Below are 64,356 nucleotides of genomic sequence, written 5' to 3' on the forward strand. Positions count from 1 at the left end.
TTACCCCCCACCCCCTCCGTCCCTAGTCTCCAGAGCTCTGCTCGTCACCCTGTGCACCCCACCATCACACCACCACCACCACCACCCTTCAATGCACCACCACCACCACCACCACCCTTCAATGCACCACCACCACCCATTAATGCACCACCACCACCCATTAATGCACCACCTCCACCACCCTTCAATGCACCACCACCACCACCCTTCAAATGCACCACCACCACCACCCTTCAAATGCACCACCACCACCCTTTAATGCACCACCACCGCCGCCTCGCCATTCAGCCCGAGCATTAAGGAGCCGAGGAAAAACTGTGGCTCGTGCGGCTTGTGAAGACACGCCGATACGTAACGGGTGGAGATCCGGACCCCCCCCCACCCCCCTTTACTTCACTTTTACCCCGTTTTAACTTTCTTTTGTTCTTATTCTTCGAATCCACTTTCCTCGCTCTCTTTTTTCCTTCTGTGAGCCCCTTGAAGACATTATTTATGTTAACATGCGCCACCACTCCACACTGAGTGCCACCCCCCCCCCCACACACACACACACACACACGTTCACTCCAGTGTGTTCATTTGCAGAGATTTATTTCCTATCAAGCTGCATAATGCAGAGGGTATAATTCAAATCAACTTTTAAGAACACCCAAGCGGCGCGGTTTACGTATACAAATCTAAAAAGAAAATTCCCAGCAAACAGCAGGGTGTTAAAAGCAGATTGGCAACTTTAAGAAGCGGTGGGGGGGGGGGGGGGCGTGTTTGGTTATGCCATTAAAGATAACCTATTACTGATAAAACTGACAATCAGCCTGTGTGAGCACAGCGCAGGCTTCATTTGTTTCGGATACTCTTACTAATCTGACAGTATAACCATGCAAAGGAAGGTGGAATCATGAGAAAACACACACACACCCACACTAACACATGCACTAACGCACACACACACACACACACACACAAAACTTTATAAGGTCACATAATGTGCAGAATAACTCCAACACACTCAGGAGCGGCTTTCTAGCTGCTGACACTCCGGCGTGTTGAGGAAATGTTGAGAAGCAGCGAGGGGCCAGCGAGGGAGGGGGGAGTGTGAGTGTGGAGAGGGAGGTTTGGGGGTGGGGGGGGGGGGGGGGGGCTTGTAGCCGAGAACCTGAAAAGACTCCATCTCCCTTGGCCAACATGCCATGACGGTGTGGGGCAGAAGTCTGAATTGCTTTCTCTGGGGTGGCCGAGCTGGAGAGGTGATGGAAAGATGAGCCGGGGGGGCGGGGGGGGGGCAAGATAAGCTATGTGTGTTTGTGAGGAGGCAGCGATGGCGGACTGGATCTGAGCTACCGCAAATGTAGCAGATTCCCTGCACTTCCTATCCGGAGGCACCAGCTTTTAATTGCTGTTATGAACAGAAAGAGGAACGCGGGGGGGGGGGGGGGGCTCAGATGTGGCCCGTGGCTCCGCCTCCACCTCTGAAGCTCGTCTGCATCGATTCATCCAGATCGAGGAGACGATCTCGACGGAGTCCTCGTCAAGTGGAAGGTTTAAGAGGTGGTCCAAGGCAGCCACAGGCTGTGGGACCTCCTCCGATCTCCCCTTGTCTGATTCTCAAATGCAACTCTTATTCTCTGGGGGGGGGGGGTGGAATATAGAAATATAGGCCAATGTCACAGAACGCTCGGCGGCCTTTTAGTGAGGAGATGAATTATGAAGCATGATGACTTTTAAAGACACTTATTTGATAAAACTGACTTCTCAGAACCTTCGTTTGAGTGTAACTGAAGCACTGGTTGAAGTTCCAGTGTGTGTCAGTGTGTGTTAGTGTGTGTTAGTGTGTATGTGTGTGTGTCAGTGTGTATCAGTGTGTGTTAGTGTGTGTCAGTGTGTGTCAGTGTGTGTTAGTGTGTATCAGTGTGTGTCAGTGTGTGTTAGTGTGTGTCAGTGTGTGTCAGTGTGTGTTAGTGTGTGTTAGTGTGTGTCAGTGTGTGTGTCAGTGTGTGTTAGTGTGTATGTGTGTGTGTCAGTGTGTATCAGTGTGTCAGTGTGTGTTAGTGTGTGTCAGTGTGTGTTAGTGTGTATCAGTGTGTGTTAGTGTGAGACAGTGTGTGTCAGTGTGTATCAGTGTGTCAGTATGTGTCCATGTGTGCCAGTGTGTGTTAGTGTGTTAGTGTGTGTCAGTGTGTCTGTGTGAGACAGTGTGTGTGTGTGTGTCTGTGTGTGTGTGTGTTAGTGTGAGACAGTGTGTGTCAGTGTGAGACAGCAGGGCGAGGCACATCATTGTATGACTCACCTGTATCTTTGGAGTGACACAGTCTTGTTCTGAGCCAGACCGTGACCTCTGACCCTCAGAGCAGGGCCCGATGTGCACCACGGTTCAGACTGTGTGTGTATTTCTGTATTTCAGCTTCCTGCAACAAAAACATTGAGTGTTAAGATGAGAGACGTGTTTATTCCCCACATGAAATACTCGATGGGAAACCATTGACGTTGCTTTACGTTATCTTCAAATTTTACAATTATTGAAAACACAATATTCACCAAACAACAACAGACTTTTTTATATTTGGAATTAAAGGTAAAATATGAAATCACAAATAAAACGAGTCCAATTCCAGTTTTGATATTGTTAGAAAAAGAGGACAATAGATACTTTGGGACCTCTTCTTATTATCTGGGCTACAGACACATAGAAATACAATTATGTCTGTAAAAGGTTTTAATTATTACAAAATATGCAGTGAAGAGAAAAGAGAGCGCATACTGAATAGGGAACATGCAGCAGTGTTATACTGTTAGAAAGTTTTCTCCTATTTCTTTTTTCAACTGTCAGCAGTACATTTATGACAATACCAATCTCTTCCACACACACACACACACACACACACACACAGGCAATTACACATCACAAGCGATTACACAAAATACTCAAAGATTACATCCGCTGAAACCTGATGTCCTTTGCGGGTTTAAAGCCCTGCACGTCAGCCTCTCAAAAAATGTTTCTCTTCCCCCCCCCCCCCCCGCGCATGGGTCAGAGGCTGTTGCTAGGCTACCAAACCCAGAACCCATAAGTTCAGAGAAAAGCTTTATGTAGGCCATTGCAATTCAAGGTAGAATGATAATATAAAATTGATAACGCTGGAATATAGGGACTCTGGTGAGATGGAATCAAACAGACCATGAGCCATAGTTTTCAGATCTGAATGGAAGTCTAGTAATACTGATAATAGTGATTAGAATAATAACAGCAATAATAATGATGATGATAATATCAATAATACCATTTTTTCTCCCAAATATAGACAAGGGCAAATATTGAAAAATGCATTTTGGGAAATACTACAAATAGGATATTCAATAATTGGAAAAATTAAAGTCACACACTCTGAGTTTGGGTGAAATTAAAATCCAAACTGTGTTGCCTGAATAAAGATTAATACAATTTAATAATAGATATGGCCAAATTCTGTGTCTGTTGTGCTGTAAAAAAAAAAATACACAACGCACAGGAGGACACACTTGAATCCAGAGAATAAAAACACTCAAACGCACTGCTTTGCTTTACAGTGGCCGGCTGTGACACACACACACACACACACACACACACACACACACGAGATGAGCATCTGTAGGATCCGTGTGCAGGGAAGGCTGTTCAACAGACACACAACACTGGAAATATTCAACGCCATCGGTACGGAGACAGAGTGGTGAAGGAAGAAGAGGTGTGGGGGGGGGGGGGGGGTGCGGGTGAGGGATGAGGGGGAGGGTCGGGGGGGGGGGCATCCTGACAGATCTACGTTTCAGCAGGAAGAGCTCCAGACGTGACGGGTCGGGGAGAAACGCACAGCATGCATAAACACACACCCTCTGCCACTCCGTTATCTTCTCACTTCTCCGCCCTTCTCCGTCATCTTCGGCCATATTCTCTCTCTCTCTCTCTCTCTCTCTCTGTTTTTTTCCTCTTTCTTTAAATAAACACGGTTGTTGATTCCTCTGTCGCACCAGCGCGGGGGAATAAATCAAAGCTGGTGAAAAGAGGGACGTTTCCGATACACCTTTAAATGGAATTACGTCTGTGCAAGACAAAAGGAGGTGCAAAGCGGCCTCGTGGCAGGTGCTGGAGGACTAGACGGAGACGAGACTGGGCTCCATCTGGTGTTGAGGGCCTCCTCCTGTCCTGATGGTGCGCAGGGCCCAGACAGACATATATTAATGTGGGAAAACCGACGTCTAGCCTGCCTCTCAGACTGCATTTCAATCTCAAAGGGCCCCCCCCCCGCCCCCCTATATCCTCCATTTATTACCCCTCAGCAATGCATTAATCGCCACAGCGAGCGGGCGAAAGCCGGGAGGGTGGAGCTGCCGATCGGCGTAGGCGCGAGACGCCATTGTCAAATCAAATGGAACAATGGCGTATTATTAATGCTGTACCTTAATGTTGCAATTACCCCCCCAAAAAGGACAGAAGGGGCACGCGTTTGCTAAAAAGGAAATGTGCAAATTCTGCATGTTGCATTTCTAAAAAAAAATATCTATCACCCTAACCCCCCCCCAAATTATTACCACTACAAATAGCATGTGGCATAGTGCGATTGAAAAAAGGAGATACTTGATTAAAGTCAGTCACTGCATGGATCTGAGTGCGCCGATATCACACACTGTGTAAGACTCGTCTCCCGTTAAAACAGACTCACACCGATGCCAGTGATCGCACACAACGTGTATCCACACAAAGTATTAATGCGGCCTAACGGGCACAAAGGCGAGGAGAAATATTCCCAGGCTTCCTCCGTCTATGTGTGACGCAGCAGGATGAGGCCCACTCACACACACACACACACACACACACATTCTGCACAGAGCCGAGGTGTTTAGCAGCTAACACACAATTTGTTGCTTTCAAATTTAACAGGCTTCCCCCCCAGAGTGCGACCTCTCCCCTCAGCCGGGGCACGAAGCACCGGAACCAGAAAGAAGCTCCACTCCAACCGGGAAAAACCACAGAAGGGGGGGGGCCTTAAAAGAAGGAGATGATGAGCAGCATTACAAAACAGGGCCTGAGAAAGCCGCTGGGCTCCTCTGGGCGACCCTGCCCTCAACCTAACACTGCCGAACACGCCTCTTTTTACCTGTGGAGGTGCGTCACTGGGCCCACTTCGTCACGTGAACTATTCATCTACAAAAGCTCCCAATCACACACAGCGAAACAGTGCACGCACTCGCTCTGCGTCTCCAGCAGGCCTGAAGCCTGGGGGCGATGCCCTTGACAAAAACCCACAATATTGTCTTCTCCTCCACCCTCATCGCGGCCCCCTGGTGACCCACCACGCATTCCCCGCGTGTTTGCTGGGCGTCCAGAGAGCCTGAGAGGTGCACCCGGAGGTGGGATCCTTTCTCACTGCATCCGGCTGGAGTTGCATCACTGGTCCCTCCGGTGATGCACAGCTCAAACTTTTCCAGGCACCAACGTGCATTTCATATTGCAGACACAATGGTCCCGTTTTACTGCACACACAGGCCAGCAGAGGGGATGTGGGGGACCACGTGACTCCCAGGAGCCGTCCAATCAGGTGCTCTGCGAGCTACAACCCGTTCTTATCTCACCTGCTGGTTATCAACATCAGCTGACCCCCCCCCCCCCCGATCCCAGTTAGAAAAGAAGACAGAAATGAACACTAAAACATGCAAATCATCAGCTGCTAAACTCGTTCAGTGATTCCGCAGATGCAGCGCTGCTCCCCTCTTCCTCTTCCTCCTCTTCCTCCTCCTCCTCCTCCTCTTCGTCATCACCGCCACTCTGTGAATAGAGCCTGTCTCCGGGTTGCTAACTGTCACTCCACGCCTCCCCCAGTGAAATAAATCTATCCTCCTCCGCACCGGTGCACGTGTCGACGGGAGCATGGACGCGTTTCCCGGCGCGATGAACGGAACGCCGCCGCGGGCATCCAGTCCTCCGGGTTCGGGCTGCATCCCCCCCTCCTCCTCCAGTCGCTCCGGCAGTAACCGTCCTCCGGCTCCACTGGTCCCGGTTCCGTCGTGACGATTGCGGGATTAGTTTATACATTCGGTTCTCTAGCTTTATGATATTGCATAAACTCATACAGCTAGATAACCAAAGAGAAAAACTAACCCGGGTCTCTTAAAGGGGCCGGAGCCTCGTGTGTTGTGGTCACATGGAGCCATTGCATTCCCCCTGCATGCGTACACACCTCCTTCTGCCTCCCTCCCTCTCTCTCTCTCTCTCTCTCTCTCCCCCTGTCTCCGAATCTCTACCGCGCGCGCACATAACGTGCACACAGCAGGTTATTGCACTACCTTGTTGTATTATCACCTTTACGCATAATGCGTCATTTTACATTTTTAAAAAGATGTCCTGAACACCATGACCTCCGGCTCCATGCCGAGCATCAGCACGTGCTCACGCACTCCCAGATGATTGACGCCATCGTGTCTGTTCTTTTAACCCATGTGGTGAACTTCCTCCACCGAAAGCCCCGAAGTCCTGACGATAATCTGCGAGGGGAGGGGGGGGGGTGGGGGAATGACACCTTCACCTGTCATCCACGAACACATTTTCCACCTCGTGTCCAGTTTGGAGCAGCACGGAGAAGACGGCGTCCCCTCCGCTGCCTCCCTATCAACCGGCTCATGGTTGGTTTCGATGTTAAATGGCAGCGCGCATCGACCCGTTTCGGGAGCACGCGCCACGGTGCCCGCGTGGAGTGGATGAATGAAAGCTTGACAAACTACATCAACAGGCCTGCGTGGCAGTAGTGGGCCTTCCAGCTAAATGCCAACGAGTCCACCCACATGGAACTGCACTTTGGATTAGTTTATGGCATGTCGACAAGTTGAAAAGGGGGGGGCTCATAATGCATTGTTGTCATCAAAATATGGATATTATGTTCCAGAAAGAAGTATATTCCAGACAGCTGTAACGCTACGCGACATATGGCAGAAGGAAGAAGAACACGTGCAGATCACACATAAGAATCAGGGTACAATATCAATATTGTAAATAAATAAATATTCCAAAACATGCCTAAATATGTGTGCAACTCACGTGATATTAAAAGGTAAAGACAAAAAGGCTCCTTCAAACTGCATTTTACGGTCAATAGATTGCGGTTAAATGACGGCGAAGCAGCATTTTCGTTCATAGCTCATCCTGCGTGGAGCAAGTCCTTTGAATAGAGAATAAACGCGCAGCGTACTCACACGTTAAGTCGGTTTGAAACGACGGTTTCCATAATCGGACAGCCGCGCTTCCTTGTCAAATAACAAAGTTGGCAGGAATCCTTAGAGGCGCTTAGCACGGCCGGTATCGTTCTGCACTCCACCCGGGATGGGAGCGCCTCTGCGCGGCTCTATCCCGGCCGCGTCGCTCCCCGCCGTCGGGCACATTTTTTCGAAGACAAAGCCCATTTTACGCGCAGTGCCGCCGTCGGTGTGTGGACGTGAATCCTTGGGTAGTAACTTCCATCGTGGGTTGTCAAAAACAACAACAACAAACAGCAACAAAAACGCAGCAAGGTCCGAAGGTAGAGAGACGGAGAGCGCGGAGGAAAGCGGCCCGGCGGACAGTGTGAAAGAGGGGGGGGGGGCGCCCGGGGGGCCTCCCGGTCAGACTGTCATGGGGAGACGCGCGGCGTGTCCACGGAACTAGGCACGCTCATTGGCCAGCGCGCACGCATGGGTGAGGCGAGGTTGGAGGAGGAGGAGGAGGAGGTGGTGGGGGGGGGGGACCAACGTGGAAGGAAGGTCAGAGATTCACAGGGGACACGTTGACATCATGATGCAGGTTTTGGTCACCGGATCTCAGTGGGGTGGGGGGGTCCAACTAGGGCCGCAAAATCCACGTGCAGTAGCGGGTGTGGGTAGTCATGTCGTGTTTCTATCATCCACTGGTAAACGCGTGCAGGTGCGGAGTGCAACTGTGTTCAACGACTGCCAAGTCACCTGACCGGATGTAGGCCTCGTGGTTGAGGATTCGGTGACGATAAAAGCATCTTTCAGCTGAAAGGTTTGTCCCCGGGGGCGTGGAGTCACGACCCCCGAGCCACGCACCGAGCAGCCTGCAGCTCACAGAGCTCTCAAGTGTGATGCATCCTTTTTTAAATCCAGAATCTACTCCCTCTGTTCCTCTCAATACGATTTATTTTTGTTATATGGTGTTGTATATGGTGTTGTATATATATATATGTGTGGATATATATATATATTTTAATTATGATATTTGTATTGAAAATTTTTGATGGCACCAACGTTCCCAAGCTTTAGCAACGAGCCTCTCATATTCGTGCTCGCGTGTTACTGGTTTCGAATTAGATATTTTATTTAGGCATTTTTTATGACGACAGGAGAACTGTTTCTTTGGCTAAGGATATATTTCAAAAGGAGAAAGAAAATAGGATAAATAGAATCATTTTTGACATATATACATAACGTATCTTTTCAGAATAAGATGCACATTCTTAATAAATCCGTAACGAAGACGTCGTGGCGTCCGTCCTGCGTTTAAGAAACAAACTAGAAATCTCGTTTCAGATTTTTTTCTCAAATTATATAAACTTCTTTTTCATGCCGAAGACTATTAGTGTATATAAATATTCATCAATTAGGAACAAGAGTCTGGCTGGTTTAAAGGCTTTTTGAAGTGTGTGTGTGTGCATTTATGATCATTATGCTCATCCTATGCTTAAATTAGAACTCTAAATGAAACATGATTGACTCTCAGCTCTGCCTCCCATCAGCCTCACGTGCATTCATGTGAACACGCCCCCTGATTTCGTCACATCCTGCCAAACGTACAGTGCGTTAAAGTTCTGTTGCAGTCTGTGCATGTGGTGACTCATTCGTCAGCCTTTTGTTTCAGCTTTTATCTGGACCCATTTTTTTTTTTCGTCGGGCTTCGCTCTTTTGTTGCCGTTGTTGCCAAATTGCCGGAGGCCAGCAGTGACCAAGACATGCCTGAGAAAAAAAAGTGCTCGAGTAGAAGAGAAAATGAGTGAAAACTGCACTCAGACTTGGAGTTCAGCACCTGCGGTCAGAAGCGCCGTCTCTGTCCTTGGTGCTGAAAACGGACTCGATGAATTCACGTCGCTCAATGCAGCCGAATGTGAAAATACACTTTAACAGCGTGGGTTGGTTCGGTGAGATGTGCATCTGCTGGGTCTAATGGAATGTAAGTTTAAAATAGATTTACCGTATGAAACGCAGGGAAGTGTCATATCGCGATCAGAGCACAGTGACTGAATCCCATTCAAACGATTTGTTGATTAAAGTAAGAAATTAATCACATTACGAATAATGATCACAATCTGCAAGAAGCAAAAAAAAACTCCCGGTTTTCTACCTCTAATTCATATTTTCACTCTAATTGGCATAAATATATGAATAATAGAGTGGATTTTACTTTAACAGGCATTCCAATAAAATATTTATAACAGCCAAATGTAACATCTAATGATTATAGTTTGTATGACAGCGTTAGAAATTCTTTTTACAGCGAAATTGTCAGGGGTGAAGTACATTTAAGTTGCATTTTATAAAACAACATTAATATTTTGCATGTTTTGATTTGATGATTTTATTTAGGGAAGCCTGCACCTGTTGCACTGTCTTACAGAAATTAGAGAGAATTTGGGAAAGTTTTATAGAATCCTTTTTAAAATGTTTTAATTTGGCTGTTGAGTTTTTTGGCTTAAAAATTCATTCAGTTATTTTAAAATCAAACCAGTCAGGTATTTACTATTGAAATATTACAATAATAATTTAGAATATAATAATAGAAACATCAGGTATTTGGATATCCCATACTTTGACATGTTCATTTAGGTTTTGGAGAAATAAATTGAATACATTAAAATAAAAAAATCAGCAAAAAGTACATCATCTCTGTCTCTTTAGAACATATTTGACGGATATATTCGACAAACAGGCGTGTGTGTGTTCTTAATAGCTCTTGATTATGGTTAAGACTAGTTAATTGATTTCACACTGCAGCCCCGGAGAGAATATTCCCACCAACAAGTGGAAAAAAAAAACAGAGAAAGAAAAAGAAAAATCGTCCAAAGAAAGAAAGAAAAAAGTCAACATCAAGTTCAACAACGTGCTCGCGCTCATTAGCATCACAATGCTGTCTGGGGAGCACACAAGTCTTCTTTTAACAAGAGGCCCTGGCGTCAAGTCCCTCCACCTCCCAGCCGAGGGGACATTTTCCCAGGCTCTGCTAACAATCACACAACTGTTTGCTTTACAAACGCCCGCTCTGGGGGCCACTCAGCCCGCCCCAGCAGCGCTCAATGGGCGCTGCCGCTCAGCCAGTGCCCCCCCCACCCCCCTCCACACACACACTCTTTAAATGACACGGCCTTTTGCTGTTTCATTTCAACCACAATGACAAGGAAATGTTGTATTATTATAGTTGCATTTTACTGACCGTTTAAGACAAGTCAGCACCCACGTTTATTAGATCCCTGTCTTGACTCCACACGTAATATATGTATGAATAAAAATAAAATAATTCATACTCACAAGCCATTCATTCACTTGAATAAATCCTGCACCTCCGGTTCAATTCCACGCAGTATTTTAACGCAAGTGTCCACGAGGAGTCCTGGGAGAAACCCAAAGGCTGCACGCCGCGTCACTGACTGAGAGCCAACCTGCACAACGAGTCGATCCGACCCACACGTGCGTTGTTATAAAAATAAAAAAATAAAAAAAACGAGAATTAACACATCAACAACAAAAAAAAAAGGCACGACTTCTGCTTCGGTGGGCAGAGACGAGCTGAGGCCGAGGCTTCCTCTCCCCCGCATCCCAGCATCTCCTCCCCGGCCTCTCGGATGACAGTGTGCGAGGAGCTGCTGCGTCGCTGGTCCCCTCCCCTCTCTCCCCCCTCCGCCCTCCCCTCGCTCTCTCTCTCTCTCTCTCTCCGTGACACGCGCGCGCGCCTGCTGCTATGGACGACGTGTGCAGAAACCCAAACACATTTCGCAGCACTTCTGCATTGACCGTTTTAAACTGGTGTCCATTGTTGCGCTTGAATGACGCGTCTCCCCCTCTCTAGTTGCGCCATTTGTCTTTTTTCCTTGGTTTTTTTGGGGGGGGGGGGGGGGGGGGCAGTATGTGATAGACGTGGGCAGCGACAATGCACGTGCAGCGCTCGTGGCCGCAACCTCCGTGGCTGCACTTGGCGCAGGAAGAGGGTGGGAAGGAAAAGCAGACCGACCCAGCGCAGGGCAACCTGTTTAAGACCCGGTGCTGTTAAAGCATCCAGCAGCTCGGCGGAAAGATTTGACGCAAACGGGCCCGAGAAGATACCTACACTCTTCCTCCCTCTCAGCATCCTCCCTCCGTCTCCCCAAAGCCGCGCAGTTCAGGTCCTCGTGGCATCGGAAAAGACTCGCGTTTTGTGCGGGGGGAAGCCGTCAGCAGAGACCGTATGCGTAAAGGTGAAGGCGGTTTGCGCGAGATGGAGACGTTCATAGCGCCGCGATGCTGCAGCGCGAGGAGAAGCAGACGCTCGGTTCCCCCGCGGCTCATGCGACTCACGTTGGGTGTTTTTTTTACGTGTCGCGACGTCTCCATTCTTCTCAGTGCGTAGCGGAGCGCGGGGCGGATAAGCGCGTGCCAAATGTCCAGCCGCAAACGGAGCGAAAGTCTGTTAAACAGACTGCGTGCACGCCGGCGAGAGTCAACGCCGCGCGCAACATTACCAGTCATTGAAAAATTGTTTACGCGCTGACGTCAGTCACCAGGATAGGTCGTTCCAAATATGTCATCCAATGCGCCTGCGTGAGGGAGTGACGGCAGAGGCTGGTTCGTGGCGAGATGTTGTACGTTTTACGTCCTGTTCATCGCAGACCCGGATTCATAAGATCTATTTTGATGGCTAGTCTCTGTGAATAAATTACCCTTAAATTATTTTTTAAAGAAGAAAAAATAAATAAATAGTGTGTGTGTGTATTGTGCATATGTTCTTTCCAGACACTCGATGATGATTTAGTAGAATTTAATATTTAAAAACTGAAAACGGATCACATTTCTATAAGGAACAATATTAGTTATCAATTTTCATATCAACTTTTTTTGAGTGCAAACAATGAGAGTTTTTTTATTTCGATGGCAGCATAATTATCATAATTATTGTTATCGTTTTAATATCATTCTTGTTACCATTACTATTATTTGTACTTTTGACTAACATGGTATTAATAAATTAAGGATAAATCAATTGAACATTTAAATGAATCTACAAAACAATACTTGAGAAATATTGTATATCCATACATATTTTTATATTTATGGAGTTTTTCATGAAATTAGCAACCAGTTCCAATTAAGGTCCAGCCATGGTGACCTAGTGAGGAGAGTCCAGCTCATTGGTCCAATAAGACCCATTTACGAGAGAGCTCTTAAATAAACGGCAGCCTGCAGCGGGCCTTGCCATCAGGCCTTGACATTCAAACCGCGTTGTCTCTCGTGCTCCTCGTCGCAGAAAAAAAAGGCGATAACGACAACCAAACTTCTCAGTTTAAGGTCAAGATCATCCGAGTCGAACAGCGACACCTACCGGCCGAGCCGCGGCACTGCAGCCGAGGCCTGCTCAGGTCCGACTGGCCTAAATCCAAACTACACACCGAATGATTCGTCCCAAAACCGCATCTCAGCAACATTACAGAACCGAAACCTCTCAGTTAAAGGCAGTGGAACGCGTTAAAACTCTCAGACTTCACAGGACGCGTGTCTCTGATGCCGGAAGTGGCCTCTTTATAAAGTGTGTTCAAACGAAAAGACCCGCGGGGGATTTCAGACAGGTCTGAACCTATTGTGAGTGAAATGCTAGCGTGAAGCATACATATGAATATTTCGTTGTTAACAAGGACACTATTTGTGTGAATATTATCGAATCATTACAATACACAGCAGCGCGTATTGGTGGAATTGGGGGAAAACGTTCTTCACCTTTAAATAAAGAGGCACGTGGCGACGAAATACGTGAAATATATGTGAGTAAAATTAAAAGAACATTTAAACAATATGCTATCATGAGTCATTCGGGCTCTCTTTCGCTCTCCCAGATCTACAATAGAACTTGTAATATCATTATGGGGTGTTTTAGACTAAAAAAAGCGCAGGAATTCGGGGGAATTGTTATTTTTGTGTGTTTTATTTGATGTTTTCTCTCTTTATGGAAATAGTGCAGAACAAACAGGAGTGTGCTGCTCTCAACTAATTCCTCAACGCCTCTAAAACATGGAGAATCTCTCAAAGATTTTGTGTTTCTGCTTAAAACAGACATCATATCGATGTGATTTTGAGATCTTTAGGTTCGCATCGTTAAATAATCCGTTGTTACTGAAAATAAAATATGTCCAGAATTACATAATTAAAAAGCCTCCTTTTTCAATTTTTTGAATATATATATTTGGTTTATGTGGCCAAATAATTACACGAAAGTAAAATCATTTGAGCTGCAACAGAAATTCTCTCATGCGGAAGTAATACCGTTTTAACAAACGCATGGAGACACGTATGGATATTTAGATATATATACAAATAAAACACGATACTCAACGTTATTTGTTGCTCTTTAAAGGAAAGATCCACCGAGTAAAAGGTGACAGCGATCGCAGCTGATTCAGCGCAAATGTACATTTACTGAATAAACATAATCTTTACTCAATAGCTTCAAATTTATTATTTATATTATTATTTTGTTTTGTTGTTTTTTATAAAACCAAATTAAGAGTTTACCTCGCTAGAATCTTTAAAAGAGAGACAAGTATTTATTTATCAAATACATTCTTAATACAATTATTTATTCAGTAAATGATTAAGTGTTACTTGCAGAAATAACGCTTGGTGTTAATATCTAATATATAATTTTAGTTCATGCTCCTCCATTCTGAAGGAAATCTCCAGTTGTTAAACCTCTAAAAGCACCTCTGAACCGTTGTTTTCACAAGAAGAAATGCTCTTAAGTTCTTTTTTTGTGTCTTTGTTGAATATCTTGAATTACATTTACGTAAATCTTTAAAATGACACATCAAACACACACACACACACACACACACACACACACCAATCAGATCCAAACCCTCCCAGATCAAACCACTTCGGCCCTAAATTCATTCATTTGTGTCCTATTTGTTTGAGCCGGTGACCACACCGCGGCTCTGGGGTTCAGGCGTTAACAGCTGACCGATTCAAGTGGCCACTTCTGGGAATTGTAATGGCGGCTCTTCAAAGGCGGGCTTGACCCGGAAGGGGTCGGAGGTCACACATGAGGACCAGCAGGGAGCAAATATTTATCCTTCACTCTGTCATGTTCCCAAATTATCAGCCGATCACAGTTCATTGTAATAACTTATCACTTAGATGAGGCGTCCTCAAAGGATTTCAAAATATTGACATCCAAGACAAATATTGGTAAAAAGCCATCGAATACGACAGATGTGTCGTATGAAACCGCCCACAAAGAACATTTATGAGGACTGGGTGGATTGTGGAATCCAACCTCCCTTGCTGGTGTTCATGCAGGAACATCACACAGGTGAGTTGACGTGTTGACGCCAATGTGAAGCCTCATTGGCTTCCTTCAGCGCTGCAGACGGCGGCGTGATGATGGAAGCGCTTCTCCTCGACAAATGAAAAAACGCCTCCCTCATGCCAGGTGGCGCGTGGAAAAAAACTGGCAAAACACATATTACGACAAATGCGTTGTTTTCTCATTACGAAATACTTCAAAAAGTTCACGCCAATCCATTACCCACAAAAACGAAAAGGTAAAGCTTTGGAAGGAGCACTTCCAGGCTCCTGCATGGGGCCGGCATGACGACGCACTGTGCTGCGGATGCAATCACTTTACCTTAATGCACATCTGTGAACAGAGCCCAGCTTCAATCATCCATAAAGAATCATGGAATAAAACCCTCTGAACTGAAAGGAGAGACACACAAGATGCACAACTCTTTACCCACCGGGGGCCCTTCGGGCAGGTGTCACATGGACTTCATTCCCATGTGAACAAGCCTCCCCTTTCATCAACAGAAATTCCCAAATTAAAGATTTGGAAGCAATTTGTCAAAAACATGTAGATGAAACCCAGCATCATTTTAAAACAAATAAATAAATAATAAATAACAAAACAAATCACAAATCAACTCACACTGCAGCCGCTTCTTCTGGTGCTCACGGGGGTCGTGAGAGATGTTGGTTTATTCCTCGCCATGCGAGAACAGACCGGCGCTCTCCCTGCCGTGCTGGTTTAATTGGGAACAGGCTGAGGTTTATGCAAATGAGCGCTGGCATCAGTCTCAGCAGCCTCCTCTGCATAAAAAAAGGGTGAGGGGGAAGGGGGTGGGGGGCAAAGTCTCGCCTCTTTTCCCACGCGAACTCCTCCGGTCAAGTTCAAGCGCAGCGCCTGCAGTGTGCACGATTGTCATTCAAAACACGTCAATGAGGAAATTCACTAGGGGAGGATGGGGGGGGGGGGTTCCACTGTAGCACATTTACACAGAGCTTACAATTAAAAACAGAAATGTGTGTAGCAAATCCCAAGTTCCCTGTTTCTGTTCTGTCAAACGACAACAACTTCAGCAAAAGCGGATAATAAGAATGTCGACAGGTAAATGTCCGTTTTTGAAACCTTTAAAGTAAATGAAATGCTTACAAAACCATTGCATTTCCTTTCATCCAACAGGACTCCCCCCCCCCCCCCCCCCAGCTCCGGTGAGGCCTGTTTCCACAGTGTCTGGCTGAATGAACAAAATACAAAAAGGTTTCTTCTGTTCATGAAGCATGGCGTCAAAAAATTGAAATATGTACACACAGCGCAAAACGAGTGTAACTGGGACAGTGAGTCAATGTCAGAGACAAACATGTTGTTCTTTCAGTGTCAATAAACATTCCCATTCCCCCCCCGCCCCAGTAGTTTAATGGCTCAGTAAAATAGTGTAAAACAAAGCAAACGTGTCCAAATGCACGTACGTCGCCCATCTGTGCACGCCGCATCGCCCGCGGGATCATCCGTGGTGCAAAGCGCTCAGCGAGAGACGATTAGCAGCATGCATTTGGGTAAATCGCGCTCGCTTTGAGTGTGCGACGGTTCGTGGCGTTCAAATCCAGAGTCCGCGTGAGGACAAGCGCCAGCCGCGGCTTTAACGCGCGGGCGGCAACCGGGGGCCTCCGGGGGCCTCCGGGGGCCCCGAAATCTGTGCCGTATGTTTCACGGACGCACGCCCCCCCCCTCAGGTGAAGAGTCCTGGTGTCCACGAACAGGTCCGTTGTTTGAATTTTATGAAGTCAAAATATGTGCTTGAGTGTTATGTTCTTCCCGTAGAAAATGAACCCAACATTATTTACTACGGCTGTCAATACATTAATAAAAATCACTAATTAATCGCACATTTTGAAATACATTAATCGCGATTAAACTTTTTTACACAGTGGTGGTCCTCTGCATGGTAGATGTTGATATGGAAGTAGCCTAGCAGCTAGCTTAGCCTAGTAGCTAGCTTAGCCTAGCACCTAGCTTAGCCTAGTAGTTATCTTAGCCTAGCAGCTGGTTTAGCTAGTGCGTCTAGTGGTCCGTTTGCTCTTGTCTAACTGACTGCAGCTAGCGGCGGATTCATTTCCGTCAGCTTTGTTTACTTTACTAGATAAAGTTGCTTTAACTGTGTTAAAATATTTTATCGCATGAATCTCTGCCGCATTAATCGCATTAATCGCATTAATCGCATTGATTTCCGCGTTAATGTTGCCCTAATATTTACACATGATGCAAAGCTCTGATTGCAACCGTGCACAACATGTTATATATTTGATTGTGAAGACGAAATAAGACGTCTCTCCATCACATCTCACTCGTGAAGCTGTGATATTTGCTCTGATTGCACCACCTTTACACCTTCACCCTCTGCTCCTGAAGGCCGGTGTAATTAACAGTCACGAGTCTCCCTGCTACATAAATCCTCGTGACAAAGCAGATCAGGCCCTCTAGCTGGTTCCCACAGCTATCTGCAGCAGACAAAAAGGAAAAGAGCGGGGAAAGCCAAGGGAGGGAGGAAATCAGCATGGAGGTGGTGGGAGTCTCCTCTTGACGCGGGCACCATTGCACCATTTGCATATATTCAAATCTGCTGATGAATGCCGTGCACGGGGGGGGGGGGTTGGCAAACAAAGAGGAGCCAATCGGAGGGCAGCATCCCCGCCGCGGCCCCCGAAGCAGCCGCCGGTGTCCCAGCGGCTCCCTGGGAGAGACACGGCGGAGTGGTGTGGGAACCGAGAGGCCCCCCGAGCCGAGCCGAGGGAGGGGGGGCTCCACTTGCAGCCCGCGGAGAATTAGCATTTTATTTGTGTCCATTTTCCTCAGTAATTTCTGCCCCGCCACTTGAGCCACAGATGGCTAACACGGCAGCGGGATTAGCATTTTGTGTCAAAGATGATGATTGTGGAAGTGTTTTTTTCCACCCAGAGAGAGACATTTATTCCCCCAGTGGGACTGACAGTTTAATGATGGAGATTTCACGTAAATGCACAGAACGTCAAATCTATTTTTGTGCGTTTTTTGGCGCTGGTGATCGATGGCAAAGAAAAGAGACGACGTTAGGGCGAGCGAAACGACGCGCACCTCTTCACGTTCTCTACGCGGATCGAGGTCACAACGCTCTCAGATGCTCCGGTTCAGCACGTCAGTCGATACCGGAGACGGGGACACAGGGACCAGGCCTCGAGACCTGTCCCCACACGAGACGAGGCTCTGCCTCCGTAGCTCAAGACATGAGACATGACTTGGAATAATGTAGATGTCACATTTCGTCTTTTAAAGACTGATAGACTTTGACTTGAGTTTGATACTGAGCTGAACACTAACTTCACAGGGTGCACGTGTGCACACACACACGCCCACCGCAGAGGCTGCCGCTCCATCGCACAAAGCTCCGTTTGATCGAATCCACACCTCTTATTGACATGTCATGCCCTTGTGCAAAGAATGCCGGCGCCCAAAGGATCAGACGCATCTCCCTGGCAGAAGGGTGCCGCCAATTAGCAGAAGGTGGCAATTCAATCGACTCCTGCAATGACACGGACGACACATGCTAAGCGCACATTTGAATGTGGTGAATGGCTTTTGGGAAAGTGATCTTTTGGGGTGCGGCGTGCAGCAGGAAAACACCCGGCACTGTTGGAGGCACAGGGGGCCTCCGCCTTAAAGAGGATGAGCTGACATTATAATGCACGTGCAGGCCAGTGCGTGTGTGTGTGTGTGTGTGTGTGTGTGTGTGTGTGGACAAGGACTCTCCTCCTGAGTGACCAAGCATACCACACACAGAGGATGTATCAGTGCACCCACACACCCGTCTTCCTTCCCCAACACCTCATTGTTGATAATAATAGGAGGTCAAACAGCAAAATGCCCTCCCTCCATCGTGTCTGTGTTTTAGTGCCAAACTGCAGAGTAAGAGGAGCAAATCTGAGACTTTAAGCTTTTGTCATTTGCATAGTGTTTGTTTCCACCCAATGAAATGTTAAGATACACGTTGGCGGAAGCATGAAGGATGGAGATTATCATTAGGAGGATCTCACGGAGGTGTTCAGGGGCATTGAGGAAGAACAAGGAACTAAGATGGATAACATCTTACATTCTAATTACAGATGAGGAGTGGGAGCATGTTTTTTAAATTAAAGCTGCTCAGCTGAATACTTTAGGCTGATTTATGTTTTCTTTATTCAGAGGGGAAAATGTCTTAACTTGTATTTCAGACAAATTTTGTATGTCCAAAAGTAGTATTTTGGAAAACCTGTGTATCTATTATAATTATAAGTATCATCAAAACATTGTTGAGTCTGTGTTACTACAAGTCAATGACAGCACTGTTTATCTGTGTGGCTTCTATATCTCTCAATGATATGTTCAATGCTATGGTCATTTAATGGCATTTAAAAATTGTATTTGTCAAAGCCTCATGTTCTCAGATAAATACCGAATGCATCTTTTTAACAGACAGTATGACATTTTACCTCCATTATATTTGAATAATTGTCAGGTCTTGCATCCTTTTTGGGGAATATCAAGTATAGATGCAGATGCAAAATAGAGAAAATAACATTCCAAGCTGCTAGTAAAGCTTAAAGCTAATGTTGTGGGTGCAGGAATAAACAAATGGAAACTGGAAAACAGGTGAATATATACATTTATATATTCGTTATCAACGTCTTAAAAATGACAGTAAGTCAACTTTTAACAAAGATGGCGACAGTCCGTTTCAACAAGGTCAAAAAGATCAACATACTGTCCTTTATGAAACAAGGCAGGCGCATGGCCGTCCGCAGCAGTAAAGCAAGGCTTCTTTTATGTGTTTGTTTTACTTGAATAAAACATTTCCCTTTACCACTTAACACGTGCGTGCCGTGACTTTCAAACGTACGAATACATTGGAGGTCACTCCGAAAAGTGAGACGATTTCACGTGGACCGGCAGCAGTACAGTGGATGCAGAGGCGTTCACTGACGACTGCGTAGTTTAACATTCTATTTTACCGTAGGCTCTCAATGGGAAACGGGCCGTGAATCAATTCGAAAAGTCACTTCCAGCCCTTACCAGTACCGTGATCGTGTTAAACCGTCTCACGGTAACTCGAGTGACGGTCGCACAAGTTGTGCCTCTGGTTGGAATTACTAGTGTTTCCAATGTACGGACTTCCGGGAGCCCCCGAAGGCAGCGCGCTACTACGCAACCACATCCGGGACATTGTGCCGTTTCACATGCCAGTTGGTTCAGCTGTCAAGACTTCCATGCATGTGTAGAAGAGTTCGTCAGCAGCTTTTCTGATTTTATCTTTATTTCGCGGGAAAACATGGTAAGTTAGAATCAATCCACACACACCAGAACACCGGACGCGAAGTCCCCATTCCCAACAGCCTCATTTAAAGTGCGCATTCTAGCGTCTTGTCACCACGAGAGCTAACTTGCTCATGCTAGCTAGCCAGCTAACGTCTGCAGCGGCGCTGACAGGTGGCGAAGTTTGGGACTAAATTTAGCACGATAGCCACTTGCTAACTTTCATTCATTTTGCAGGAGTTAAAAGTGTTATTCACAGTTCGCTGCGCTAGCGCGCGTTGTGACTGGACTCCTCCCGCAGCATGTGATCCGAGGAGAAAGTTTGGCAAAAAAAACTGCCTGTTCTTAAAACTTTCTTCGGTGCTTGACCGTGAAAGACGGTCCTTTGACTGGCTGTCACACGTGCACACCAGGCTCTGGTGACTCCGATGCTGTGGGACTGTTTTAATGTCCTACATCGGTGTTTTGGGGTTACTTAAACACGTGTTTGCTCTGACAGGCGCTGATGGGGATCCAGTTGGTGGTCAGCCTGCTGGCCGCCAGCATCATGCAGAGGATGGCCCCACATTGCTCCTTTGCACGCTGGCTCCTCTGCAGTGGCAGGTAGAGCAACTCCGAGGATGTGGTTATATAACGTGGCCTGTTTACATGCATACATACATAAATACATACGTGCATACATACATGTGCATGTCGTTCCTTTCAGTCTGTTCCGGTTCAAACACCCGTCGGAGGGAGAGCTGTGTGCACTGGCAGGGAAGCAGGTGCCCAAGCAGACCAGGAGAGACAGGTGGGAGTCGGGGGAAGGGTCTACTGACAACAAAGCTGCCTCGAGGGGAAAAAAAATCCCCTTTTTAGATCCATACATTCTTAGAAATAAAGCTAAAGATTATTCATTTTTGTTGCCTGTACTGTAAAAGCAGCCACTTTTCCCTCTTATTTTAAATGCCATAACAGCAGATGCGTCTTGATTTTTAAAAAAAAAAGGTAAACATGGTTATGTGTTGGATTTCTAGGAGACAGAACGGGGAGAGCAAGCCTCTCACGGTGCCCAAAGACATTGACCTTCACCTGGAGAAAGCTCCAGTCAACGCCCTCGACGCGCTCGGTAACTGAACCCTTCTCTCTCTCTCTCTCTCTCTCTCTCTCTCTCTCTCTCTCTCTCTCTCTCTCTCTCTCTTTCTCTTTCTCTTTCTCTCTCTCTCTCTCTCTCTCTCTCTCTCTCCCTCCGTATCACGTTGACATTGCTCGTGTTCAAACACCGCTCCGGTATTGACTCGCTCTGCATTACACGACTCGCACTTTTTAAAGTCGTTCCTGCTTGATAACAGGTCCTCGTTTCTAAAGATTGGGAGATCTGTTGATGTCCTTGTTTGTGTCTGGTTTCCACCTGCAGTGCTGCGGTTCTTCCTGGAGTACCAGTGGCTGATCGACTTCGCCGTCTATGCCACGGGGGTCTTCCTGTTCACCGAGTGTTATTGCAATTTTGTGGACGCCAGCAAAGAGGTGAACCTGGGAGCCATCTGGTGTGTCTTGACCGTTCTCTTCAGCATGTATCCTTCAAAAGTCACTTTGTCGGATCGCTCCGCAAACGAACACAATTGGCTCATTTCGACAGCTGCCATCTCATTTTTTTTAATAAAGAATGAACAGACATGATAAGGGCATTCAGTCATATTTGCATAATGGTGATATGTCATCATCATGGTTAAAAGTTGTAGTAAAAATATTGATATTTTAAAACTGGTCAAATTAAAGATCCAGTGGGCTTAATACATGGGGAGTGTCAGATGGATCGATGCTACTTTCACCTCTTTAGTTATTTTAACTTAACCCACAACCCCCAGAAAGACCCTCCACACTCTCATGAGGCACTACTTCCTCTCCGAGGAGGGCGGCGAGCGCTCCGTGTGCCTCGCCTTCGGCTTCCTGTCTCTGCTCGTGGCCATGCTGGTTCTCGTGGTCCGAGAGGACTACCTGGAGTTTGGCCTGGAGTCGGGCTTTTCCAGCCTCTTCGACAACCTGGAAGTCTTCGCCAAACAGCAGGGCTACGCTGACTGGTCGTAAGTATCGCTCCGCGCCGCGAGTCGCGAGGAGGCCTCTCTTTTGAAATTTTTTTATTACCGTGACGTCTGGTTGCTGTTTTGACTCCGTCCAGGATCCCGGTGACCAAGCTGACGGTGAAGCTGGGCCTCGCCGCCCTCTGCGCTTACATCGGGGCTCTGCTGGCCTTCCCCGGCCTGCGGCTGGCTCAGACGCACCTCGATGCCGTGCAGATGAACGCCGGCCGACCCCTCATCCAGTAAGGGGCCGACGCGCTCAGCGCCGCGCGTCTCTTTAAGGGCGCTTAATGAGACGCTCTTAATGTCTCCCTGCAGGATTCTGCTGCACGTGAGTTTCCTGTCTCCAGTCATCGTGTTGGTTCTGTGGGTGAAACCCCTGGCGAGGGACTTCCTGGCCAATGCGCCCATGGGCAAGAGCTCAATAACCATGTGAGCGCACATGCACATTATCTTGCTTTACCCACTGCTGCCAACCGCTGAGTCCTCGAGACGCGGCCGATGGCCTGCGTCCGTCCCTCGAGGCGCCCGTTTGACGCACTCTGATCCCCTCCAGAGTGTCCAGCGACGCATTCGACAGCCTGCGCCTGTGCCTCATCGTGGCGTCGTGTGTTCTGCGTCTGTCCATGACCCGCTACCACCTGCAGGCCTACCTCAACCTGGCCCAGAAGTGGGTGGAGCAGATGAAGAAGGAGGCGGGACGCATCGCTGCCATTGACATTCAGAGAAAGGTCAGATACTAACGGAGGGCGTGAGCTCGGAACCTCTTGAGTTCTTCGGTTTTTACACAGCACGGGTGGGATTGAAGAATCCATTTTTCTCTTTTTCAGGTCACTCGGATCTTTTGCTACCTCACCGTGATCACGCTTCAGTATCTGGTTCCGGTTTTTCTCATCCTCTTCTCCACACTGGCCCTCAAGGCACTAGGTAAGTACAGTGCCACCACTGAGCACTGCGTGAGAGGAAGAGGCTGCATTTGACCTTTGAGTGAAAGCACTTCTGACCCCCCCCCCCCCTAGTTGGATAAGATGAATACCACTTCTCAGCCAGCAGCCTCCTTGTTGTTATTTTTATCCAAAGATAGCCAAACAAGCTGCTGGCTTTATCTTTCTATTTACAGATATAACATTGTTAAAGAAAGTTTCCCAAGAGGGAAAACTTTTTTTATTTTTATTTATTTTGACGTCCGAGTGAGACGTTTGCAGCTAAAGTGAAATATTGCTCCTGCAGGGGACTTCTCCTGGCGGGCGGGCGCGGCGCAGACCCCCGGGGTGACCCCGGCGCTGCTGCTGCCGCCGCCCACCGCGGCGCCCGTGCTGCCCGGAGGCCTGGACGAGGACGAGGACGGGATGGAGGACGCGGAGGAGGACATCCAGGCCACGGTGGCGCGCCTGTCGGAGGCCTTCACGGCGCTGCGCTCCGTCCTCACGCCGCTCTTCTTCCGCGGCCTCCTGGCCTTCCTGACGTGGTGGGTGGCGGCCTGCCAGGTCATCAGCTCCCTGTTCGGCATCTACTTCCACCAGTACCTCATGCAGAACTAAGCGGGTGCCGTTTGAAGCCGCCACGGGGGACGTTTACTCGAGACACGCAGCTACCGAGGGAACAACGGGGGTTCGGTCAGGTCGTCTTTTGTTGTTTTTGAGAGCGAGGAGACGGGCGACGGACACGCTGTTGTTGCAGTACTGACTACCTTGTCGCCCTCTGGGCTTTTTGTTAAAAAAATTTTTTACCAGCAGGCTTCTGGTACCAGTTACACAAATCCACAGAGCGAACTGGGGCCTGAATCACAAAGCAAGATCAGCTTCACGAGGATAACGTTGGTTCTCTTTGATCATATTTAAAAGCTGGTTATTCTGGCTCAGTTTTATAATTAGTTTAACTAAGGATTACTTAATATTCCCTGCAATATTCACCAAAAGTGCAAGAAGCTTTAGATGGGTGGATTGATTTATATACCTTTGTGCATAAGTGACTTTGGAGATGGTCACCAGTCTATTAAAGGGACATTTTGTTATTATTATTAAAAACAGGCTGTTGGAAGGTTTTGATCTGATCCCCTTGAGGTAATCCTGATCCACCTTTAGGTTAAAGACCCCAAAATATCCAGCTATCCCACTGGCGCCCCTTTATGATAGAGGCCCCCCCCCCCCCCACACACACACGTCCTCCAGCTATTTCAACGTATCTTTGCCAATGTTACCTGAACAGTTCTTAATAGAACATTGATAAATGCTGCATTTAAGAAGTTTTAGTTAGCAGTAGATGTATAGTCTTTTGGGGGGCGGAGGGAGGACTCTTCGCCCCCCCCCCCCCCCCTCAAGGAAACCTGAGTGGTTCCTGTGTCTTCCTGCTGTAACGGTTGGATGGCTGACGTCCGTCCCGTTGAGTGGAGCGCCAGTATTCCCAAGTGCCTTGGAGCTGTGGAGCTGTGGGACGTCACCGTCGCGTTTCTCCCCCCAATCATCCGCTTTCAGAACCAAGCGGCTGGTCGATGAAAGTGGCGTTTTGTCTTTGGAACACTACTCACTGGCAGCACTTTGTTGCAGTGTCTTAATTAGCTTCAGGCTTTTTCACGTTTTGTTTTTTTTTGCTGTTTTTATTGCCAATTAGTCGAGTACATGTGAGTTGAATCAGTTTTCAGTGGATTTTATTTATTTATTTATGAAACGTTGCCTCAAATATCTTCTAACCCGGTCTAAACATTTTTGTGTTGCTGTTTTTGATTTATTTTTTCTTCTTTTTTTAGATAGTGTTTTTGAATGGAATGCTCTGAAATCATTAAACTGTGAACGTCGTATGCAAATGTTGACTTCCTGAATGCATGGTGTGCAAACCTTTATTATCTTGGTGTGGCTCAATAAAGCGCTTCTTGTCTTCAGCCTCACGTCCTGGTCCAAGTTGTGTGAAGTCACTGCTCCGATTCGACCTCTGACCCCCCAGCCCTCCTTTTTTATTACTATGAGTCTCTTGTTCTTAAGCTTCTTGACATCATCTCAGCACTGGGATTGTTCATCAGCAGGTCAGGAAGGAAACCTTCTGGGCGGAGCGAGGCTTGGTGGGAAAGTCTAAATGATTTATTGCCAATAAGCCAATCAAAGGCTCCTTGGGAAGGGAAGCCCACTTGTCTGTCTCTGTGAGACGTTTTTAACCAGAGGACAAGTGAAGACATTTCGGAGAGTACCGGTTAATAATCTGACTTCGAGCTGGAATTATTCATTTCTAATTTAATTTAATTTCTATTGCTATAATTCCATTTAAAGGTTATAATCTTATGGAAATGTACATTTATCTTTAGCACTCATAAATATTTGAATGAAAACAATGACCACTTCTATTGACATTTTAATGCATTTTGTCCATTGTAATTATAATACTCTGATGGTGAGACAGAGACCTGATTTCTAAATGGTTTATATTGTGTTATTACTGTCATAAAGCATTCTGACGATTGTGCTATAAGCGCATTTTAAGGCATTATTCATTAGTTCGTGTTATAGACACAGGAAACATAACCTTTGATGTCTGGTGAAACGTGTTTGTTACTGTAGGTCCGACAGCCGGATGGAGGACTTCAGTTTGACTTTCTCCTTTTCCCTCCTGAACGTATCTATATAATCACATTAATTATGTCCATCTGTGCTGGAGGCCCCCGCCCACACACACACACACACACACACACACACACACACAGTGGACTGCAGGGGAGCCATGCCGGGCAGGCTGCGGTTGCCATGGAAACCATCATGTTTTGTGTGTGTGCTGGACCCAGACCGGGTCGACCCTCCCGGGTCCTCGGGGAGCCGACCAGACATGACCCCCAGTGGAGGGCCTCTCTCGTCATTTAGGGAGCCGGCGAGGACAGAGGTGGAGGCGGGCTCTCCTCCTGGGGGGCCGGGGGGCCGGGGGGGGGAACACACCGGCAGAGTTACCGTGAGACAACCGCCTGTGGAAATGAGACGTTTCTATTCTTAATGTGAAGAGACAAAGGCCCCCGGGGTTTTTAAGTGGCCCGCTCTGGTTCTCTCTGGTCTGGGGGGGGGGAGGGGGGGCGCGCCATAATGAGGGGGTGAGTGTGTTGAAAAGATGGAGCAAATGTAATAAATGGACACGTGAAAGCTTGACAGCAATTCTTTTTTTTTAATCTCTGGACTGAAACGTCTTTTTGTAGAAAGTAGAAAGCGAGGCGACAGCGACGTACAAATCAAACCGCTTTTATTTGAAAGGAATCACAACAAAAGTCAAATAGAAACTGTCTTTGTTCTATAAAAACTCAACCCCCAAAAGCATCAGAATACTGACCACTTGGTTCTTGGTGCCTGTTTTAATCCTCACAGACGCCTGCAGGGATTCTTCGCATGTCGTCGTGATGTACCGGGGGGGGGGGGGGGGGGGGGGGGGTGACCTCCCTGACCCGGGGTCCCGTCATAGAGACTCATTGCGTGTTTAATCACAAATATTTAAGGCTGGTCTTCCCTGATCTGCACCTACTTTTTTCCACATGTACATTTGGTGAAATAAACTGACCCCTTGTGGACAAATAGTGGAAAACTCATTCAAACCCAAATTCTGCGTATTTAAAGTTAAATATGCAAAAATAAAAGGGAACATAAATCCAGTGCATAAAAATGCAATAACATTTACAGATATGATGAAAAACAAACATTTCTCAATTAAAAAAAAACATTTTTTGAATGAAATATCTTGTGAATATTTGGACTCATTCATTACACAGGGACATCATTTCTAAATACTTAATGAAGCCCTTAAAATGATTTATGATCCTTTAAATCCAATTAGACCTAAAATTATGTCACACACGTCACGTCTTTGGCTGATTCAGCATTAGTTTGCAATGCATAGAGACCAGAGATATTTAAACACTTTGGTCTTTGGTTTATAGACTTCCATCACCTGACGGGGTAAAGTAAAAATGAGAAATTACCATTGTTTGGAGGTAAAGCAAAAACTAAAGCGTATAATCCCACAAATAATCATAGAAATAAGCCATTTTCAGACTCAAAAGTCCCTGAGACACTCGGGCGCCCAGAATCTTAAAGGAAAGATCCGCATTTAACTTCAAGTCCGTCTTTAAAAAGTCCCCATAATGTCCCACTTGAGCTCCTTTGCTCGATGTGATTCTACCGTCACACTGAGGCCGAATATCAACTCTCTGATTACAAACTACCGCTCTCTGTACAGGACTAGACCTGGATACTCTCCCACTGTCATTCTTTCTGCTCATTTTGTCTCTCTTTTGTCATGTTTTGTCCCCTTGAAGTGGCAGGTCGTCACTTTTTGTTAAACCCTTTTTTTTTTTTTTTTTAAACCGTTGGTCCTTTGTGAGTCTCTTTGGGCTTTTGCACCTCTTTGCAGTTGTTTTCAGTCTCTTTGAGTAGCATTTAGCCCCCCCCCCCCACCCGGCACTTTGGGCCCTTTCAGAAATCCTTCCACTCCTCCACCGAGGCAATAAAACTCGTCCTTTTCAATTTCAGAGGGAACAAACTACTGTAGCCAACAATTAACTGAATTCCACCGCTTTAATCCTCAGAAAACCTTTCGTGAAGGGATTTCTTTTCAAGAACTCTTTCTCTTTGGGACATCGACCCTCAAATGTTGTTTTAAGACGAACTTGAAGAAATTATACCTGCTCCTTTAAAATATCCGGGTGTATCTGAAAGAAGGCAGAGGCCTCGTTAATGGGGGGGAGGGGGGGTCATGTCATCATTCTGGGCTAAAGGCTTAAACATCCAAGCTTATATAAGGGGGCGTGCAAAGGTCTACTGCACACACACACACACACACACACACACACACACATTCATGGGTCTAATCTGGCTGGTGAGTGATTTTCCATCTGCCGTTTTTATACCAAAAAAAAAAAAAAGGGAAAGGTCATTTTACAGCTATTTCCAATTTTCATACCAAAACACCAAAGACCACTGGGGGAGACAAATGTGCACTTAGAGGGGCTTCCTGCTCAGGAGGATCTCAGCTGGTCCCGACGTGCTGCGCCAGCAAAACGAGAGAAGAAAAGAAAACAAACAAACAAACAAACAAAACACATTTCACCTCGGCACACAAAACCAAACCAAAAAACACACAACGTCATTTCTCCCCCCCCGCCCAGGAGAGACCAGCTCTGTGTGAGGAGGCAACGAGAGGCCTACCTCTCTGGGACGGGGGGGACGGGGGGGGCAAATGGACCCCATCTCTCTATCTCCTGTTATATATGTGTGTGTGTGTGTGTGTGGGGGGGGAGACGGCGTGGCGCTGCTATCTCTGCCACCCATCGCTCATCTCCACCTGCCTGGCGGGGCCCCCCCCCCCCTCTTCGTCCTGCGCGTAGCCGGCTTTGGGAAAGTCCTTGGCCCCGTTGGCCGGGCGGCCCTCCGGCGCCGGGCCCGGATCCGGGTTGCTCAGTGGAGAGTGCTGCCTGAGGTGGTGGTGCAGAGGGGGGGTCGGCGGGGAGGACAGTTGCTCCGGGGAGCTGCGCTCCAGTTTGATGCTGAGGTTGAGGGAGGGCATGAGGGGGGAGGCGGAGGAGCAGGATTGGGAGGCGAAGGAGCACCCTCCGCTGGACATCCTGGAAATAAGACCAAGAGGAGAACATTTCAACAACTGAAGTTCATGATGGGCGGCTTTTAAAATGTATACATCTTTCATTTAAACAGGATCAATAGAGAAAAATAAGAACATTCATGAATGTCCACGTTCCGAAATGTCAAAATATTTACACACTCAATCAAGTTTTTTGTATGTGTACATTTTCAATTAATGAAACCGTCATCTGATTTTCTTTGTTTTTACTTGATATTATTTTTTATTTTATTTCTTTTTAATGAAATAAATCAGTTCACTTTTTTATTTTTTACCAACCATTAAATATGTTTCCTTGATTCTCTTCTTAGACTGATCATATTTTATGTCTTGTAAAACAAACATTTATTCCTGATTCATCGGTCTCCTCACCCGGGGCTCATATGCGGCCCGTGGGGGTCCTGAGGCGGCTGCGCCTGCTGCCAGGGGTTCACTGCTCCTCGCTGTAGACTCACCGAGTGATAAAATCCAGGTTGGCCGTACTCTGGAGAGAGATTTCATCAAAAAATGAAACAAAAAAAGAAGACTTTGACAAACCCGAATAAGAGGATGATAGGAAAGGGTTGTTTTCTCTATCAGATCACAGCGAATCAGGCAGCTGGTTAGCTTAGCTTAGCTTAGCATAAAGACTGGAAACTGGTGGCCTAGCTCTAAAACTAATCATCCATTAACACGTTTCATCTTGTTTGTTTAATCCATAGGTGTACTAACAGGTGTACTAACTCTCTGGAACAAAAACCACAACTCCCCCCCCCCCCCCCCCCCGTTTACAGCCCTTGTGCTTCGCTAACTTAAGCTAAGCTAAGCTAATCAGCTGCTGCTTGAGTCCGACAGTAACCGACGGAGCGGACAGATGACGCACCAGAGGCTCCGGGGGACGGGAGGCCGTAGCCCCCCAAGCTGTGACCCAGCAGGCCGGCCTTGCCCATGGCCACCATGGAGCCGCCGCTGTGCAGGCCCTGGTACAGGACCCCCCTCTGGAGGAGAGGAACAATGACGTCACCGCATTGCAGAGCGTGTCGGTCGACAGGTCGCACCGGGAAGGCGGCACTCACGTGGTTGGCGCGCGCGGCGGGCGCCATGGCCTGGCTGCCGGCGTCGCCCCGCGGGTTCTCACTCCCCAGGTTCAGAGGGGGCGGGCTCTTCATCTCCAGAGGTCGGTTCAGGTTGCCGTGGGAGAACACGGAGTAGCCGATGCCTACGCAGGGGAAAAGGAGAGAGGGGGGGTGGGGGGGGGCAGGAAGTGAAAAGAGATGTGAGCTGGTTTCACTCACGGAAGGGACGCCTCGACCCTCGATCTGTTACTGTTAAAAATTTTTTTTTAAAAACTTCTTCTTCTTTTCGGGCCCGGCCTCCGGTTCGGTATCTCAGTGCTTCGAGGACCCCGACGGAGCGGATCACAACTGATGCAAAATCCCAAAGGGGCTGTCAATCATCAGTGTTCGAGTGACACGTGACGCTGTAGACGAGGCCGCTGTGAACGGCAGGTGCGACGCGTTCTGTACGGAAACCACAGAGCTGGTTGCAGCCGCTGTTCACACTGGTGGAGGGCCGGTTTCACACAACAGACCGTCTGCGTGTGTGGATCGGCACGCACACCCACACACGCACCCACACACACACACATTCACACACACACACACACGCACGCACACACGCACTTCCTGGGAGTTCACAGCCAGCTGCACAGAAGCTTGAAACATGTGAATTGTGCAGAGAGCTTTTAGCGACAGCCTAGAAAAAGGTTTGAGGGATTTCCACGCAGAAGGCCTCACGTCAGGTTAGTCCCAGATCAGTTTCAATTTAATGCCATTATTTGCTCATATTGAGATTCTCCTTTTTTCAAATCCAGCACAGTTCACCTGGAGGATTGTTTCATTATTGAAATGTTCCGCTCTGGTTCATGCAAAGGAACCTTCCGGGCTGCAGTCACAGCCCACTCGACGCGTTCATTCCTTCAAACGCAACGCAAAGGTCTCCACACTCCCGTCACGTTTTGTGTGACCTCTTTCGGGTCCCGAATCGACATGTGAAAAGGCCCCTTTTTAAAAAAAAATGGCGCTCACCCGAGTGCGGAGACACGAACGCAGTGTGCGCGTGCGGCGCAGCCGGGCCGGCGGGACCGGGCCTGGAGCCCGGAGCTTTGAAGCCCCCGGCGGGTCTGTGGGATGGCGCGCCCGGTCCGGAGGGGTTGGGGAAGCCGTTCTCGCATCCCGCAGACATCAGGAACTGGGCCTCCGGCGAGAGGAGGGACGGCGCCTGAGGAGTCGACGACAAATCGGAAAACGCATCAACCCCTGCGTGTGTGTGTGTGTGTGTGTGTGTGTGCGTGTGCGCGTGGACTGACGTAGAAGCGCTGGCGAGCCAACGAGAGGTCCACCCCCTCGCTGGGAGGGTACTTCTCAGCTGCCACCTGCATGCTCTCCTCGCCGTCCAGCTCGGAGCCGTCGAGGCCGAGGCCCTTCCTGCGCAGGGTCTGAAACGGAAAGGGAGGGGGGGGGGGGGAGAAATAATGTAACGCAACAATCCCGCGGGGCTGTGTGCGACGCGCCGGAGGCGACCCTCTGACCTCCAGGATGTCGGTGTTGGTGCGACTCTCGTGCGGCTCGCTGTACTCGGTGTACTTGAGCAGCACCTTGTCCATGTCGGTGCTGGCGTACTGGAACAGGCGGTTGGTGCTGTTGAAGATGATGAGGGCGATCTCGCAGTCGCACAGCACGCTCAGCTCGTACGCCTTCTTCATCAGGCCGAACTTGCGCTTGGTGAAGGTCACCTGAAAGACACGGAGGCCTCGCCGTGTGAGTCAAATGTGTTCAATTATTTTTATTACAGCTACATTTACACCGACTAAAATAACAAGTTTGTCCCAGAAGCCTTTGCAATCTGTGCAGCATACAGCACTGTCTATCCTATCCAACACAGAAGTAAACCCCCCCCCCCCCCCCCAAAAAAAACATTCAGTCCTGAAGATCACATTTGAGGAAGCAATCGTCTTTTTTTTTTCTAGCACACGAGTTCCTGATTCATCTGTTTTCCTCCATGACGCTCAGCAGTGATGTGTCTGTAACTTCAGGTGGACTCTGCTGAGTGTACAACGTGTGCAATGATAACAAATAAATCTAACCCCGTACTGTACTGTCAACCACTTCAATGCTGCGAGGCAGAGGTACAGCGATTCCATGTTTTCATTGGGAAGAACGCTGCAGATCTTTTTCATTAATAGTTTACGGGGCAAGAAGAAAAAAAAGAGAGTATCCGTGATGACAAAAACAAAAACCCCTGTTCTTGCTCAGAGTTATTACATATTGCGCTGTGTTTTTTATTATAGGGCATTTTCCCTCCCTCCTCTTAGTCGATTGGTTGACCTGTCTGAGCAAATCTCCGGTAAACACAAGGCGGGCCCCTTTTTGGGGGGGGGGGGGGGGGGGGGGGGTAATTATTGGTGGAGAAAACTCAGAATACACTGAAACCCTTGAATGATACGTGTTGCGCCTCTGGATTCTTGTCCATTCAAGCGGAAACAGGTGAAATATTACCCACCTGTCGATTCCTCTGGTCCAGAATACGAGATATCTGTATTTTCTTCCTTCCCATTTTTCCTGCCCGTCTGTCACTCTGACACCTGCGAGATCAAACAGAACCGCGTCAGAACACAAAGGCCTGTTTTTTGTCGTTGGCCTTCGTTCTCGCTGCAGTGACCATCGTCAAACGTCAATACAAACGTCGATTTGAGCTTTTTCGTGCGAAACAGCGTGAACCTCCGCCCCCCTCCCTCCCTCCTCATGGTCATTCTGGTGGGAAAATGTCATCCGTTTGGTTCAAAATGACTTCAACTCTCTCCTCCTCCCGAGTCGAGGGCCGGCTGGTTTATTTTTACCCACGTGAGGCGACGCGGTCTAAAGTTAGTGCGGCCCTCGCAGGGGCCCGGCGGTCCACACAGTCTGACACCCCCGCGGTCTGGGGTCTGGGTCACCCCCAGGCCAGCGGGCTCGGCGGGGTCGAGTGCACCGCACGCCCCCCCCCCCCCCACGGGTTAAAAATACAGCGCGGAGCTCCTTTTAGAGGTTCGGCAGGGCAGAAGCTGAGAAAGCAAACAGCGAGAGGGAGAACGGTGTGTTTTTGAAAGACGTCTGTAGCCAAAAGCCACCCACGCCTCTCTCATGCACTTCCTGGTCTGAAGGGAAAAAAAGCAAGACATGGAAGGATTGCGGCCGGCTTGAGAATGTCCATTTTTCTGAAAAAGCCACATTGCTGGAAACTACGAGATTATTGTGAAGTGACTTTGATGCAAAAAAAAAAACCACCTGCGAATACACACGTGTGATCTCTGGATGTCTCATTTCCGCTCTGCGCTGCATTCATCGGCTGCTCTGATTGGTGGTCAGAACGGTCCCACATCTCCAAACATCCCGCGCGCTGGTTCCCCCCCCTCAATACTGGACGCGTATCGGGCTCCTCTATCTTTAGCCCTCCTGATGGTGCCTTGGCGGATACGACCCCTGCGTTCCCACGACCCCTGAAGTGCCCGCGCGTCCCTCAACATCAGCTTGGCACACATCTGGCATCCGGGGCCTTTTCCGGAGGAATCCACCTCTTTGCCATCATCACCACCACCACCACCATCATCATCATTACCTTATAAAGGCCTGAGACATCCACGGCGCAGGGGCCCGAGACGCCGAGCCGCGGAGTTTCGAAGCTGCAAAGACAAGCCGCACTGCGGACAAATAGCTTTTGCTTAAAAGTAAAGGACCACAAAAACCAGTATTGGTGTGTTCATTTGAACCCCCGGCCACACCGCAAAACGAGTCGTCTCGCTGCGGAGCGAGCGGTTCTGTCACTCGGAAGCGAAGGCCTTTCATCCTCAAGACACGTCGATGGCGACGAGAGAGAGGGAAGTGGGCCCGAGCAGGGCAGACAGATCTTTATCTCTGGGGTTTTAGAACAAAGTTCCTCTTCTCTCAGACGCAAAAACCAAACAGCGACTTTCAGCGCCTGCCCGGGTAAATATAGCTGCACCTCCAGCCAAGCGGTGCGGAGTTAGCTGTTGGAGTCTCTGTGGTTTAGGAGGTTTTGTTCGAATGGCTCGAAGAAGAAAAAAAAAAAAAAAAAGGCCCCGAGACAGGCAGGGAGAAGCCCGGCTGCGCTTCGCACATCTGTTAAGTCTGGATCTTTTCCCGCACGACAACTGCCATTTGAGGTCTGCGAATGCACCGCAACGCGCAAACTGCTGCCTGCGACCTTTCGGCGCTCAAGGTCAACTCCTGAACTTGTCGTCCCTGAGAAAATGGAGAAAGAAAAAAAAAATTCCCCTCTCTCAGCTAGCGTAATGCGACGAGATATGAACATAAAACCGAATCCCTCCGTGCGCCGTAATAGTGCAACAATTGCACACAGGCTCCCCCTCCCCCTCCCCCCCCCCCACCACCGGGATCTCTGGGAGGACGACGGCTTTCGTCAGACCCCTTCCCAGAGGCGACGCCTGTGGAAAGAACAGAGCGCGTTGGGGCGCGAGGTCGGGCCCTGATCTCCGGCAAACCCTGGGAGCCTGCGGGCCGATCACCGGAGACATCGCCGGGACGACGGAGAACACGCAGAGGAAAAAAAAAAAAAACCTGAAGCTCGTGCATCAACAGACGAGATGGTTTAATCATCTCAAATGAATATATTGCACCGTAGGGCATCGGTGGAGTATTGGTGAAGGGGGGGGGGGGGGGTTCTGCTTGGATGGTTTTCTTTCCATGAGTCATTTAGAGCACGATGGCTCGATGATGTTGCGAAAAAGCCAAAGCAGCAACGTTGTAGCAAATGCAGCATTTGGGCCCGACAACACTCGGATGTTAAGGGGTTGTTTGGAAGCGTTTAATGCAGCAACGATCCACGGAGTTCCCTCTCTGTGGATGTTCCTGAAGCCCAATGACGGGCGAACTGTGGGACTGAACCCCGCGACAACTGGTGGGCCGCAGTGTAACCGGAGCGGCAGCTCTGCAGCCACGTGTGCAGCCGCCGCGGTTCCCGCTGTTGAAGTGTAATTTTGAGTCGCATCGACGTCTGGTGGTGGTGGTGAGATAAGAATCAGAACCCGGGCCCAAAGCGTCCGAGCGAATTCCGCCTGAACCAGAAATTCTCCCAAACCAAAGTTAAAAGAGGGAGAGATATTTTAAAAAGAGAAAGGACCTTTTCTTTTCTTAGTGAGATGTGTTTATTTCGCATCAATGCAACACTACAACAGGATAAAAAAAGACTGTGTGTGTGTGTGTGTGTGTGTGTGTGTGTGTGCGCGTCATCTTCGGGGTCAGACAGTTCGCCGGCCCTTTGCAATGTAATGTTGAGGGAATATTTGTCTAATTTTAACAGCAGTTAATTGAATTGCCTCCATGTAGCAGGAGCATAGGCATGTGTGGAATATTTGATCTTTCCATGAATAGTTTTTCATCACTTTAAAATAAAGTCGGCCGTCTGGACTGTGAGGAAACGGTGAAGATTTGAGAAGCAAACTGAATGTCGACCGACAGGAGGAAACTTCTCCTACTTCCTTCTGCTCTGTGGAATGAATCACATCGTGAATAATCACAGTGAAGCGTTAGCAACAGGTTGACGGGATGGGAAAGATGCAATATGAGAGAGAGAGAGAGAGAGAGAGAGAGAGAGAGAGACACAGAGAGAGAAGAGAGAGAGAGAGAGAGTCGTGGGATGTGTTTTGTTTGTTACTCGATGCTAAAAACGCAAACAATACATTGTAAATAATACACAGGTCGAAATAATGATCGCGGATAATTAGGCCTGATAATTTGCTGACGTCAATCAAAATAGACCGTTCAAGAATAGCCTTCGTGTCCGCGAGTTGCTAAGCATCCCTGTCCGATATAGCCTCCTCCGCGGGGTGCGTTCACTGGCACAGCAACAGGTACGTTACGCGCAGCGACGCACATAGAGCCTTAAACAACAAGTAACAACAACAACAACAACAACAACGTGAAGCGGCTCACCTGCTGTCGATGTCCGTCTCTCTGCGGAGTTCCGAGACCGAACAAACAGGAAATGAAGTGAATGATGGAAACACGCAGATGCCTCCGCGAAGTCTGGCCCTGTTCCTCCGGCTGATATTCACCTTGTGGCGGATGGCTGAGAATCAGGAGCGCTGCTCTGCAACAGCCGCCTCTCTCGGTCATCATACCCCCCCCCCGCCCCCCTCCTCCTCCTCTTCTTCATCCTCCTCCTCCTCCTGCGCGGCGCCATTGGACGAGCTCCTCCGCCTTCGAACGCACCTCCAGCCTCTTTTTCAATATTTTTTCTGCTAATAAACGTAAGATGGTGTTCCGAGGAGCCTTTACTTTCTTTAAGAAGATAGGTTGTAAATAGTTGACTTTTAAATACTACCAAAGCCTATTTCTTATTATAATTAGAATGACAAAAAACAATTGAAGTATGAGGCACTATTTTAAGTCTATATATACAGTATATTAAAATCACTTAATGACTTCATCTCAGAAAATGACACAATAAAAAAATAATTCAAAATAATGAGGTTTATTATTATCTTAAAATGGTGCCTTTATATCTCTCACAAATAACCTAGAAGATAAGTATCTTAAAAACAATTGACGGATGCTTTGGAAGCTTTGTGTGCATTCAGCGCACAACAACAATAAGACACAAGGCAACAAACAATGAGTCCAACTACCTCTCCCTCCTTTGGGAGGAGGATCTGTGTCAGCAGGTGAGACTCCGAGGAGCGATCCAGATGCAGAAACTGAAACTGACGTAAAGGAAGTAAAATCAATCCAAAGGAATGATGGAGAATTGTGGTGAGACTAAAATACTCACAGATCTCTTCTTCTTTGGAATTGTTGCCACTAGTTGTGAGAAACGCAGCTCTCTCTCTCACACACACACACACACACCGAGGCATGCAAGCTGTATGATGAGGGGAACAAATCCATCACAACGTTAATTTCTCTTCTAATGATCTCATTACCTCTTTGATTCATCTCAATCGTGGTTCCCATAGCAACCAGTAGACCCGTATACCTGAAGGAAGTGATGATTTCAATCTGATCACCTGAGATCTGTTTTTTTTTCCCCCACAGGGTGCATACAGCTGTCCTACGTCTTGAAATATTATTATTTTCATTATTGCCACAATATATTTGTATTTTAAAAGCAGTAAAGGGTTGTTCTAAACAGAGAAAGTTTGAGTTCCTTTAGGAGCACATCGAGTGCTTTTCCAATAATGGATCGCGGATCAACGACGTCACGTTGTGATGAATATCATGAGGTGTAAAAATTGAGGGTTGTGCATTAAAGGTATTTGCACGACCCGGTGACCTTCTGGTTGTCCCCAGCCCCTTTGAGAAGTAACCGAATCCCCAGGTTAATTATAGGGTCATTATATATATATATAATATATATATATATGTATGCCTTAGTTTCCCCTATATCAAATTCTGAGTTAAACCGAGTGCATCATTTGGGTTTTCTCGAAGGCCGTGAACTTGAATTTGACTCGCGGAAGGACAAAATGACAGGAACACCCGACAAAAGGCTTTCATTTGTTACAACACCCCCGCAAGCTGCAGCCGGCAGACAGAAACAACCAGAGTTTATTCAACGGCTCTGATATAATAGTTGTGGGGGGGTGGGGGGGGGGGGCAGCCATGTAAGATTGCATTACGATTGTGTTCACCTGCTGCACAAAAAAAAGAAAATCGCACAAATGAATCCTCACTGTTAATATTCTATAAAGAGAGTGAAGGAAGGGGACAAATGCAGAGTAAAAGTGTGTTGGTTTGGGGGGGGGGGGAGTAAAATGCTCAAAAGCAGAGCGAAAAGACTAATGGAAAACAGACACACTGTCAGCTTGACAGATATATTTAGAGGTAATAACCGAATCACTGCATGAGCTGCACTATTGAGTATTTCTGGGATGTGACACAATGCACTCCTAAATATAATACAGCCACGAATGTATTAGCACAGATCATCTGTGGAAGTGTGGACAACAACTCTGTTTCTCTCTCTCACACACACACACACACACACACATACACACACACAGAATTGGAGATCCCCGAGAGGTAAACTCAAACGGTGTGTCTGATGCAACAGTTAGCAACATCCCTGCAGACTTCCAGGGCCTCTCCCTGCAGGAGTCATCTGCGTGGGCGCCATCCATCCGACGGAGAGCATAGTGCCAACACCCATCTGGAGCTGCAGCTAATGACCTGCAGCTCCAGGGGGGGGGGGAGACTAGATCTTTCATGGGTGCAAGTGTTGTCCTTGCTGGCATTTACTCTGAATAATGCTGTGGGGGCTCCATGAAGCCGAATATACAACCATGTTACTGATAAAACACCCAGAGAGCGAGAGGCTAAGGGGCCTTTGAGAACGTTCCGTGCATCAAGTCCATTTTCTTTCTTTTTTTTTTTTTTTTCTCTTTCTTTTTCCTGAAACTTCTCACTTCTGCTTTCGACAAGATCAGCCGCGGCCCTTTTCGAGCATGTGGTGGGGGTGTCGGATTCAAATATAGCCTCCATGGTCAGCGTGCATGTGCGAGAGCAATTGTTCACATTGTGCACCTTTATAGCTGCAGTCTTATCTACATCTCAACAGAATGAGGGCCTCACCTTTACTAACACCACTGCCCCCCCCCCCCCCCCCAACACACACAACCAAACCCCAACCAACAGAACAATAAGGCCCCTGTAGCACCAGGCGCAGACTTGAAGTCGAGGCGTTTGCGGTCCAGCGTATGAGAAATCTAAATAAAGTCCACATTGAAAGTCACTTGCAAGAAATAAGGCAGGTAGCGCACAAGTGGCTACAAAAGTGCAGCGGACTGTCCTTTTTTTGTTAAAAAAATAAATAAATAAAAAAAAGGTGGATGCGAGGTGGTTGGAAGGGAAGAACGGAGCGTGGTTCCACAGCAGAGCGGATTAGATCCAGAGGGATAAAGTTAGTCTCATCTTGCACAGAACCTCTTGCAGACTTGGGTTCACATCGGTTAAATAGTGCCAACTGGTTCTTTGTGTATTAGCGAGAAGACAATAAATTGTCCCCCCCCCCCCCCCCGGTGAAAAGTGGCCTTCTACGTAATCCTTTAATCTCGTTATGTGGATAAAAAGGATCATATCACAGGAAGTGGGCTAATCTATTACACAAAACGTTTGGTTCATTCCATGTTGCTTTTTATTTTGGAGCAAAAGGCCCAAGAAATGAACGCTTCCGGTTTACTTTCCGCGCAGTGAAATGAAAAGAGCATTTAATGAGGCCCGCTGCGTGTGTGTGTGTGTGTGTTTGTTTGTTTTAAGGCCCTTTGTTTGGCCCTTCGCGGGGGTGCGCGCTTTCTCCCAGGAGCGCGTCCGCGGATTGTTTCCGAGGATCCAGGAGCGAGGAGAAAAAAAACGAAAACAAAAAACAAAAAAACTCCATTGTTGTGGAGAAGTTTTTAATCTGGGGGATTTAAAGCCCGTCACATGCTCCGACTGAGCAGCAGGGCGCAAACTGCTGCACGTTGGGGAGGAAATAACGATTCATCCCGACGGGACCGAGGAGGGGGGACATTTGGGGGGGGCATTTGGGGTTGTTTTTCTTGGATTCTCCGGTGATCAATGCCAGCGAAGCTTTTTCTTTTAGAGAGTTTCGCACCACATGAGTCGTTTTAGACAGAACCGAATCGGGAAGGAGAAACGTTTTTTTCTTCAGTAATTCTCTGCAGAAACCGGAGAGCCGGGAGAAAGATGACGCTCAAGTACAGCCAGCGGTCCCTCGCGGTCCTGTCTCTACTGGGGATCTTATCGGCCATCATGTCGGTGTTATCGGTCATCTTGATTTTCCAGCTTCGGTCCGTGCAGACCGGAGAGAACGAGTCCCCCCCGTCCACCTCCTCGCTGATCCCGGCTCCGATCTGGGCCGTCCTGCTGCCCGTGTCCACGGTGCTGTGCGCCCTGTCCCTCACCCTGCACCTGAGCTCCGTGGTGGTGTGTCTCCTCCACGGCTACTTCTCCACGGAGGTCTGCGGAGGAGAGGACGATGCCGAGAGGTATTTCACTTGCATGTCTAACGACTGTTTAAACGTTGAGGAAAACACAGGAATCACCCCCCCCTCCCCCACCTGCGTTCTGTCGGCCGCTTCACTCACTTCGGTCAAATAGTTCCAGAAACAGCGAATCCCGGTCAGCTTTGAAAGCGTAAACGCACCTGTGGTGGTGTGATCGCTAATTGCGATATTAATACGCGCCTGTAACTCTGCATAATTTGTGTAATATTTATGAATTTATAAGCAATAAGCTAGCTTCGTTGGCTAATGTTAGCAAACAAGAGTTCATAAATTTACTTTAACTACTAGTTCAGCTTAATAATGTTGCAAATGCAAACCAGCTTATTCAATTCTAAATTTATTTGAAATGTTGGTGACATTATTTGGTATAAATACCCTACTTTATTCTCATCTTAGTTTGTGTTGCGCACAAGTAACTTTTACAATGAAGGCAGAGTTAGTGCCTTAAATAACCTCCCCATCATTGAATAAAAGCCTCCAGAAAACATCCTCCTTTAAGAAAAGTACTATTTCTTAAAAGGTTCAACAGTCAGTGTTGTTTGCAAACACCATTTAATTGATTTAATAAGTGCTTCTTCACTGCGGCCAAACAATATTCTTTAATTGTTCTCTGTAGACCACTTTAAATCCTGGCGCACTGCATCAGGTTTCAAAAAAATTAAAAGTTTAAGTATTCCTTACGTGTCAAAGTGCAGAGGCCCTGCAATGCTGCTGGACGACCCCCCCCCCCCACACCCCCCAAATGAATCCAGTCGAAACAATGGCCTTCCTCTCATTATTCACCCAGCACACGGCCTCTCGCTGGCCCTTTCCCACGTCGCTCTACGCAGCCGGCAGCAGACCACAGGACCTCCGGACGGACGGGTGCATTCCAAGAAAATGTGACTAATAATGAGCTTTTCATTCAAACGCACCCAGAAAAACAAGAATCCAATGCGTCCCGACGTGCAGATCTAAAACTTATCCGGGGAGAAACTAAAGAAAGAAACAAGACTTTGAGCAGAGTTGGAATCGGAGAGCAAGAAGGTTGCAATGAAACGACACAAAAGAAAATATCAACGTTGTCTTCATTTATACACAGATGGGAAACATTTAAAAGTGGCAATGTTAACGTGCCACAGCATTGAACGTACGACATTTGTTCCCACAGAGAAGACTGGTTCCTTTTAGACAGCAGAGCGGTGCGACACGTGGCCATCGGACTGTTCTGCCTCGGGGTTTCTGTCTACTTGGCAGGTAAGAAAGAAAGAAAGAAAAAAAGACTGAAAAACCTGTATTCTGTTGCTTATTCTTGCACGTGCATGGATTTAATCCTGCAAGACGGGCCCGGATTACCTGCTGTTTATGGCCGTTACAATTTGCATGCAGGTTACCAACAGATACCAGCGACCGCAGCATTATTAGCAGTGCAGCGGGGGACCGACAGCAGAGGCTCTCGGGCCCGTCCAGCGGCTCCCAGAGAACAATGCGTTCTTTGAGCAGCCTCCATGACTCAAGTGGTTTTTAATGCTGCGTTGCTCTGTTCCACTGAGCGGCTTGCACTGGGGAGGGGGGCGGCGGTGGTGGTGGGGAGGGGGAAGGAGGGGTCGGGTCACCCTATTGTGACGATGAGGCGTCGCCCTAACGACGCCCACGTCGGCCTGGGTTCTGGAGGAAGGGGCAGCAGGCGTCTCAGGAAGTCGCGTCAGATCCCCGAGCCGTGCTTTTCTCCCCCCTCCCTCAGCACGCTCGCGTCCACGGCCCTTTTCCTGCAGATAAACATAGAAATAACGTGGCTAAGAATAGCCAGCCTTTACACGACATTTCAACGGCAGTTGATTCTTATTTTTTTTTTTTGCTGGGATGTGAAAAATGTCAAATGAAGTGGAAAAAAAAAACATGTACCAGATGGAAGTAAAACAACTTTTTTTTAAAGTAATTAGGCTCCTTAAAGTCTGCCTGCAATAACTAATAGTCAGTTTCCTTTTGTTCCTCTGCAGCCATGTCCATCTTCATGCTCCTGATATTTGAGGTGGAGACGGGCGTGGCGAGCGCCTGCGTGCTCTCCTCGGGGATCTTGGTCTTACTGGTCGTTGTGATCCACACGCTGGTCAAAGCGTCTCGCGGGGCGAAGCGCCTCGGCGGCGGCGCCGGCGACCGCCTCGGCGCGCTCTTCCACAACGACCCGCCCGCCCCCCGGCACCGCGAGCTCAAGGTCGGCGTGGACAAGCCGCGGATGGCGCGCAGCCAGTCCCGCCTCCAGCAGCAGATGTCCTACCCGCCGGGTGGCGACCCGAGGCCGCCGCAGTACCAGCCGCCGCAGTACCCGGCCCCCGGGGGCCCCCGGGGCCACGCCGGCGACGCGGACGGCTACAGCAGCGGCGGCTCCCGGATGCACAGGACGCTGTCCACCGAATCCGGTCTGCTGCAGGCCCAGGCTCAGCCCTGGAACGGGGTCAACAACGAGATGAGGAGCGTCCTCGCGCGCAAGTCTGGGATTTCCGCGAAAGACTCGACGCTGGTTTGACGCAAGGTGGGGGGGAGGGGAGGGGAGCTCGCAGTGAGAGGCGCCGCTGACCTTTAGGCATCGAACGCGAGGGGGACCGCTCGCACGGTTGCCCGTTTAAGACAGACGTTTAAGACCCCCTTTTGTGGCTTTTTACTCGATGTGTTCATCCCAAATCATCACAGACGCCATCGTCAGACTCTCTCGCCTCGCCTTCGCGATTTCTACTGTTCGGATTGTAAAGCATTTGTTGAAGAAAAAAACAAAAAAACTTGTGCTCCGTAGTGTTTTGGTGAATGAGCTTGATTTTAAACTCGCCGGTGTGTTGCCCGAGTGTCAATCTGTAAAATGTATAGCTCTGAATTGTAATAATGCGAATACTTTATTCTGCGGTCTATGCTGGCTTTTCGCCAAAAGTTTGTGCACAATGTGCAGATGTGTGTTATCATGTTTCGTTCAATAGTTCATATCAACCAGTTAATACATTTTAGAAAATACAATTCAGTTGTTTTTTTTAAGACCTAAAAGTGTTTACGACAAACTTACCTTCATAGTCATTTAAATGCATGTTTCAATCATTTCTGTAAAAGAGAATATATAATACAGGCCTAAATTTGATTAGATCATGTCTGGAGGAAATACTAACCTTGGACACCTCGGTCCAGAGGTCATGAGGAAGTGGAAGGTGCGTGTGGAACAGAGACAAGGGGACTGGGAGAGGGTGTCACATCATGTAAGCTTCATGCGGGTGTCAGTGGGGGAAATAAAAAGAAAGCACAGACAGAACTGAAAACATGAAGCTCCCATAACTACAAAAGAATAAATATCTTTGCAGCTGTTGGGCTCTTGTAGTGGATTAAACTTAAAGCAAAAAATGTTTTTTTTAAATATTAAAGTGATACAAAATGATTAAAGTATTAAATAAAAACATGAACAAAATGTTTGACGTGCCGTAAAGAATGAATAACAACCACGACCGAGTCACATTCGACTCGCACTTTAAGTCAACTATCCAAAGAGATTTGGGGAATGCGATGGATACCGGCCACCACAGTACATCCAAATCTACCCCCGACCCTTTGGACCGGGTCCCACTCATGTTCACTGGTGCCTCCTACCTGCGTCCTTGAGAGTTGCTAATCTGCTCCTTTATACCGATGGCTTGACGTAGGAGGCTGTCGATATTTTTGAAGTACAAGCTGCTGTTTGTCATGCTCTTCACGGCACTGCAAAAAAAAAGAAAAAAAAAAGCTGTTACCATTTTGTTCTGAGTTCACAGCAGATAAGCAGACCTCACCTCACCTGCATGCGTACTCCACAGAGTAGATGGCTCCTTGACTCTGCTCCTCCCAGCTCTGCATGTCCGTCTGTGTGAGAAAAATCAAAGTAAAAATAATACGGTAATAATAAAACTATCAAATATCCAAGAGAAAACAATCAAATTCGGGATAAACAACCAAATGTCAGGCTGTTGGATTTGTTTATGCTTATGCATTATCTTACCCAAGGGGTTTTTATGGAAGCCCGTTTCGGCCACAAAAAAAGAAGGGTTAGAAATTTTATTTAAAATTCTGACTTAAAAAGAAATGATGGCATAAGATATGCGCATGCGCCTCGCGGCTGGTTGATGACGTCACTACGGTCGTACAGAGCTGTCGTTCGTGTTTTAACAACGCCTCGCTGGGAAATCTGAATATCTTGCCCACTTGAACGAACTGTAAACGTTTGTAATTTTGACTTTTTACGTCATTATTTCGATTTTAACCCTTTTTGTGTGGAGTAAATGGGCTTCCATTGCTTTTGGAGCAGAATAAAAAGGTTAAAAGAAGTTGAGGGGAGCGATGTTATGGATAAATAAAGATGATGGGAAACACAAGAAACAAATGCATATGTGATCGAGTCTTTTTCTCCTGATACCTTGTGTTGCACCAGCTCAGGCAGCGACCTTCTGACGTGCTCCTGCAGCCTGTAGAGAGCCACCGACGGCTCGTTAGCCAGCACGTACATGCTCTCCGTGAACTTGTCGCTCACTGTGTGTTCAAATGACGTGCAGACAAATGCAGAGAATACACGAGCCGTGTTAGAGAGAAGACACAACACGCACAACGTCCGGCATCGCGGGGACAACAACGATGTCAACCCTTACTGGCGTTGCTTAGCGTTAGCTCAGCGGCTAGTGTGCGCTAACAGCTGCTAGCTAAACTGCGGCGCTGCAAGGCAACAATGAGGTAAGTTAATTATTTGCGTTTCACCTCGTCTCACTTTCAGCTGCATCTCCTGGTCCTCCATCATGCCGGCGGGTTGTGTCGGTCAGAAATGACCCCAAACAACCACACAATGCCGCTTGTGTCAGCTGATTCTCGCTTCTTCCGTATTTTTTTGTTATGTGTCACACGGATAATCGTCCGGAGGGAAATATCGACCATGATAAATAAGTTCCTCCTCGCAAATTGTCCGAAACGCCGTTGTACGCCACACATAGTTGAAATAAAATATATTTTATTCTATTAAAACGTTAAATTAATTGTATGGCTAATTAACTGACCGATACTTGACGTTGGTGCATCTCGACACACTTCCTCTGCAACTCGAAACAATTTACTTTCAGTTTTCCCAAAAGGAACTTGGCGCAAATCGGAGTGCGTGTTGTTGGATGTGGTGAGTGGGCGATGCTATCGTGTTTTAAACTCATATCTTGCCACTTTTCCCTCGATGGTGGGGGGGCACATACGGGGCCATTCGGCAGTGCGAAGTTTGGTTTGTGTTTCGCAGTGATCATGGAAGCCCGAGGCGATGAAGAGGTTGGAGACGACATCCGGTCATCTAACGCTCGTGTTCGTCCCTCCGAGTCCAGGGATGAGCGGTCCACTGGTACCCCGTGCCTTATATAAATAAGTAACAAAAGCTATCTTTTAATAAACGTTTCCTTTCCGCGTAACGACCCGATGTTTGGTGTCCTCTCGGCGCAGAGTCTCCGGAACACGTGGATGTGGATGAAGAGGGTTCGTTCGTCCACTCCACGACTCTGACCAACAAGCAGCGTGGGAACGAGGTCACGGTGCGCCCCGCCACGTTAGACTGTAAGTCCTGCTTTAGTGGTCTGTCCACTTTGGTTAACCTTGAGCTACTTAACAGAGGTAGTTCAAACTACTTTGCCAAAGAAAAAGTAACATTCCACTAACACCATTATGTCGCAATAGAATTTTTAAAAAAAGCAACACATGCCAGGCACTTGAGGTTAATTAAGTTTGATAAAATGGTTCTGCTTGTCTAATTCGCCAAGTTTTGTGAAATACTGGGACACAAAGGTGGAAGGTTAAGTGTCTGGAGATGACTTCCTGACATACGCATTGAAATAAAAGGAGGGTTCGGATGTTGAAGACCAAGAAAATAAAAATAAACACATTTTCACAATACATATGACTGTTAAAATACCAGCAAGCTACTGCTTAATGCTATTTATGTTGTTCCCTAACATCAGTATTTCTTCTATATTGAGCCTATGAAATTATCAAAGCCTTTCCTCCCCCCCCCATCAGCTCTGTCCATCCACCAGTTGGCGGCTCAAGGCGACGTTTCACAAGTGGCTGCACACCTGACTAGAGGTGAGAAATGTCACTCAGCAGTTGTAACCGAGCGCCAACCTCAGGCATGAAATCAAAGGAAACGCTCCCAGTGACTGCGCCGTGACGCCGTTTCCCCCCCCCCTTTGCAGACAGTTCGCTGCTGAGCCAACAGGACGAGCGCGGCTTCACGCCGCTCATGTGGGCCGCGGCCTTCGGAGAGAAAGCGGCGCTGGATTTTCTCCTGGAAAAGGTTCGACGCAAGCGACTACCGTCAAGGAAAGACGTGTCAAAATGCTCTCTCTCTCTCTCTGATGTTTAGTGGGAGTTAATTCTTATTTTTTTATTTCTTCAAGGGGGCGGACCCCAAAACAATTGCGAGGGAGCGAGAGAGCGCCCTGACGCTGGCCAGCTCCGGAGGTTACGTGGATATTGTCGAGTCTCTTCTCAGACACGGAGTGGACATTGACACCTATGACTGGGTACACTCACTATCTTTACATCCACCGGATGAATACGCTACAGTGAACCCACACACATTCACTGCTGTATTACTACAATGTGATCTTTATTTTGTTTTTTTCCCTCAGAACGGTGGAACGCCTCTCCTTTACGCCGTCCGAGGGAACCACATCAAATGTGTAGAGGCCCTGTTAGGTATATTTTGCGAGTCAATGTCATAAAGTCCAGATTAATTATGTCTTTAACGGTTTTTAATTCCTGTCCTCTCTTTAAGCCAAAGGGGCAGACATGACCATTGAGTCGGATTCTGGGTACAGCCCGATGGCCTTGGCTGTTGCCCTCGGACACAAAAAGAGTAAGAATCATCTTTTTATACAATGCTTAATAGTTTTTACTCATCGTAAAAGGTTACTGCTGAATCCACATGTTCATTTCTTTTGTGTTCCTAGTTCAGAAAGTGCTGGAGGACCACATCCTGAAACTGTACAAGGCACCAACGTGACACTAGCTGAAAGGCGGAGGTAGGGGGGTGGGTGGGGGGGCAGTAGGATCTACAACCAGGCAACAGGACCCCAGCCCCAATAACAATGCATTGTAATACACATACATGCATACCGTATGCAGACACTGAACCTGGGGAAACCTTTCCATTTGTATGCTTTCCATTCTTTGTATTACTATGTACTGAAAAATTTTAAGGACCAAAACACAATATTGTGCAGCAGTTTTTATTTGGCTGAAAGACAAAGTTTTAATAAAAACTTATTTTTATACTCCGTGTTCCTCTGGAATGGCACTTTAACTCAACAGGCACAATCTACGCACGGGGAGCATGACTTCACCTTCTCTTAATCACTGCGGAGTGAGATGTTGGGGCCGATCCCCGAGAGCGACCAATACCAAAAAAGGCCACATTCGCATCAGCTGCTGTAGGTGGCGGCACAGACGACAAGTTTCCCCCCCAAGTGCCACCACACCGTGGAGCATCCTGTACTTCGCTCAGGAGTCACTTCCTCTCTCTCACGAGAAAAGGAAAAAGAAAATGGTCATGAGGTTTTTTCTCCCAGGACTTCCAAGGAATAAACTATAACCCTTCCAAAAAAGTCGGCACTATTCTCAAACTTTATTTTTACTTTGTCCACTGCAGGGGCCTCCTTTATGGGAAAGCTGTGGGTGTGGAGTTAAGAACACGATAACCATGGCGATGATGATAAGCACGAGCAGGAAAAATATTGTCCGAGGTTTATTCTGAACCATCTAGAGCTGTGACGCTGCGTTTCTAGAGTGACAGGTACAGCCTGAGCTGCTGGAGTAACCCCGGGGAAGGAGTAAATACAGAGTTCTTTTGAAATGTAATCCTGTCACATGATCAGCGGTTGTAAAATACGACCAATGCAGTTGATTAAAGGGTTTAGAATGAGCAGTTTCTATAGGATTTAGTGGAATCTAGTGGTGATCACCTGAACGGCATAAAGGCCGTCTGGTGATCAGGGATCATTTAAAGCAAACAAAAACACTGATTCGCAATTTTAGATTATCAAACAGAATATGATATTTCTGCAAATAGATCCCTAAATAATGATGTTTTATAGAAACTTAGTATTTGGCAAGTGTTATTAATGAAATTCTGAACCGTAGGACCGAAGGATATCTGGAGAGAGTTGTTGTCCTCGGGATAAAAAGGGCTGATCTCTGAAAAGGGTCCATCTTTTGGGCAACCTGCGGGGAAGCACAAGTGGAGAATCATTCACCACATGGAACATGGCGTCCGTAACAGAACAGAGAACAGAGCGGGGGCGATGGGCAATCACGTCAGGAGACAAACCTGCGACACGAGGCTTACGGCAGGACGTCGTATTTACCGTCTAGTCTGCATGTTTTTGCCGAGAAGCCCCCCTGGAACTGGACCTTTATCTCAGACACCTTGACCGGTCGGGGGAACTGCAGAGACACCCACTGACTTTCACCCTGTCAAAGACACAAGTGCTGACGACTCAGCATTAAGAATATCTCCAAAGGATGACCAAATAAGTGTTAATCGGTCTTAGTGCATACTAAAAAATGATTTTTGAGCCTGCAGTGAATCATGCAATGCAGGAAAAAAAGCTGATGCAAAATACTGAATCAACTTGTGGATGGTGTTGAAACATCTTGCAAGTTAATTTATCAAAATAAAATAAATGAGTGGACTCCTGTAGGAGTGTATACAACTACTGCATGCCGGTATCTTGTATATTTAACTGCAATTTATGCCAAATTTCGTAATGCCTACTTGATACAAGCACTCGAGGAGCGTACTGCGAGACTTTTACCTGGTCGGAGTTCCAGCACGTCTCTTCGTTGCGGTCGAACATGAATTTCTTCCCGTACTGCTTCACGTCTCTGTTCAGCACGGAGCTCACCCTGAAACGGGCGAGAGAGGGAGACCCGCTACCGTTAGCTTACATGTTGTTAGCGTCGTTAAGTGATCGATTATTGAGAGAAATACGATAGTTGAGTCCGCTAGACACGTCCTCAATGAATACGCATCGTTTATTTGTTTTACCTGCTCTGAGTTTCGCTGCAAATCAGTGAGGATGCCATGTGTGTTTTCTTAAATGACACATCGCCGTAAAGCAACGCGGCTATTTTCTTCCTGGTTTTACGACAGTCGGCGTCGACGGTTGGCTCGTGTTCTCTTCCCGCCACTAGATGGAGGTGACGCACCGTCCGAAGAGTTAAATGGCGGTTGTTTGCTCCACACACTGAAGGTAAAGTATTTCTATCTACATGAGCGGCCGGCCGCTCGGAATTAATATTTAAGAGCACTTAAAAACATCAGATGTAATTAGTCTCTGTCTCTGTAATCCGTGTGACCAGTGGTTTGGCCTGTAAAATGCCACGTAACGTGCTGTTCTCCTCCATGTTTTAGCCGTTAAGCCCTGATCTACAGGAGTCAAAGGTCACCGGGGGGGGGCATAATTCGATTGGGATGACAATAAGTGAGCTGATCAGCTTCAAGCAAACTTCAAGGGAAGCAAACATTATTACACAGGACAAATAACATTACCTCCTTAAATGTGTGTGAAGATAAAACTGTGAAGGATTCGGCTGATTCACAGCAGTTGGATAATCCCTTCAAAAAAGGTACAGAAAACACCTCTAAAAGCATATTCCCGTATCTCTCTTCATAAACCAGGGAAAGCAATAACACAGCCGACTAAGTGTGAGTGTGTGTGTGTGTGTGTGTGTGTGTATGTGGGCGTATTGCAGATAGAGAACTCTTGCTGAGGTTTTGTCACAGTGATTTGCAGGTAATCGATAGGTCTGAAATACAAAAGCGTGATGAAACCCAGCCTCCATGAAAATTGCGCAGGGGACCGTGGACGCCTGGATTGGACCCCTATAAACCCCACCCCCCCACCATCTCCCCTTCCACAATCAGCACCACACTCTCACCCACTTTGACTTTGTGAGCCTCGCGCCGATGTCACACAATGGTTCAGACTGCAGTGATGGATGTCATTGGGCTTTCTGTGGAGTTAAATCACAATCACCAGCTCACCCATCAATTGGCCGGGTGCCTCAGAGTCTGGCCCGCCGCCCTTTTGGACGCTGCGGCTGCCAAACCTCACCACGGAGGCGGCGCGGAGGTCCCAGGGCAGGTTTAACCCACGTGTGCTGCTAATGATGCCGAGGTGCGCCGCCACTCGGCGACCTTGATGCTAACATTATGGTCGACGGCTAAAACCGCGGCTAGCGCTCTAGTGAGCCAACGGGTGACGCAATGCATGAAGTACTACTAGAAATCCATCCATCACGTCATAACAACCTGAAGCTTTGTCTTGTGTTTTTTGGCTTTGAAATGTCCCGGGTCATCTGTGGATGAAACGTTTCTGTCCTCTCTCACTCTCTCTGAGCCTGTTACAGGATTATCTTCCCCTCTGCTGATGGTTCAGCTTAAAACCGTTCCATCGCCCCGCATTTCTCCTTTTCCTTCACCGCGGCGGCTAATGTTGATCTGCCTTTGTCACCTCTGTTTCACGGACGGGGAGGGTGTGTCCCACGAGGCGTCGGATCAGCGGTTAGTCGACTTAACTTTGGGCTTAACCCCAGTCGCCTCTTGGTCCTCGCTGCGGCGACTCAGTGACTTGCGGGCAGTCCGGGTACAAAGGATGTAAAAGCCTGAGCCCCCCCACCCCCCCAACCCCCCCATTCTACCTCGAGAGAATGCCATTGCTACTTTAGAGATTTCTGTCAATTAGGACACACTGTTCTTGTTTTGATGAAATGAGTCTCCCTCACTCACTAAGAGCCTCTTCCAGATGACATAAGCTATTTGTTAATGATCCTCAAAAGGTTATGTAATTTACTTTGCACACACGTTCTAATGGCAACATATCCTTTTGATGGCTCTTCTGGAGAAAATGTTTTCACAACCTCAATGTGACCCGTAGATATTGATTCGCTGAAAAGTCTGCACAGTGTCTTTTTGAGTTGGTACCGGTTGTGCAGACTGCGCTCTCTGCATTTGACCCGCAGCAACCCTCTAATGCCCCGGCAACAGACTCAGGGTCGCCCTCGACAGATGTGTTGCTAATTTCTAAATCATAATAGCTCCGTCTTCTACTCGAGTGAAGTGCATGATTGTGAAGAAGGTACAGCGATTTCATCGCGATCTCTCGCTAGTGTTTTCTTTTTATTGCTCACAGATACCTGAAGAGAAACTGTGTTCCTGAACGGAGAAGATGGAGATGAACATCTGAAATGGTCGCAGGGGGCGGGTTGGCGTTTTTTTAAATAAGCAGATGCTTCCGCATGGTAAAGGACTCACCGTGGTCTAATCCAGAGTTTATGAGCTGTGGGTACTTGTGCAGATTGTCTTAATGAGTTTGGTGATTAATGTCAGCGGAGGAACAGCGTACTGAGCCCATTTAAACTGTCCCCCTAGTTGGTGCACCGCACCAAAAAGTAGTTTAATTTAATTCTAGAGACGTCCGCCTTGGGCAAAAATCTACTTTTTTTCCAGGGCAAGCGGGGGAATGAGTTGGTGTGAAGCCATTAGGTGCGGTGACGCCGCCTCCAGGCTTAACAAAACAGATCTTTGACTCGTGAAGCTTCACTCGTTGGAAGTTTGTACCTGTTACATTTCTCATTTCGCTGTGGTTAATGATTTAACACTCGCTCAACCCGCCCGAGGCCTCTGGCGCCATCTTTTCCAAACAAGGCTGAGAGCGATTGGAAATTAGAACGACGCGATGGCGCTCAGCGCTCGTAAATCATTTCGTTCAGGGAGACCACGTTTGGCCTTCTTTGGGCTCCAGTTCATTTGAATAAAGCAGGACCCACCTGCGCTGGATGGCGGCCCGCCGCGCCGTTTTTCTGGCAGAGCTCTTTGCGGGTCGAAAGGGTTCTGGTTCGAGCAGGTTTTCTCTCGATGAAATCGCTGAAACGCAGAGCATGCTGGAGCCACGCGATCCGCCGGCCTCCGTCGGAGAAGCTCAGTCACGTGTTGGCCGGCCGCCGCTCTGCCTTGTGCGTTTCCTCTTTGGTTTCGTGTCGCTTCAGTGCACAGGCGGACCGGAGGGTGATGATGGAACCGCTGGGATCACTTGGCGTCGTGTCCAAAATGTTCTGCTGGTCCGGGGGCCTCCTCTCCGTCCTGAGGAGGCGGCGCAGCACTAACCCTCGTGCTCTGTATTCCAGCGGCGTTCGTGAGGCTGCGTGCTCGACCCCCGCGGCCCGTCCTCTTCGTCGCCTCGTCTCGTCTGAGCGACACGTCGCAGATTACTCCCCCCCTCCCCGCCCCCAAGTTTTCTCAAGGTAAGACACGGTAGTGCATTCCATCACTAGAGATCAATCAACACCTTGTACACTGATTCAAACAGGGGGGGGGGGGGGCGATGTTATTTTGAGTTCCTCACAAGTTAAGAGACCTCAGCAATGACGTACAGTTCAATTCTCTGAGCTAACGTACATGATTTTAATTATTCACCCGATTTTCGCCTAAAAGATTGATGTTAAGATTCTGTTTGACTTTTTCTTGCGATATATTTAATGTAGCAGAACAAGAATACGCTTGTACTGTCCATTATGTACAATAACACACCCACACAATGCATTGTTTTAATTATTTATGTTAGGACAGTTTTATAAATTTTACAGGGCTCGACAGGAACATCTGCCAGGTTGCCATTGGCAACCGTTTTTAATAATAATGCTCCATAGAGCAGATTAGAAATACATTTGATCATGTTTCACGTGCCGCAACTGCAACCCATCAGGTTTGAACTCTCTTTTCGAGATGCAACAAGAGGCAAAACAAAATAAGAGTTTAATACTTTTTAGACAAAACATCACAGTTCCACATACACGCACAGAGGCAAGGTAAATTCCCTAAATGAATACCAAAGCCACTGATAAAGTTATTATACATTGAATCATAAATCATGGTACTTATTGCATCGCAGGATTCTTGGATAATAAAGACACAGTCTTAGTAACCGTTCATGTGTACGGGGGTTATGGATCTGCGACATATTAAGGCATGTTAAAAAGAGAAAGTGGCATAAATTACATCAACTCAGCCTCAAAGAGTGGCGTCCAAATGTCTGTAATGCATTTCAATAGCAAGCTTTTCCTTTTGCAATAATTTCACCACACTAATTACAAAATGAATGAAAGATTTCCTCCTGCTGAAGCATTTCCTCAAGCAGCAGGCAGTACGTCACACAACCACAGGGACAGGTAAGTGAAGGATGGGGACATAAAAAAAGACAATGCTCGGAAAGAAGATTAGCTCGTGGAGCGAGGTCAGAGACACGCAACACGCGCCGCCAACATTGTTTCTACAACAATAGAAAAAAAGACGGAACCTTCAATTAGGAGCACCCCCCCCCCCCTCATTACGGCTGGTTGTTTCAGCCCGGGTGGGACAGACAGCTGCGACGCACACCTGCTCGTTGTGTGCGCGAGTGTGTCGCTGACGGGGGGGGGTGCGTCTTTCGGGTGGAGGGGGTGAGATGTCCCCGCTTCGCGTGTTTTGTGTGCGCACGTGTTCAGCCGCTGTCACATAGGCGGCCTCTTTAATCCGTGCAGACAGACCTGTAATTGGAGGCTGTATTGATGGGGGGGGGGGGGGGGGGGGGGGCTGAAAGATGGAGAAATAATGGAGGTGGAGGGTGGGGGAATGGGTGTTTTTCTGGGGTGATTGGGGGGGGTGGGGGGGTAGAATGTACAAGCACTGGCGGCAGAAGTCCTGGGGATCAGGGTCCCGTCGCCGAGGCAACAACATCATTGTCTGGGTCGATTCCCTCCATCTCGGCCTGGTCACCAACTCAATCTGGTCAAAGCCAATCGAGCGCCTCCCCGAATGAATGGGAGACGGCCCGGTTTCACTTTGAATACCCCCTCCCCCATAATGTGGTCCTCTTCCTCCTCCTCCTCCTCCTCCTCCTCCCCCGACTACCCCCACCGCACGGGAGATGAACTCACCAGACAGGTGCCATACTGCTCGGAATGATAATTTACCTTTTTGGAAATCAGCCTCCGGCTCCATTGTGTTCCCTGAAATTGAGTTAGCCCATCAGCAGACACTCAGCAGCTCCCTCTTGCCCCCCCCCCGCCTCCCCCCCCCTTCACCCTCTCTCTCTCTCTCTCCCTCTCTCTCTCTCTCTGTCAGCTCTGTCTTCAATGTTTAAGCTGGCCGAGGAGAGTGCTTCCATTTGAGCGTTGTTCACAAAGGGAGCGTATTTGAAATTGGAAGCGCATTGCATATTACGCAACCGTCATGGAGGTGTCGCTCATGAAGGTTTCTAATAAAAAGACCAGGGGCGGCCAAATGGTATCAGCGCAGTCCCATTGCTCAGGTGTGTGTGAGAAACATAAAAGGCACGATGGGTTGGGGGGGGCTCCACTCCACTCCAACCTGGAAACCACTTGACCGCTAAAAAAAATGCATGGGAGCAATTCCTTTTGCCTGCAACAAACTACTCGTCCATCTATCAGGGCTCCCCCCAAAAAGCTGGCACCTCATTCGTGTTAAAATGACCTCTAGAAACAGGGGCCGGTCCTCTGGAAGCACAGTTTGTACACGGCTCAGCGGATTCCGCTGCTCCCACAGCCCCCCCGCGTGACTCCTGGTTTCCTCTGATGCCGTGGAAAGCTGTTTTCTCTTGTATTCCCGCCCACCCCCCCCCACCACTTTCTATCTTAATGAAATTAGAAGAGGATATATATGTAAGTGGTGAAAACAAAAGGGTTGCGCCCTGCCATCTTCAATGCGGGTGGAAAGGATCAATTACTCGCCTTGGAACATGAAGTGAGCGCCTCTTTGGCTTCAGGAGAACTTCCTCAGAAGGAAACCTCGACATCGAGTTCCCTCACAGTGGCTCTTTGTGCCTCTCTTGCTTAAATGCGTGAGCAGTGTCATTGAATGTGCTTCCTTTTAAAGCCGATTATTGCCCCCCCCCCGCGGGCTCGTCGTTGCTCGGTGGCTGTGACGTTGCCTCCTGTTGCGTTAGCTTGGCAGAGTTTGAAGGAACACACATCTGCGGTGCGTGTGGAACAGTTGAAACGTTGCCCTTGAGTGAATGATCCAACAGCTTCTCAGACGGGATTATCTCATATGAGGCTTCCCCCCCCCCCCCCCCCACCTCCCTCCTCCCTTGGGCACTGTTTCCAAACTGGATAATTGTATTTACTCTGGTTGGTTCTCACACTTTTCTGTGGAATCTAAATGCGATTGCTGGAGAAGTGAATGGGAACGCTGCGGACCGGAGCAGTACATTAAATGTCAAGCAGCAGATATGCTGGTGAAATATGCTTTTCTCTCTATCTGCAGGAATACGTTCCCAACTCTGTGGAAAATGAAAAATAAACTGCTTTATTTGCAAGTCACGGGCCATTTGCTAGATGGCGGACGTGGACGGCGGGCAAATTGATAAAAGAAAAATGAGGAGAAATGAGCTGGTGCACGTCCATCTTGGGGAAGAAGAACACGCCTGGTCCACAGGGAGGTTTAAAGGGAGATTGGATTTGCAGTTCCCCCCCCCCCCCCCCCTGGAGACTGAGCTTCACGGCGCAGTTTAGCGAGCAGCGTGGTTATTTGCGTGCTTAGCCAGCGCTCTAACACGTATAAACAGTCAACATGACACGTGATGATGATGATGCTGGTGATAACATTTAGCAAAGCTCCACCAAAAAAAAAAATCGCTTAACTTCTGTTGTAAAGAGCCGAGCAGCAGCTTCCTGTCATGTCCTCCCTCCCCCTCATACCTGCGTCTCTCTCTCTCTCTCCACCATAAAACCAGTAAGACGTTTTATTATGTTGTTGTTAAATGAACTCTGTCAAACGATTGGATCTCGGAGGAAAGTAACGGCGCTTTCTTTTCTCTTCTTGTGGCTCACGTCGCTGAGACGCACCAGAAGGGCCCAAAACGGGAAGAAGACCCGCGTGTCCTCTGCAAGTGACGGAGGCCTTAACGGTGACATCAGGCCAGGCAGGTAATTGTATTTGAAGAACTTGTGAGGACTTTTCTGCAAACATCTGACCAACAACAAATCCACAACAGACATGGATGAACGCGATGTTTGATCATGAGGATAAAGAGGATCGTTCCTCACGTGGGGCCACAATGCTCAGGGCTGCAGGCTGTTTCTATGGCAGCAGGTCTTAAGCGCAGAAAAAGCATTTCTTTGTTGCTCATTTATCCTTTCCTATTCATTCCTCTCCCTCATGAAGAGCACACACACACACACACACTGTTGTAAGTTATGGGAGGTAAAATAATAGATTCTTGGATGCGATGCGTGTTGAACCGTTAAACATACAAAAAGCTCCTCATTTTGAATTTGCACATAATGCGTTCTGGATAAAACCTTTAATTGAATATAATTCACATTTGAGAGACAAAGGGAACATGTTGGGACATTGCATTATTTGAATTTGTTCGACGCTGACATTGAATTGCACAACTTTAAAGTTCTGCACATCGGCCAGGTGGCAGCGTCCAGAACGCCGCGCTATTTGAAGTTATTATGGAAAATTATGGAAAAGAACCCTGCCTCCCCCAGCTGTAAGTTCTGAGGAAATGTTAACGGGAGTCAAATCCTTTGACTTTTTACATGAATCACTGTTGCGAGCGCGGTCACACAGTTAGAAAAGGGAATCGGAAATGCCATCCATCACCGCGCACCTTTCCTAACGGAGGTGAAGCATCCCGAGGGGAGATCCCCCCCCCCCCCCCCATCCGCGTACACTGCAGTTTGATGCGCGGCGTGGAGCAGACACTCGGCCTGCTGACTCACTCACAGACGCACGCCTTCCCCCGACGGGACCCTGATCGGTGGAGGCGGCTCAAACACTCATCACCAGCGCGGCGCTGGTGACGCCAGACGCGGTTCTGATCAGTTCTCCTTTTAATTTGTCGGCGGCGCCGCAGCGCTGATAGCGGCTCGTGCGTCGCGTGTTCTGGATGGAGCATGACGAGCGGCCGACACAGAGCCGGGGAGAAGGGAGGAGGCGAGAGGAACCTAGTTTCAAACGTCCCTCAATTGTTCTCCTCCACCCACAGTCCAACGGAGCGGTGCGTGACGTGTGAGATAGCGTCTGGAACCAGACTTCATCCATAATTTCACGAGGCGACAATGTGCTGCGCACACTTGAATAAATAAGAAATAAATGAATGAGCCAGAGGTAGCATGGACATAAAAGAAGATCACCAACGTGAGCGATGACTTTTATGTTCTGATCGCTCAGCTAAGGGAGCTTGCTCTCTATAATACTCCCCATAAATCAAACAGATGTTTCTCTGCTTCTCCTCTTTCTCCCCCCCGATGGAAACTCTTTGTTTGAAGAAATCCTCTGTTTAATTACCCCCAGCGGTGGAGACAATTAAGAATCTAAACTCAATTAAGTCTTTAGTGAGATTCTTTCTTTCTATCTTTTTTTTTTATTTTTTTTACTTGAAGTCTGGTAATGATTTGAGCCCCGATGTCCTGTGGTGAGTACAGTCGTTCTTTGGGAGGACTACTTACGCGTTTAATTACTCTCTATGGCTTCTTACACGGCCAATAAGATGCTGAGTAAACCATCCAAATCTGTTTTTTTTAAATTCGGTTTCAACATATTTATCTCATTGTTTCTTGCTGCTGCTGCAACGCCCAAATCCCCTCCTTGGTGGATCAGCAAAGGAAGATATATCCACCTTTTGTTTGGAGAGTCACCCACAGGTTGATTCGCCATTCCTCCCGCGGTCATTACAAGCTGCTCACTTCTCCAGTTGTACCAATCAGCTGCCTCACAACCCTTACTCCATAATGAATGAAGCACACATTGATGCTGGTGTATGGCAGCAGCTACAGACACGCTTTTCCTTGCCAATAAGTGAAAAACTGTTATGTAGGACTAATTGGCTTCTGGCAACTCGTCTGTTGCTGCCACTGTGTGTGTGTGTGTGTGTGTGTGTGTAAATATGCAGGATAATGTGTGTGAGAACAGTTACCCCGAAGGCTTCTCTTTTCATGCCTCCATGTTGGGGTCCAGATACATGATGCTGATAGATACATGATGCTGATAGATACATGATGCTGATAGATACATGATGCTGATAGATACATGATGCTGGTAGATACATGATGCTGATAGATACATGATGCTGATAGATACATGATGCTGATAGATACATGATGCTGATAGATACATGATGCTGGTAGATACATGATGCTGGTAGATACATGATGCTGGTAGATACATGATGCTGATAGATACATGATGCTGATAGATACATGATGCTGATAGATACATGATGCTGATAGATACATGATGCTGGTAGATACATGATGCTGGTAGATACATGATGCTGATAGATACATGATGCTGATAGATACATGATGCTGATAGATACATGATGCTGATAGATACATGATGCTGGTAGATACATGATGCTGGTAGATACATGATGCTGGTAGATACATGATGCTGATAGATACATGATGCTGATAGATACATGATGCTGATAGATACATGATGCTGGTAGATACATGATGCTGATAGATACATGATGCTGGTAGATACATGATGCTGATAGATACATGATGCTGATAGATACATGATGCTGATAGCTAGACTCTACCTACTGTACAGTTTCTTCTTCTTACCTCACAGCCAGGGCAGGAACATACACTCAACAGTTAGGGTGCCAGGGTAAATGTCTGTTTATTACCCCCAGTACCGCTAATAATTGTGTTTAAAACCTAAAATGCGATTTTTGCTAATCAAATAAAAAGCACATTTGAAGGCGGTTTGAAATGAGATTAATTTAGAAGTTTTTAAGCGCTGAAAACAATCCATACCGCTTCCAGAAGAGCGCCTTGGAGGAGGACGACAGGTCATAGGCGGACGGCAAACTGAATAAATCTACCGTCACTTCTCCTCTGCGTCCCCCTAAAATCCCAATGCACGTACCAGTCGTGGTGCAGAGGCCCTCCGCCCCGCCGGGAAATAACTCATCGCGACTGTTCCCAGATTCATTCAAAAACAGAAAGCGGCAAAACCGCTGCATTACTAAAAACAATTCATTATTTGGAAGAGTAAATCTCCAGTTGCTGTAGCAACAGTAACTAGTGGCATACGCGAACAGTCCAATCAGGGATGTGATATTGCGATATCCAAAAACACTCTTTCTCTACTTGTGATAAAGTGAGCTCTCTATAAAGAACTAACCAGCGTACTTAAACTGAAATGTAAGCACAACGTACTGCTCTCCCCCCATTTTAATTGGCCCCGACAAACTACGCATGGTGGACCCGCTCGCCCCAATGCGGACACAACGCAGTGTGAGGAGAGTGTGCATTTGACAGAAAGCTGAGTTTAACCAGTCGCACACACACACACACACACACACACACACCCACTGGCGGCTTCAGGGGAGGACTACAAAGAATAAAGCTGCTCCCGAGGGACCCAAACTGTGGATTCCCTTCTTCCCCTTCTGTCTGAATACCTCTTTGACTTCGACCTCCCCCATCCTCTCCCTCCCCGAACCCCGTCCCCTGCGACCTTCCCTTCTCCCTCATCCGCTGTCTCGTTTCTTCACAGTGTGCGTTTGGTTTTTTTCTGTCCTTCTACTCTCCAAGCCATTGACTTTTTTAAAACTTTTTTTTTTCTTCTGCCCTCTCAGCATCGTCTCTCCTTCTCATCTGTGGAACCTCACTTCTGGTTCCCTCAGCTCGCCTAGTCCAACAGCATTTGTATCTCGACGGCTATGGTTGGTCAACACGATGACCGATCCTGTGACATGATTGATGGCAGGTTTTGGTGTGATGAATAGTGAGGAAATAATCCCTTTTGCTTGATGAGGCTCTGTGGTTTTGACCCTGATTTGATCTCTCCTTCATATTCATTCACCAGAGATGACAAACATTTTTACTGCATATTCATTTGAGTTGTCATTTTATGGAAAATAGAGCTTTGAGTTAGTTGGGGGAAAACGATACATTTGGGTTTTTGGCTCTGGAAACAACAACATTTGCATTTTACATCATTACATCTAACAAAATATAGTTTAAATCTGTCAATTTCCCTGCCTAATTAGCCCTTTTCCATATTTGACAATTTGAAAAAGTTAGTTGCTCGACATCCCGCTCCGTGAAAACGTACCTTTCCCAGGTAATATACTCACGCTTTTCCACACCAAACACAGGAAAATGTCCACATTTCATGAACATTAATCCCTGTTATCACTCTTCTGCTGGCTACAAGCTAACGCTTTGTCAAAGGTCGACACCATGCTTCCACAATCATTTCAAAGGCACCGTTGGGAAGATCAGTTGTCAACTTTCATAAGAAAATCCCTTCAATTTAAAGAAATATCCAGGCGCTAACGTGATTTGACACATATTTGCACCAACAGTGTTATTATTACCCGAAAGTGATTTACAGTAATGTAAAGAGTGAATCTTAAGGTTTTCCAACAAATGCGACGTTCATTTGTCCAGGAAGAGGATTATAATGCTATCAACACAACATTTAATGCTCCAGGCGCCGAGTCATCAAATGCCTTTGAATGGAATTGTAGACACGAAGACACGAGTCGTAGAAACGAGTCGTCCGAGTTGTTCTCAGGAAGAGTTAAAGTTACGAGGCGAGCTGACTGGTTTGCGGAGGGCTTATGAAGAGGTAACATCTCTTTAAGAAGAGAGAAATGTCACTTTGTAAGAAGGATGGAGGATCTCAATAGCGTGCGTGCATATGTGTGTGTGTGTGAGACGCAGAGCCCCCCCCCCAGATGGTTGAGTGTATTTGCTGCAGGCTTTTGGACAGATGTCTTGAGAAGTGAGTGTTTTTGCTAAAGTGGTTTTCACCTGCTCTCCTGAAGGTGTCTATTAAACCTGCATCGCTCCACGCTGCCATAAATCCCTCACTCGGAAAAGAGGGAGCGCGCACAGCTCTGCCCCCCAGCCGAAGCCCCCCCCCCCCCCCCCCCCCTGCCTGATATTTATTCTCAGACGAGATCATTAAAGGAGGAAGAGCTGGGAGCGGCCATATGGACCTCTGCTCAGCGGGGCCCATTATTTAAACAAAGCTCCTGGTGGACTCCTTGTGTCGGCGCGCTGCAGGGCCTGCAGGTTGTTAAAGACATGCACCTATTTATTTGGAATATTCAAGGGGAAAGAAGTCCTGGCCTGTTGGTGCACCAAAAGATGGGGGGGGGGGGGGACTTGCAGGATTTAATATCATTGCCGGTTTGAGAGATGATGCCTCAGAGCACCGGTTTATTAGAAATAGTCACAGCTAAACTGCGAAACTGCTTTGTGACACGTGCTCAGAGAGCAGAGGATGCGGGGCTTGAATCGGCCGATCCTCAACGCGTTGGACCCCGCGCATCACTGGAACGACCCCATCACCATCCTCCCATTGGCTAAAAAAAAAGCAAGAAAAAAAAGCAACGCCACCGCTCTTTTGTTTCCCATTTTGTTTCTGGCCCACCGGCGAAAGATCAACATGGAAAATGAAGCCGACTGGTTGGGGCCCTCAGGGCGGGATTTCAATGGTAAAATATGCAGAAGAAGAGCGGTGATTATTATGCCTGCCTCGCTCAGTGGAGCCTAATGGAGCTCCATCATCTGGCTTTACGTAATGTGCAGGTTGGGAGGCTTTGGTTTTCGGTTCGGACACTTTATTAGGTAAAGGAATAGGTATATTCACTGGATTAGGGGTGCATATCATGTTTTCTTTTAATTTCATACTGTAATTGTGTATGTGGGTTTGTTCTGTGACATGTTTACATGCTTCTTTGTTTGAAGCATCAGGTTTTCGTCCTCATATCGAGGACAGAAATGAAGAGAATGTCGTAGCAGGAATTACTTTGAGAGAATTGCGATGGGAGAAAATTGGGAATAGGGGAGATCCGGGGGGGGGGGGGGGGCGGGGACGCAAGTCTGGAGGGACCGGATGAAAAGTCTCCCAATCCCCAGGGAACGAGGGCCCTGGAATACACAACCAACCCCCCCCTATCTGACTGTACAAATTGCTTTTTGTTTTTCGCACTAGTTTATCTACACACATGCTGTTTTTTTCCAGATAAAACCACGCCGTGGGGGCGGAAGAGGGAGGAGGGAGGGAGGGGGGGGTGCAGAAACCGGGAGAGATGCTCGGGGTCGCTCCAGCAGAGCAGACGGGCCCCCGGGCCACGCGTTGGCCGTCCAGCAGCCGAGCCGCGTCCTTGTTGACTGGACGACACTCAAAACCGAGTGTCACTGTGGGGAGCTGGGGGGGGGGGGGGGGGGCGTAGAGGGGGGGGCAGACAGACCTACAGAGGAAGAAAGAGCGAGAAATGGACGCGGGCGGGGAGGACACGATGAAAGGGGTGAAGAGCGCAGCGCGCCGTGTGAAGTGCGGATTGAAATGCAGCCTTTCGGAGAACAAAAAGCGGCTGTGGACTGAGCGCCATGCAGCATCGTGCCTGAGCGCCATGCAGCATCGTGCCTGAGCGCCATGCAGCATCGTGCCTGAGCGCCATGCAGCATCGTGGCTGAGCGCCATGCAGCATCGTGGCTGAGCGCCATGCAGCATCGTGCCTGAGCGCCATGCAGCATCGTGCCTGAGCGCCATGCAGCATCGTGCCTGAGCGCCATGCAGCATCGTGCCTGAGCGCCATGCAGCATCGTGCCTGAGCGCCATGCAGCATCGTGGCTGAGCGCCATGCAGCATCGTGCCTGAGCGCCATGCAGCATCGTGCCTGAGCGCCATGCAGCATCGTGCCTGAGCGCCATGCAGCATCGTGCCTGAGCGCCATGCAGCATCGTGCCTGAGCGCCATGCAGCATCGTGCCTGAGCGCCATGCAGCATCGTGGCTGAGCGCCATGCAGCATCGTGCCTGAGCGCCATGCAGCATCGTGCCTGAGCGCCATGCAGCATCGTGCCTGAGCGCCATGCAGCATCGTGCCTGAGCGCCATGCAGCATCGTGCCTGAGCGCCATGCAGCATCGTGCCTGAGCGCCATGCAGCATCGTGCCTGAGCGCCATGCAGCATCGTGCCTGAGCGCCATGCAGCATCGTGGCTGCAGTCAGCGGGCGCCAAACGCCGCCCGGGCCCCTTCACTGAGCCATTCATCACCTCGCTGGTGGGTTGTTGTTGTTGTCGTCCTCGTCTCAGTCCTCCGTCGTCACTTCCCTGCCCTCTATTCCCCCCCCCCGTGCGGCGGCCTCTGTAGAAAGCCCCCCCCCCCCCCCCCCGCGAGGCGCAGTGAGCGACGGCGTTGGTGACCGACGCTGCTCGATAATGGAGAGTAGACGCCGTGTGCAATTACGAGGCGCGCTGCGTGCCTGTAACCCATATGCTAATTGATGCTGATTTATGCCTCATTATGGTGATTTATAGCGGGCCAACTGGAGCACTGTTGACTGACTGCAGAAGGAAAAAAAAAGAACGCAAAGAGTCGGCTCCATTTAAAGACACGATTGGTTGCACAATGACGTAATAGTTGTAGCTCTGGACGCCTTTGTCCTAAAACAAGGAGGAAAGTTTAAGAGCATGTCGGAGGTTTTGTTGACTTTACATCATTAGCGCTAAACCGTGAGCCGCTGCTCGGACCCCTTTGTTCCCGCACCATATAAATTAGAGAGCTGAAACTTGAGAAAGTGCTTCAGATAGGCAATCCATCACCGTGTTCATGTAGTCAGCCGCATTCTTTTTTCCTTGCCCCGGTCACACTCTCATTCTTTTTGTGTAGTCGTTTATTTGCCGGGGCATGGAGCGTTTAAAAAAAGTTTTCTTTGCGGGACTTTTTCGGATACGCTGACATTCGAGATTTGATAATCATTCAGCTACTGAAACACGGCAGTAGTTGACCTTGAAAAAAAGAGGCCAAAGTAGAAGTTGTGCCAATTTGATGATTAAAAAAAATACCGTGCTTTTTTAAGTCACTTCTTAAATCCAGACAGCAAGTAGAACTTGAACCAAACAATGATGAATCATGTGTTTGTTTCATCACATGGACCCGCTCCGTTTCTTTGGACCTCGTCGGTACCTGGTCACGTGACGGCCTCGGGGGCTGGAGGCTGAGGAGGACCCGCCCCCTCTGCCGGGCGACAGCGCCCCAATTGAAAAGCGAGATCACAGTGCAGACCAATTAAACAGGACGAAGGTAATTGAGTTTCTTTTAGAGGGGGGGGGGGTCTATATGGAATGGGTCCGTTCTGGCCACAGTACAACAACATAAATACCCTTCAGGTGATGATTTCGTAATCCTTTTTTGCTCCGAAGGGGCCACCAGCGTTGTGTTTTGACTGATGCTATTAAGCCTCATTAACATGTGAGTGATTGGAACAAGGGCAACGGGGATGATATCCGTCTGGCCCGCAGCGAAAGCACAATATAAAGACGCTCTGCTCTTTCATCCCAGAGTCTATTTCCCAACGACACACTGAGTCGGTTCTCAGGGAGTTGCGGCTGAATTTTATTTTTTTATTTTTATGATTTACCCGGATCACATTGTCCATCTGTCAGCGGAAAAGACAGGCGGGTCGGAGGACTGTCGTTAGCTGTGGGTTTTGGATATGAGCCGCCGCTAGACACACAGCCAGGAGAGGTCCCACAACGACGCCCTGGAAACGGAGACGCGTGTCGCAAAATGTTAATAAAGAATTGAGCACGACGGTTCATTCTTGATCTCGGGAACATTTGTTTCACCCGCGGCTGTAGAAGCGCCAGCAAAAGTGCCTCAAACTTTAAATAGAAGTCATGGAGAAAACGACTCTACTTCTGTCTTGATTTACTCCCTCTGTAAACACCGTAAAG

At 47.9% G+C, this 64,356-nt stretch overlaps 6 protein-coding genes and 1 long non-coding RNA gene across 11 annotated transcripts in view; 3 read left to right on the forward strand and 4 right to left on the reverse strand.

Annotated features, from left to right (window-relative positions):
- LOC119216551 (uncharacterized) overlaps nt 1–11,116 on the reverse strand; it is a 13,318-nt gene extending 2,202 nt beyond the window's left edge. Inside the window, exons 1-3 of one of the 2 annotated variants that reach the window (XR_009956720.1) lie at nt 10,534–11,116; nt 2,285–2,402; nt 1,435–1,622 (exon numbers count right to left, since the gene is read on the reverse strand). This is a non-coding gene — a long non-coding RNA (uncharacterized LOC119216551). Of the gene's footprint in view, nt 1–1,434; nt 1,623–2,284; nt 2,403–10,533 lie in introns of those variants that run through there. The other variant, XR_009956719.1, reaches the window with a different exon arrangement.
- Nucleotides 11,117–19,731: 8,615 nt separating this feature from the next.
- On the forward strand, nt 19,732–24,793 carry tmem161a (transmembrane protein 161A). The gene is made up of 11 exons (XM_037470471.2): nt 19,732–19,868; nt 20,349–20,452; nt 20,556–20,639; nt 20,866–20,957; nt 21,246–21,402; nt 21,697–21,912; nt 22,008–22,151; nt 22,228–22,341; nt 22,466–22,640; nt 22,740–22,836; nt 23,140–24,793. The coding sequence occupies exons 1-11, from the start codon at nt 19,866–19,868 to the stop codon at nt 23,448–23,450; spliced, it is 1,497 nt and encodes a 498-aa protein (XP_037326368.2). The 5' UTR covers nt 19,732–19,865; the 3' UTR covers nt 23,451–24,793.
- Nucleotides 24,794–27,780: 2,987 nt separating this feature from the next.
- Nucleotides 27,781–35,670, reverse strand: mef2b (myocyte enhancer factor 2b). Its single transcript, XM_037470600.2, has 9 exons — nt 35,496–35,670; nt 32,047–32,128; nt 31,076–31,279; nt 30,854–30,982; nt 30,573–30,765; nt 29,562–29,704; nt 29,369–29,483; nt 28,879–28,990; nt 27,781–28,492 (listed from the first exon to the last, which is right to left on the reverse strand). Exons 2-9 carry the CDS (start codon nt 32,098–32,100, stop codon nt 28,183–28,185), a joined length of 1,260 nt encoding a protein of 419 aa, XP_037326497.2. The 5' UTR covers nt 32,101–32,128; nt 35,496–35,670; the 3' UTR covers nt 27,781–28,182.
- A 2,748-nt stretch (nt 35,671–38,418) lies between these two features.
- Nucleotides 38,419–42,071, forward strand: tmem221 (transmembrane protein 221). Its single transcript, XM_037469563.2, has 3 exons — nt 38,419–39,547; nt 40,716–40,801; nt 41,545–42,071. Exons 1-3 carry the CDS (start codon nt 39,246–39,248, stop codon nt 42,069–42,071), a joined length of 915 nt encoding a protein of 304 aa, XP_037325460.2. The 5' UTR covers nt 38,419–39,245.
- borcs8 (BLOC-1 related complex subunit 8) lies at nt 40,577–44,470 on the reverse strand. 3 transcript variants are annotated; one of them, XM_037469569.2, is made up of 6 exons: nt 44,303–44,470; nt 43,968–44,080; nt 43,353–43,417; nt 43,169–43,276; nt 42,697–42,788; nt 40,577–41,313 (listed from the first exon to the last, which is right to left on the reverse strand). In XM_037469569.2, exons 1-5 carry the CDS (start codon nt 44,340–44,342, stop codon nt 42,719–42,721), a joined length of 396 nt encoding a protein of 131 aa, XP_037325466.1. In that variant the 5' UTR covers nt 44,343–44,470; the 3' UTR covers nt 40,577–41,313; nt 42,697–42,718. The 3 variants fall into 3 exon arrangements, with proteins under 3 accessions (XP_037325466.1, XP_037325468.1, XP_037325467.1); XM_037469571.2 differs by lacking the exon at nt 42,697–42,788; XM_037469570.2 differs by lacking the exon at nt 40,577–41,313 and having other exon boundaries at nt 42,029–42,788.
- On the forward strand, nt 44,087–46,848 carry rfxank (regulatory factor X-associated ankyrin-containing protein). Of its 2 annotated transcripts, none has more exons than XM_037469566.2 (9): nt 44,087–44,278; nt 44,823–44,921; nt 45,020–45,130; nt 45,590–45,655; nt 45,766–45,866; nt 45,970–46,095; nt 46,204–46,270; nt 46,350–46,430; nt 46,525–46,848. In XM_037469566.2, exons 2-9 carry the CDS (start codon nt 44,828–44,830, stop codon nt 46,575–46,577), a joined length of 699 nt encoding a protein of 232 aa, XP_037325463.1. In that variant the 5' UTR covers nt 44,087–44,278; nt 44,823–44,827; the 3' UTR covers nt 46,578–46,848. The 2 variants fall into 2 exon arrangements, with proteins under 2 accessions (XP_037325463.1, XP_037325462.1); XM_037469565.2 differs by lacking the exon at nt 44,087–44,278 and adding an exon at nt 44,526–44,708.
- Nucleotides 46,793–48,770, reverse strand: nr2c2ap (nuclear receptor 2C2-associated protein). Its single transcript, XM_037469567.2, has 5 exons — nt 48,621–48,770; nt 48,388–48,478; nt 47,938–48,043; nt 47,727–47,794; nt 46,793–47,244 (listed from the first exon to the last, which is right to left on the reverse strand). The coding sequence occupies exons 1-5, from the start codon at nt 48,656–48,658 to the stop codon at nt 47,122–47,124; spliced, it is 426 nt and encodes a 141-aa protein (XP_037325464.1). The 5' UTR covers nt 48,659–48,770; the 3' UTR covers nt 46,793–47,121.
- Between the last annotated feature and the right edge of the window lie 15,586 nt (nt 48,771–64,356).

Source organism: Pungitius pungitius, chromosome 7 (genome assembly GCF_949316345.1).
Source record: "Pungitius pungitius chromosome 7, fPunPun2.1, whole genome shotgun sequence".
NCBI lineage: Eukaryota > Metazoa > Chordata > Actinopteri > Perciformes > Gasterosteidae > Pungitius > Pungitius pungitius.

Excerpts from the sequence above, each read along its gene's own strand:
- tmem221 (XM_037469563.2), top strand. The coding sequence starts at position 39,246 with ATGACGCTCAAGTACAGCCAGCGGTCCCTCGCGGTCCTGTCTCTACTG. Across the intron at positions 39,548-40,715 it reads GGAGAGGACGATGCCGAGAG|AGAAGACTGGTTCCTTTTAG; the intron begins GTATTTCACTTG and ends TTGTTCCCACAG. Across the intron at positions 40,802-41,544 it reads GGTTTCTGTCTACTTGGCAG|CCATGTCCATCTTCATGCTC; the intron begins GTAAGAAAGAAA and ends GTTCCTCTGCAG.
- mef2b (XM_037470600.2), bottom strand. The coding sequence starts at position 32,100 with ATGGGAAGGAAGAAAATACAGATATCTCGTATTCTGGACCAGAGGAAT. Across the intron at positions 30,766-30,853 it reads TGGCTCGCCAGCGCTTCTAC|GCGCCGTCCCTCCTCTCGCC; the intron begins GTCAGTCCACGC and ends TCGACTCCTCAG. Across the intron at positions 28,991-29,368 it reads CCCGTCCCCCGGAGCCTCTG|AGTACGGCCAACCTGGATTT; the intron begins GTGCGTCATCTG and ends ATCTCTCTCCAG.
- borcs8 (XM_037469569.2), bottom strand. The coding sequence starts at position 44,342 with ATGATGGAGGACCAGGAGATGCAGCTGAAAGTGAGACGAG. Across the intron at positions 43,277-43,352 it reads TCTGTGGAGTACGCATGCAG|TGCCGTGAAGAGCATGACAA; the intron begins GTGAGGTGAGGT and ends TTTTTTTTGCAG. Across the intron at positions 42,789-43,168 it reads AGCAACTCTCAAGGACGCAG|CTTACATGATGTGACACCCT; the intron begins GTAGGAGGCACC and ends ACCCGCATGAAG.
- rfxank (XM_037469566.2), top strand. The coding sequence starts at position 44,828 with ATGGAAGCCCGAGGCGATGAAGAGGTTGGAGACGACATCCGGTCATCT. Across the intron at positions 44,922-45,019 it reads CAGGGATGAGCGGTCCACTG|AGTCTCCGGAACACGTGGAT; the intron begins GTACCCCGTGCC and ends CTCTCGGCGCAG. Across the intron at positions 46,271-46,349 it reads ATGTGTAGAGGCCCTGTTAG|CCAAAGGGGCAGACATGACC; the intron begins GTATATTTTGCG and ends CCTCTCTTTAAG.
- tmem161a (XM_037470471.2), top strand. Across the intron at positions 20,453-20,555 it reads TGGCTCCTCTGCAGTGGCAG|TCTGTTCCGGTTCAAACACC; the intron begins GTAGAGCAACTC and ends CGTTCCTTTCAG. Across the intron at positions 21,913-22,007 it reads CAGGGCTACGCTGACTGGTC|GATCCCGGTGACCAAGCTGA; the intron begins GTAAGTATCGCT and ends GACTCCGTCCAG.
- nr2c2ap (XM_037469567.2), bottom strand. The coding sequence starts at position 48,658 with ATGGCATCCTCACTGATTTGCAGCGAAACTCAGAGCAG. Across the intron at positions 48,044-48,387 it reads CGTGCTGGAACTCCGACCAG|GGTGAAAGTCAGTGGGTGTC; the intron begins GTAAAAGTCTCG and ends TGTCTTTGACAG. Across the intron at positions 47,245-47,726 it reads AGGACAACAACTCTCTCCAG|AGCTTTCCCATAAAGGAGGC; the intron begins ATATCCTTCGGT and ends CTCCACACCCAC.